Below are 69,948 nucleotides of genomic sequence, written 5' to 3' on the forward strand. Positions count from 1 at the left end.
CATAAATATCTCCACTAATCTCTCCCTCCATAACACCCATATCTTCCTCCCCCTGATCTCCCTCCATCATCAAATTATCCATGCCATTATTTCCTTCTTTATGAGCCAGATTTGGAGTAGCTTGATTTTCGGCTATGTCAACCGAAGGAATTTTTTCCATATTTGGTTGATATGTTGAGCTCTGTCCAAGTACATTGTTCCCAGATACCCCTTCCGGCTGCCACCCTCTATTGCGCAACCACCTTGCTCCGATGTTCTTATAAGATTTCTGTGGTACCGCCCTCATGAATTCTCCATAAGGTTTCACTATCTGCTCTATAGACTGCTGGAACAAACGCCTACAGAACCTCTCGGAGTGACCAATCAACCCACAGATGAAACAAAAGGTTGGCACCCTTTCATATTTGAAATGTGCCCAAAACCAGCTTCCATTGTCACGGGTGAGTTTCATACGCCTCCTCAATGGTTTCCTAATATCAAGAGTAACTCGAACCCTGAGATAATCACGCCAAACACCGATAAAATTATTAGGATCCGACTCAATGAATTTTCCTAGAGTATTTCCCACTCCACGAACCGTACTTGTGGTCATACATCCTGGTTTTACATCATGGATCTGAACCCACATATCAAGATCATTTAATTGCAACAGATTAGGATCCCCTCCCACTGGTAAACGTTCAATAATCAGCTGCATTCGATCATACGTCCATGGACTACCATTTATAACTCTTTGAATGTCCACTTCATGGTAGAATTGAAATAAGAAACGGTTATCTTCTAACTTTTTGACAAACATTCCCATTCCCGGTTGCCATAAGGAAGCTAGAATGTTCTGCATTTTGTCGAAGTCTATCAACCGATTCGTCAAAAACCTTCCGACAAGACACCATCTGTCATCAATCCCCTCTTCCTCTCCATCGTTCCCCACTGCCAATTCTTCCAAGTCCTCTTCTTCAATCTGAAAACTGTAGACATCCTCACTGCCTCTATTTTTAACACCACTTGAACTAGCCATCATAGAGACCTCACTCGTAACCAAACGAACAGAACAGCAACAGACACGATCAAAAAGACAAAACCCAAAAACTAGAAACACTCACACCAGGTCATGAGACCAGACTTTTAATTACTTTATTAGTTTTAGTTCAACATTAACCAATAAAAAAGTATCCCTTTATAAAAAAAAAAAAAAAAAAAAAAAAAAAAAAAAAAAACCAATAAGAAAAGTTATTTTTTAGAGAGTAATTTTTTTATTAATTTTTTTTTTTTCATTTTAGTAATTTATTGTATAATTATTTAATTATTTTTTATATGATTGTATTTTTCTTGGAGAACCAAAGTTTTTGAATTTTGCTAGACACTTCTCATGCATTTAATTTAATTCATTAAATTTCAAAAACACTAGCTAGAGAATGATGTAACAAGAAATTAATTATGTAAGGAATTTCCTAGTTAAGCATATAATAATAATAAACTTTTTAAAAATAAAATAATGATAATAATAAACATTCCCTTAATAGGTTAACTGGTTTGAGAATTGGCTTATAGTTTATACTATTTCATAATTAGAACTTTGTTATTAAATTAGCTTATAAATTTCAAATGTTGTTTAGTAATATTTTTTTTTATTTAATTAAATTTTAAAAACATTTTTCAAAAACATTTTGCTTATAAATATGTATAAGTGTAACCTTATTTGCAAATAGTTTGATAAAATACAAACTAACAATATTTAAAAACAATACAAGCTGTAACTAAGAGACCATAACTAAAATGACTCTATTGGTTTATTCCAACACGAAAAAAATATATAAATAGATATATATTTTTCTTTCTTTAAAAAAAAACTTGTATAAATAATAATAAAAAAATATATATATATAATTTATAAATAACTTATAAACAGATTATTTAGTTATAACTTATAATATAGACATATTTTGTATTCGGTAAAAAATTATATTAAGCCTTAAAATATTTCTTGAAATTATATTTTAGAGCTGTATATATTTGAAGTCTCATGTCTTTCAATATCTTGGTGCTTGAATTGAAGGTTTAGACTTGTATGGATTTGGGCCGGAAATTATTGGGCTTTTCTGATTTGGATGAACTTGGCATGATGAATCTTCAAATGAGTAATATACAAAAATGACAAAAAATTTACATTTTTATGAATTTTATTTGTTTTGTTTTTACAAAAATATGAAGTGTTGTTTTTGAAATAACATTGTCTTGACGTTGCTGCTACATGAAAATAACATTATTTTTTTAAAAAAAAAATAATAGGGAGAATTGTTTTTCTGTTGTTTCAAAACAATATTAATTTCACCTTTTCACATTGGTGCTACGGGAAAGTAACATTTTTCTTTGAAATAAAACAAGTAAAAACGTATAAGAAAATATAATCAGTAAACATGTAACTATTACGAAATGAAACATAAAGTAATTAATGAATTTTATTAATGTGTAACAATGATTGAATTGAGTTTATAGAAAAGATACAATTAATGCCTTATATAGATCATAGATGAACAACTAACTAACTTCAGCTATTGCAGCTTAACAGAATTAGTCACAGACCAACTAAATCTCTACTTATAATAGACTTAGGGAAAAAAAAAATATACTAAAATCAACTACTAAACTACTAAAAGTATATATTCCTGATAACCCTAAGGTGAAGCATATATATTGTATATGGACATCTTATAAATGTGAGTAGTTAGTATTGGAGAAGATAGTGTGAAAGCGTCGACTAATTAAAAAGAGCTTGATATAGGAACGAGTTGTATGGTGGAATTATTAATTTTGTCTCGAATAAAATGACAGTCAAGTTCGATATGTTTTGTCCTCTCGTGGAAAGTTGAGTTGTTGGCACTTGGCAATATGTATGGTGGATTGATTATCACAATAAATAAATACTGGATGTAGTTGAGGAATCTGAAAGTCATGGAGAAGATGTTGTAACCAACTTATTTCACTCGTGGTAGCTTTTGGATATAGTGGGCTATTTTTTTGTTCGCCGTGATATGAGACTGTCTCCTAGAAAGATGCAATAATCGGTTGTTGAACGCCGAGTAATAGGACAAGACGTGCAATCAAAATCAAAGAATCATCGAAGTCTCAAAGCTAAAGTAGATGAATAGAGGAGTTCTTGACCAGGATTTCCTTTTGGGTAACGAAGTAGATGGTGAATTGCTTGGAGATGTGTTGTGCGTGGACTAGCCATAAATTGACTAAGGAAATTGGCATCAAAGGTGATGTCGGGCCTAGATAAGGTAAGATACAAATTTTTGCCAATGAGTTGTCGATAGTGTGAGGGATTGTCTAGAGCTTCGCCAAGTTCGTTGTAAAGTTTGAGCTTTGGATCCATAAGTGTTTTGCTGAGTTTGCTACCTATATAGTCCGTATCTTCGAGGAGTTGTAAAGTATTTTTCCTTTGAGAGAGAAATAAATTATCTTTGGCACGAGCAATTTCAAATTTGAGGAAGTACTTGAGATTTCTAAGGGCTTTAAGCTTGAACTTATGGTGTAATGTGTCTTGTAGTTAATGGAGTATGGAGAGATTGGGACCAACAATAATGATATCGTCTACATAGACAAGTAGAGCGATGGAAGTGTCTTCAATGCCTCTTGTGAACAGGGTGTAGTCAGCCTGTGATTGCCTGAAACCTTCTTTGATTAATTCATCTGAGAGCTTTTTGTACCATTATCGAGAGGATTGTTTGAGATCGTAAATTGACTTATGTAGCTTGCAAACAAGGTTGGTATCTACATTAAGAGAAGAAGAAAGTGTAAGTCCTTTAGGCAAGGCCATGTAGACCTCTTCATTGAAGTCACCGCTCAAAAATGCATTATTGATGTCTAATTGCAAGGTGTGCCAATGTTTGATAGTTGAGATGGCAAGTAACAATTTAAGTGTAACCATTTTGGCTACTAGAGAGAATGTGTCGAAGATATCAAGCCCGTCTTGTTGCATGTACCACTGAGCAACAAGTCTGACCTTGAATCGTTTTATCATATCACTATTGTACTTGATTTTGTACACCTAACAACATCTAATGGCTCTTTTGTTGGGAGGCAGAGGCACAACAATTCATGTTTTGTTGCTGATAAGTGCTCTTAGTTCGTATTGTATTACCTTCAGCTATTGTTAAAATAAGTAAGTGTCACTAAACTTGCTTAAAGAATTAAGCCAACAACATATCATTGTCAATAAACAAATAAATTTAAAAGACAATGATCACAACAATATGAACCACATGCTTTCAATTCAATCATTCTCGAGAATATAACAAAACATAATTGAAAACATATCCATTCAATAATAAAAAATTGAAACATAAAATGTAGTTCATAACTTTATTCAGAAAATTATAAATAATAATTTCTAAAAACAAACAAAAAACAAAACTCCCACTAACCCAAAAGATCAAAAGATTCTAAAATGCCCATATTAACAACATGTTTATTAAACAGCACGGCACTTAACCCTTTGGTTAGAGGATCAGCTAACATCGACTCGGTCTTGCAATTTTCAATGACAATGTCTCCTTTCTTGACCAAGTCTCTGACAGTGAGATACTTTATTTCCATATGTTTAGAAGCACTACTAATCTTGTTATTCTTTGAAAAGAAAACAGCATCATCATTATCACAATAGATTAGCATAGGTGTGGAAATAGAATCAACCACTCGTATCTCCGAAATAAAATTCTTCAGCCACAAAGCTTGCAAAGATGCCCCATAACATGCAACAAACTCAGCATACATAGTAGATAATGTGATCAAAGTCTGTTTGACACTCTTCCAAGAAATAGCAGCACCTGCCAAGGTGAAAATATAGCCAGAAGTTGACTTTAAATCATCTACACAACCACCAAAATCTGAATCTGAATAACCAACAACTCGAAGATTGTCAACCTACTTATACACAAGCATAAAACTCTTCGTTCTTTGCAAATATCTCAAAACTTTCTTGGCTGCAACCCAATGATCAAGGCCAGGATCAGATAAATATCTCCCAAGAACATTGACTACGAAAGCTATGTCAGGTCGAGTGCAAACCTGAGCATACATCAAACTCCCTACTACACTTGCATAAGGGATGTTCTTCATTGCTCCTCTTTCCAAGTCGTTCTTAGGACATTGCTGCTTAGTGAACTTGTCCCCTTTCAGAATAGGAACAGAACCAGCTTTACACAAATCCATGTTGAACCTTTTGAGCACACGATTAATGTAAGCTTCTAGATAAGCCAAGAACTTTTCGATTCCTGTCACGATGGATCTCAATCCCCAAAACATAGGATGCCTCTCCAAGATCTTTCATATCAAAATTGGAAGACGAGAAAATTTTTGGTCTCATTTAGTAGTGACAAATCACCGCTCGGCAAGTAAAATGTCATCTACATAAAGAACAAGAAAAATATAACGACTCCCAATCGATCTTCATATAAATACACTGATCAAACTTGTTCTCTACAAAACCAAACGATGTCACAACTCGGTCAAACTTCAAGTACCACCGGCGAGATGCTGTTTGAGACCATAAATGGATCGTTTCAACTTGCAAACTAAGTGTTCTTTTCCATTCTCCTTGTAGCCTTCAGGTTGAGACATATAGACTTCCTCATTCAATTCTCCATTCAGAAAAGCAGTTTTAACATCCATTTGATGCAACTCTAAATCAAAATGCGCAACTAAGGCCATAATAATTCTGAATGAATCTTTAGTGGAAACAGGTGAGAAAGTTTCAGTGTAATCAATACCTTCTCTTTGAGTAAAGCCTTTAGCCACTAAACGCGCTTTAAACCTTTCAATCTGTCCCTTTTTATCCCTTTTAGCCTTTAAAATCCACTTACAACCTATTGGTTTAAAACCATCAGGTAATAAAACTAGCTCCCATACACCATTTTTCTTCATGGAGTCGATCTCATCATCCGTAGCTGCTAACCATTTTGAAGATTGTGGACTATTAAGTGCTTCACTAAAAGTGACAGGATCCACAAAATGATCAATATCATATTCTCCTTCTCCAAGATAAACAAAATTATCATGACACTTTGTTGACTTCTTTTGTCTCTGAGATCTTCTTAGAGGAGGTACTTCTGGGATAACTTCTCTTTGTTGATCATTATTTTGAATAACATCTTCCACAACTGGAATTTCTTCAATGACAGGATTCTCATTAACAATAGGAGCTCCATCATTAATAGGCCCTTCATCAATAATAGGACCTTCATCATCTTCGATATCGGGAGCAATGTATTCATCAACAATGGGAGCATTACCAACTGGAGTAGGATTGAGACTACTATTATCATCTCTTGAAAATGACATAGGAATACAAATTCCTTTAGATGACTCCCCCATTTCAAGAGATGTTGAAGGAATTTTTTCAGCAACATCAAATTCCAGAAATTTAGCAGTCTGAGATTCAACAATTCGCGTACCACGAGTAGGACAGTAAAAGCGATAGCCTTTCGAGCGCATTGGATAACCAATGAAATAACAGCGATTTGTTCTCGGATCTAACTTTTTCAAATTAGGATCATAAATTTTTACTTCAGCTGGACAACCCCATACTCGAAGATGATTAAGACTAGGCTTCCGCCCAGTCCATAACTCAAAAGGGGTCTTGGGAACAGATTTACTGGGAACACGATTTAAAATATAAGTTGCAGTCATAAGTGCTTCACCCCATAAAAACTCTGGAAGATTTGTTCTACTCATCATACTTCTAACCATATCCATGAGAGTGCGATTTCTCCTTTCAGCAACGCCATTTTGCTCAGGTGAACCAGGCATAGTGTATTGAGCAACTATACCATTTTCTTGTAAGTACTCTACAAAAAGCCCCATGTGTTGTCCAGAGTCTGTATAACGACCATAATATTCTCCTCCACGATCAGAATGAACAACTTTGATGACTCTTCCTAATTGTTTCTCAACCTCATTTCGAAAAATTTTGAGTTTATCAAGGGCGTCAGATTTTTCTTTAATTAAATAGGTGAATCCATAACGAGAAAAATCATCGATAAAAGTGATAAAATACTTATTTCTGCACAATGTGGTGGAATAAGGACCACTGATGTCTGTGTGGATAATTTCCAATAAAGATTGACTGCGGTTCGCAGTCTTCTTTCTTGTTTTAGTCAATTTTCCACGAGTACAATCAACACAAGTATCCCAATCAGAAGCATCAAGAGGAGGAAGTATTTCAGATTTAATTGAACGATCAACCCTTTCTCTGGAAATATGACCCAATCTTTTGTGCCATAACAATAAGGATGTTTCCTTAATATGAGGTCTTTTACCCACAGTATTCACAACATTAAAAGAGGAATCTAAAGGAGCCAATGACAACTTGTAAAGACCATCAGAATAAAAGCAATTTCCAATAATTCGAGAGTCAAGCATAATGTCAACATTATCATTTGCAAAATGAAAAGAATATCCTTGTTTAACCAAAAGCGGAAGCGAAACTAAATTCCTTTTAAAAGTAGGAACATAAAAAGTATTATTGGAATAATCTTATCACGAGACTGTAATTCAAGAATAAATGTTCCAACATAGATAACGTCAACTCCAACATCATTGCCCACTTTAAGCTTGGACTCCCTCTCACTTGGCTTCCTGAGATCCCTTAGCCCCTGTAAGGAAGCAGAAACATGAACAGTAGCACCACTGTCTAACCACCAAGAATCAATAGGAACATCAACTAGAAGATTCAAAACAAACACATGCCAATGGATTACCTGATTGTGCTTGCTTCTTTTCTAACCAAGTCTTAAATTTGTGACAGTCTGTTCTCCGATGCCCCAATTTTTCACAAAAGTAACACTTCACATTAGAGTATTTGGACTTTCCATTGTTATTCTTCTGTTTATTCTTATGCTCCTTACCATTACCATTCTGTTTTGTAGCACCATCATTTTTATTCTTGAATTTTCCTTTTCCTTTGTTGGGCTTGAGGTGAGAAACATAGTTAGCAGATTCATTCTTCTCCCTTTTAAGCTTGCTTTCTTCAGCTACACACTGAGAAATTAGGTCGCTGATAGTCCATGTTTGATTGTAAGTGTTGTAGAAATTTTGTCTTGATAAGGCTGAAAGAGGCAGGAAGAGCATGAAGAGCTCGATGAATAATGAAAGAGTCAGGAAGAGGAATATTATGATCTTTCAACTTGGACTGAACATTCACCAATTTCAGAATAAAATCACGCACTCCTTTTAATTCATCATACTTAATGGTTGTCATTTCATCCATAAGATGTCCAGCTTCAGCGTTTTCACCAGTGTCATATAATTTTTCTACAGCATTGAAAAACTCTTTGGCATTTGTAGTGTCTGGCAAACCACTCAATAGATGTTCAGGAATGGATCTTTTCATAGTAAGAAGACTAAGTCGACTTGACTTTTCCCATTGTGCATGGTGAGTTCTCTCGGCAGCTGTACTGGAGTCAGTAAGATCAGCAGGTTTTTCTTCTCGTAGGCACAAGTCCATATCCATTATGCCTAAAGTAAATTCCACATCTCGTTTCCATGTCTTGTAGTTGGAAGCATTCAAAATATGGATGGAAGCATTATTGTTGTTCACAGAAAAGGAGACTGAAAAATTCAAAAATTAAAACTTGAATAAGCAATATGAGCAATGTATTAGAAAATATTGTAGAATCAACTGGTCATTATAAACTCCCCTTTGGGGTGAGAATATAACACACACATGATCTACCTTCATGAAGTTAACAACAAAGAAAAAAATACATATCATTGAAGAATTTTATTACCTTTGGGCAAATAAAATTCTTAAAAATATGTATTAATTCAAGCAAAAAACTAATAATAAATTTATATATTTAAATTATTACCTTTGGGCAAATAATTAAAATATATACATTTAATATTAACTCACTTCATGGAATGTGAACTAATATATGTAAATACTACCTTTGGGCAAGTAATTACACATATAGTCAACCAAAAGATATAATATTTTCTTCAACATGTGAAATTTGGTGATAAAACAATCATTGAAAATTAATAATTTTCAACCAAATTTCCAAAAGAGATATATAATTGCTTTTATTATATTGATAATCAAAAAATAAAGTGTCCACCATAACACATTATTTTTGTATCAAACAACCAAGTTTTATAACTTTAGAACAACAAATAATTAAAAGATGTGAATATAAGAAAATTGGTGGAGACTACATAGTCAAGATAAATTAAATAAGAGAGTGACTATGTCTTATGGAACGAGAAGAAACCTAAAAAATTTTCTATGATTTACGGATTTTGAAAAATCATCAAAAAATATTTTTAATAATTTTTTAACTACATAATTATCATTAAAATAATAATAATTATTAAACGGAGTCAAAAAATTAATTAAAAATCATAGAAAAATCAGAAATTAAATTCTAATAACGCTGAAAAAAAAAACGTCGAAAAACGACATTCCAGCCGGGCCCACGCGCCCCCACGCGCCGCCTGCGCGAGTGGGCTTCGCGGCTGGGCTGGTTCTTCAACCTCCAGCGGGTCCTGCAATTCGGGTCACGTGACCCGGTTCGGCCAGTCGGGTCTGCAAGCATATTCCGGCCAAAAATCGACGAAAAAAATGGGGATTTTGGATGGGTTTCGATCGAGAATCGATTTCTAGTTGATTTACACTATTAATTTCGTGTGTTAAAGACTAAATGGGTAGATCTATGGTTAAAATCAATCCGAAAATTGAAGAACACAAAAGAAAAAAAAAAATTGTAATGGTAATCTTAGTTAAATCCGAAATTAATTATGTAGGAACATTCTTAAACAATTAAGAATGAGAAATCTATTATCAATTTTAGATCAAAAACTATAAAATTAAAAAACACAAATTATAATTTCATATTATAATCATATAAACCCTAAAACTTTAAATTTAAAATTCTCTTAATATACACAATGATTTCATGCATATAATATATCAATAGAACGAGAATTTAATGATAAATAAAATCCCTAAAGTTTTAAGATTTATAAACAAAAAATTACACATAAAATAATAACGAAATTAATATGAAATTATGGATAATTAATATATACAAATTAATTATACTAATTATAGGTTCTAAATCATATACAATAGGCAATCTGATACCACATGCTAGAAAATTAATAATATACCCAAGAACTATTTGTATATAACATAGAACACAATAATAAGATATAATAATTAGGTATGTGTACCTGATTGATCCATAGCAATTATCTCTGATTGATCCACAGCAGTTACTCCAATTCGATAGTGCAATACTATCAACTAAGTCTTCCTCCCTAGATCTCTAAATCAGAAGCAGTTTATTTTATCTGATTATCAAAAGGTATACAATTGTGATGAGACAATATGTATTTATAGAGTTAGGGAGGGGACTTAGCTACAAAACCCTAGTCGGGCTGGGCACTCGCTCATCAAAGGCTTCGATCAACTAGAAAAGCCCACACTCGCTTCACCTAGACTTTACTCACAGATGCTAAGCCCATTAACAATTGATCACCAACAACATGGGCTAACACAGCAAAGAACTATCCAATCAACCCAAGTTTTAATAAAACCAATAAAATTTAATGTAAGCCCAAATAAAAGTCTAACATACAATGGTTAAACCGACCTTTGGGGAGGCTAAAATTAAATATAGATGGTTGTTAACACAATGACTCAAACTTCTAGTTTTGGTGTGTGATATTACGAAATTGTAAGGGTGATACTATCGCTGCAATGTTTAAACATTTTCGATGTTGTTTTCGATCAGAATTGATGGAAGATGACTTTGATGTATAGTCTGCAATGTCTTAAATATCTGCATTTACCAGTTCACTACATAAAGTCTGATTCTCTTGTGGCTGTTAAAGGATTGCAGTTAAATCAAGCATCTGTCTCCGACTTTCATTATTTGTTAGTAAATATCTCTCTTATAGTGTCCAATTTCCTTAGAGTACAAATTTCTCATGTTTATAGATCTACGAATACAGTTGCTCACGTGCTAACTAAGTATACTCTTTGGGTAGACGCTGATTGCTTATGGTTGGACGAATTACCACTTCCTCTAATATCTATTGTATTATAATTCTTTGTTTAATATAATAGTATTTTTTCCTAAAAAAAAAACGTTAACAAACATAAAAGAATAGACTAAAAAATTCTACTGAATCTGAAAGTGAATACATTCATTTTAAGAGGGTGCACCATAGAATTTTTATATAATTAGTATTCGAGTTGTGCTAATTACAATCTCTTAATTAATTTTCATGTCTGAAATCACATGTCAACATATATATAGCTTACTAATTTTACTAATGTTCAATAAATTTTAAATTTATTTTAGACATTATAAATTATTAGAAATTTTAATTAAAAAAAAAAAAAATAGGTACCTATAATAAGATGTTGTTTATAATTTTAGTTAAAAGTTCTCCTTGTCGTACGGTAGACTACTAAGAGGGACGTTAGGGTTAGGGTTCAATCAATTCAGACTCTGCAGATTTCTTCTTCAAACCCAAATCCCCCAAATTCTTCAATACCTTCTTCTCCAATTCTTCCAATGGCGGCCTTAACCCGCCTATCCAAACCTACATTTTCCTCTTCCATGGCTTCCCTATTACGGAGATCCTTATCTTCATCAGCTATGGCCTCCGAACCCAATCCCAATTTCCAATCTCATCATTCTTCATTCTCTCGCAACACCAATCTCGCACGTAAAGATCCCAAGGATAGAAACGTCCAATGGGTTTTCCTCGGCTGCCCCGGTGTCGGAAAAGGTACCTATGCTAGTCGGCTCTGTAAACTTCTCGACGTTCCTCACATCGCCACCGGTGATCTCGTCCGCGAAGAGCTCGCCTCAGCTGGTCCTTTCGCTCAACAGGTTTGTTTTATTTTAAATTCATGAACGCATTCCTTAATTGATTGTTGAATTAGCTTACCCAATAAGATAAATTGTGAAATTTTATGGAAAAAGTACTAATTTTTATAATGGGATCGTTTTGAAAGACAGTGATTACTTCCGATCCAATCGTTAACCGAAAAAGATTTGTTTTTTGTGAAGTTTATTCAACATTCGCAATGTCATGAAAAATGGACAAGTTGCATTATGAGTATTGAACCTTTGTTTTAGGATAAAGTATTTATTTTTAATCATGTTTCCAACTAAGTGGGCTCTAAATTGACTAAATTGCTGGACCATCTACTTGTAAGTTTTTCTGTTTAGCTAGTAGAAAGAAAAGCTAGACTCTAGTTATTCTCACTTCTAAACTGGTAATTTTAAGCTAAGCAGGTTTTTTGTTGAGCTTGAAAGAAAAAAAAATCACCACCTGTTTTTTTTAATTGTAAATTTAATATCATTTCCCCCTGTTATTGGGTTTTTCTTGTTGCAGCTGTCTGAGATTGTAAACCAGGGTAAGTTAGTTTCAGATGAAATTATAATAAACTTGTTGTCGAAAAGGCTGGAGGCTGGGGATGCAAAAGGCGAATCTGGGTTTATTCTTGATGGTTTCCCTCGGACAATAAATCAAGCGGTAAGCTTTGGTGCGTAGCTTATTATCAAAGTAAAAGATAATAAGTAAATAATTTTTTTCTCAAAAATTGGATTTGGATTGCTGTTACTCATTCTGAATCCTGAATCATTTTTTATTTCCTTTTCGCGTTTAATTTACTTTATGAGTGGTTATTTAGATTCTTAGTAAAGTGCTGAAAATGTTGGCTTTCCGATGGATTTTTTAGGAGATACTAGAAGAGGTCATTGACATTGATTTAGTAGTAAATCTGAAGCTTCGGGAAGATGTACTGATGGAAAAATGCCTCGGTAGAAGAATTTGTGGTCAGTGTGGGAAGAACTTCAATGTGGCGTCTATTAATGTCAAGGGTGAGAATGGGCATCCTGCAATTATCATGCCCCCACTCCTTCCCCCTGCACATTGTATGTCAAAGCTCGTGACTAGATCAGATGATGTCGAGGAAGTTGTAGCAGAACGCCTCAAGATATACAATGAAAAGGTAATATTACCTTATTAATCCATTTCTTATCATTCATTTTGAAAAAGGGCACTTGAACATTTTAGAATAGCGAAATCTATTAACTTAACAAGATACTCAATCATCCCAATCTGGTCTGGTGTTTATCATATGTCCATTTAAAAACCTTTTATATACTAAATCTCTTGTTTGCTAACCTGTTGCTTCTTCCAGAGTCAACCTGTTGAGAATTTTTACCGTAGTCGAGGCAAACTATTGGAGTTTGATTTGCCAGGAGGGATTCCCGAATCATGGCCAAAGTTGCTGCAAGTTCTTAATCTTGATTACGAGGACAAGCAGTGTGCCGCATAATATATTAGTCTACACAAAGTATATGGTAAACATGACATTCTTTGCATGTTAAAAGTGCATGCTACAATATTTATTAAAGAAACCTCATTTTCCTATTAGAAAATAAATTATCTGAAATCTGTGGCTATTTTTTTCAACGGCGGATGCCCAACTAAATTGTCAGCTTTTATTTTGTTATTTTCTTGTTTCAAACAAGATTTCTTAATATGATTGTAATATGAGAGATAGGAAGAGAGTATTTTTTTAGTTGTTGTTAGAGGGGAGCTGGTTGAATAAAGCAATTTTGTAACTTTGTGATACTGAAACTGATGTTATCAAAGCTTTCAATAAGAAAGGATTGTGAACTATTATCAGCAGAAATATTGTCGTTATAGTAAGAAAAAACATCTTGAATGTGCAGGTGGCCCGAGTTGGTTGGCTTAAGTATTGCCAAGCAGTAAATTTATTCAGCTGCAGACATGTAATGGGGTACAAAAACCAGCTCTTGACTGCAATAGTTTGAGTGGTACAAGATAGATTGAGCTCTACATTTTCACTTTGTTTTATAATCACATTTATTGAATTTTCAAAACTCAATCACCAGGGTATTCAATTCATATGGTGATTGGTTATGTGCTTTCTTAATTACTTGTTGGAATGTATAGTTGAATTAGGATATCTAGGTGTATAGCATGACTAGTTTTGTGTGCCATTATTATGAATGTAATAATAATTATCATAATAATAACACATTGAATAAGCAGCTGGCCGAGCTGGTTGGCTAAGCATTGCCAAGCAGTAAGTAAATTCAGCTGCAACATGAAATTGGGGCTCAAAACCAGCTCTTGATTGCTATAGTTTCAGTGGTGCAAGATAGATTGAGCTCTACAAGTACATTTCTTAGTTGTCACATTCATAAACTCTCTAAGCTTAAGATCACAAGCAAGCATGTCCCTTAATGGGGATTAGTTCTTAAATTTATATTTTTACTTGGAACAATTACCTATCATGTGTTGGGTGTGATCATACCAGCATTAATGCACCATATCCCATCAAAATTTTACAGTTAAGCTTGTTTTGGCGAGAGTAGTATTAGGATGGGTGACCTTTTAGAAAGTCTTCGTGTTCACCCCTACCTATTATGTGTTTTGTTCTTGAAAATGTTGGAGTTCAAAGTCTTTACTTTGTATTGACATAGCAATTGTTATAATTTTTTGAACTCATCCTAGTACAAACTTTAAATCTCTTTTAGGCTTGGCTTCAAGAAGTTGCTCCATGTTCTTATGTAATTTTCTTTATCTTTAGATTTTAGGAATAATTTGTGTTTATAGTGATAGAATATGAGACAAGATTATTGAAAAATATTGAGATTTTCACTTCCTTTAGTAAAAAGGTCTCAAAATTTGTACTTTGATCTTTATTTCTACACCCTTTATTCTTTACATACATATGCTCAATCATTTTGATACTATCAAGAATTTGATGTAATATACATTTATTTTTTTGGTAATATGGGCAAAGGTATAAAATAATACATAAAATATTTAATAATCACTAATTCACTAAAACTCCACAAACAACCATAGTAAAGAAACCCCTCAACATCTTTCAATAAATGAAAGTTTTTCCTTCTTTGATTTGAAACAAAAATAAATGTCATTAATAACACTTAGCAAGCCAAAAAAGATTCAAGGTCAAAATTATGACCACCTAATAGAATTGTGATAACTTATTATTTAAAAATAACAAATCATATGATCATTTTCTTAAATAAGTTGTCTCAATTTTATTAGATGGACATAGTTTAGAATATGAATTCTCAACATAGAGATTTCAATTTAATGGGGATAGATAAAAACATGTACAACATTTTTCCGAAAACCTACCTAAAATAGAAATTACTAAAGAAGAAGAAGAAAGAAATAAGTGGTTAATTAAAATGATTAGATAGTAGGGGAAGGAGGTAATAGAGTACTAATAATTAAATTAATTAAAAGTAATACAAAATTATTATTGTTAATTGGAAGGGACATGGTAATATTTGCCTTTGCACATACATCTGTAGACAATGGGACAAGACTCCACAGAGCATTTGAAGCTCACCATAACCCTTTTGCATGGAAAGCATGGCCCACAAGCATGTGAACAATCAGGCAAGCTTGACCCTGTTGGGTACATCTCCATTCCCAATCCTACTACTTCATCTTTTTTCTGCAATTAATCCACAAAAATGTTAGTTAGGGTTTATACAAATTGAATATATTATATAATATGATAGAAGCGAAAGACAGACGGTAGAAATCAATCTCTTCTAATTATTCAATTAGCGGAGTTGAAGACAATACTCACTTCGACCAAATTCTAAACCTTTTAAGTAAAAAGTATGTAAATAGCTAAAAAAAAAAGTAACCATAACATAATTAAAGACTGGAACAATAGTGTCATAGATCAAAAAAATCTTTCTTACGAATGTATGTTTTCGACCATATGTTTTGCATCATTTACCTATTTGGACTTCGTATTTTAAAATTTTAATTTTCGAATCTTTTGTTTTGTGAAAAAAAAAAGGTTAAAATTAGGTTTTGAATTTTATTTTTCTCTTTTTTTTTTTGTTGGGGACTACAGAGTGTTTTTTTTCCTCGGATGCCAGACTTTTTAAATTGGTCCTTCGGTTGCTAATAGTATTGCACACTCTTTAACAAGTGTTTTTGTGAACTAATTAAAGAGAGAGTGGAAATTTTTTTAACCTTGGAGAATAAGTTGGGGTCATTGTTTCTCATGCCAACTTCACCTCCTTCATTTCTTGATCTAACTGTAACTGACATATCTATTTAGAAAAAAAAAATCAATAATAACAAGTGTTAGAGATAATGTTATAATTTCACAAACTAATCACATTTTTGGATTTGGATTATTTTATATCTTTTGAAAATCGATATACTTTACAATATATAAGTATATAATATACTATATAATTATGTATACATAATAAAGTTTTTAAGAAGAAAATATATCTAAACTAATGATCTTTAATTAGTGTAGGAGATGAAGCATTTTGTAAATATATATATACATATATATATAAATTTATATATATTTATATAAACATGCATATGCATAATGAGATATATCACTTTGACTTACATTGGTGAGGCCTCAAGCCAAAGGTGGTAGTAATCACTAAGAAAATCACTAGAAAATAAGCTGTGTTGATCTTAAGTTGATGAACAATTGATATGCCCTTCATCATCATGATTTGAATTTTCCAATAATATAGGATATATAGAAATAATTAAGAGTATATTTATATATAGGAGAGAATATATATTTTTTATATCAAAGAATTAATTAAGTGGATTTTCAAGGAGAGAAAATACAAAAGAAGAAGGCAAAAGGGGTTGTTATAAATTTTGTGAGTGATAAAAAATTGTGATGGTTGGCATCAATATATACAATAAGCTATATATATATATATAATTAAGAGCATAGAAGGTACAACCTCTCTCTCTATTTTTGTATTCACATGATCCATGGCCATTTTTTGAAAGCCCTAGTCTTTCACATGTTTTCGTAAGTCATCCTAACCCTAGTTCCAACACTACAATAATACATAATACAAAAATCCTACCTATTATATAAATATATATGTGTGTCTTGATATCTATAAATGAACACACACACACATAATTACTACACTTTAAATTCAAATCACATATACACACCTGCATACATACATATATATATATTTATATGTACTCATGATAAGTATCATAAGTCACTATATATACATGTTTATCAGATTTTTCTTGTCTCCCCATTTATACACATCTTATACAATTATTATTGCTATTATTTTTTGTTTTTTTTTTCTTGGGATATACTTCTTTATTTTACTTTATTATTATTCATGTTATATAATGATATGGTTAATGTGTTTTATATATTTTGTACAAAAATTATAATTTTATTTTTCAAAAATAATATATTTTACCAATTGTACGGTGTAGTGGTAAGAAAATCTTTATTAACAACCTTACTTCTTCGTCGAATGTTACTACAACGTCCCTCATTGTAAGGAATTATACTTGACTCTTGAAGGCCTATGGCTATAGCACGTGGTCCCTAGAACTGACTAAGCCACCGAAAGAGGAGGAAGAAATCTGCATCATCGTGATCTCCTTTTTCTTTCTAGTGTATATCATTGGAATTTTTTTAAAAATAATTAAAAAAATAGATAAATAAGGTAACTGGTTACCTTAAGGATGTAACTGGTTACCCAATAAGCTATTCTTTCTATATTTTTAATTTTTCTTTTGAGTTTTCTTCTATAATTTTTTTTTTGTCAAAAAAACAAAACATATTTATATGCTCAGCCAAAAAAAATGATAAAAATGAATTTAAAAAAACTTTTTATTTAAAAATCATAGCGGGTTAATAAATTTCTTTTATTTGTTCTATTGGCATGTAATTAGTTACTATTTAAAAAAAAAAACTTTGAATTTATATTTTCTCTCTTTGGTATCAATTTTATTCATTTGAATCTTTGTTATCACCTTGATAGGAAGAAAATGAGGGCATTCACGTGGTGTGTCATTTATACAAAATATACATATAATATTATTATAACATTTATGAAGTAAAATGTATAGATGGCAATTGAATATGGGTTCTGACATAAACGTGATTTCAGAACTTGGAATTAAATGATCATATTACTCTTTTACACTTACTAAATCTATCTTCACTTTATTATATCACACATATATTTTGGTACGTAGCTTGGAACAAATATACAAATATAAAGATTATTTTGGTGTGGTTGTAATATTTCTATTTTTTAATTTTTTAATCACAAGATAAAGTAAAATTTTTATTTTTGAAAAATAAAAATGCGTTATATAACTACTTTTATTTTTTGATCTTAAAAATAAAAAATAAAAGTGTATTTTATAAAATTTATTTTTTGATTTTATTTAAATCGGGTCTAGGTCTGGAGTCAAATTCGGGTTGGGTCAGATGCCGAGTTTAGTGCCAGGGCCTTGGGGGATTTGGGTCCAAGTCTGGTCGGAGTCCAAAATATTGATTAAGAAAAAAACTGTTTAAAAAAATATTGAAAGTAATTTTTTTTTGTTTTCAAAATTTTTATTCTCAATTAAAAAATTGAAAAATGAAAACAGTTTTTATAGAACATGTTTTTAAAAATTATTTTTACTTTTCCAATTTTAAAAACAGAAAATTGATTAAGAAAGTATTACCAAACGCCACCTTAAATAATAATTCTTTAAAAAATAAGACAAATATTTAAATAATCTTAAGAGGAGTTTGGTAACACTTTTGCTTTTTAATTTTTTGATCACAAAAATGAAAGTAAAATTTGTGTTTTTATAACCACTTTTATTTTTTTAATTTGAAAAATATATAACAAAAGTGTGTTCTATAATTTTTATTTTTATTTTTATATATTTGATTTTATTCGGGCCTAGTGCTAGGGCCGTGGTCCGGATCCGAGACTGGGGTTGAGGCCGTAGTCTGGGTCCCATGGTCAAGATTGGGGTCGAAATCCAAAATATTGATTAAAAAAACTGTTTAAAAAATTTTAAAAGTAAATTTTTGTTTTTAAATTTTTTAATAATTTTTAATTAAAAAATGATGAAAACAGTTTTATAGAACATATTTTTAAGAAATATTTTCATTTTTTTAATTAAAAAAATAAAAAATTAATTAATAAACGGTTAGCAAACACACCCTTACTTAATCATTTAACTAAGATATTTGTAAGAAAAAGCACTATTAATCCTCTAAAACACAGTTTATTTATAGAAATAAATAAACTCATACAGTTTTATATGATGTGAAGATTAGGTCTAATTTCAATGGAGCTTTATACGGGTCATGTTTTGTTTTGGTGAGCAATATACACCTCTAACAACATGTTCCTTTTACATGTGGGACTAATATTTTTTTTTTTTTTGAAAAAACTTGTGCTTTATTACAAAACAAGAGAACAGTACAAGCAAATAAAGCTACAAGTTATAGGGAAGGCAAAGAACCATTCCAAACTAACTCATTATCTAATCCAAGACCAAACTTAGCTAATTTGTGAGCAAGAAAATTGTTTTCCCTAGGAACATAGGAAATAGTTAGTCTTGGACTGAAGGATAACAAGTTCTGAATATTAGACAATACATCATCCAAAACACTATTATTCCAACTGCTAGAAGAAAGCTTGTCTACAATTGATTTACAGTCTGTTAGCAAAACATCCACAGGGAGAGAAATCAATTGAGCCCATTGTATTGCCTGAAAAACAGCCTTAGCTTCAGCAACAGCAGGAGGAACCAATCCAGAAAAAGGAGCAGAAAAACCAGCTTTCACTGCATTATCAGCATCTAAGACCACCACTCCAATACTATGCTTTTGATTAACTGAATCTATGGCTGCATCTGTAAAAATTTTAAACCCTGTGGAGATAGGAATCTGCCTAGGCTGGGCCGAATTGGATGTAGATTGAGAACCTGAAACATAGTGATGTTGTGCATCCAGAAACTTAAAGAAATAATTAAGACTCCAATCATACACTTCTTGAGGGGGCAAAGTGAACTGATTATGTACAATATTGTTTCTTTGATTCCATAAAGCCCAAATAAAACAAAATAAAATTCCAACATCATTTTTATCCAGCATGTGAAAAAGACCATGAAGAAATGCAGCAATATCCAAAGTTTTAGAAGTATGAAAATAATTAGCAAACCTGGAATATCGCCAAGCTTTCCTGGCCCTGGAGCAATCTAGCAAAGCATGATGAATAGTTTCCTTGTCCATCTTACAAACAGGACACAAAGGAGAATCAATTACACATTTTTTAAACAAAGAAAAAGCAACCGGGATAGCATTTGATAATAAACGCCAAATAAAGAGTTTAACCTTAGGAGGAGCAGGGGAGGACCAGACTTTTTTCCAAAATTTTTTAGAATTAGAAAAAGAAGAAGAGGAAGGGAGATCTTGGTTAGAAAAGGCCAAATGATAGGCAGACTTTACAGTGAAACACCCAGAACTCTCTTTTTCCCAAATTTGCTTATCATGACCATAATGACCAGAAATAGGGACGGCAAGGATGTCTTTGACCATAGACTCATCAAAGCAAGATTGTAATTTTCCCACGTCCCATGTACCCGAATCAGAGATAAAAAAAGAGAGTAAATGAGAAGAAGGGGGAGGGTTATTTGAAGCAAAGAACTTAAACCTATTGTTTGGGAGCCAGTGATCTCCAAGTGTGTTAATCCCAGACCCGTTACCCACTTTCCAAATGAGCCCAGATGCCAACAAGTCCCTACCCCATAATATGCTTCGCCAGGAAAACGAAGGACTGTGACCAGGGACAACTTCAAGTATAGAAGATTGTGGAAAGTATCTAGCTTTAAGAATCAAACTCAGTAAAGAGTTGGGATTTTGGAAAATACGCCAAGCTTGCTTTGCAAGCATAGCTTGGTTAAAATGCACAAGGGACCTAAACCCCAAACCACCCCTGAATTTAGATTGACACATGGATTTCCAAGATTTCCAGTGAATTTTCCTAACTTCCCCTGAAGAGCCCCACCAGAATCTAGCCATCGCAGCCTCAATTCCCTTACAAATTCTAACAGGAATCCTAAAACAGGCCATAGCATAAGCAGGGATAGCTTGGATAACAGCCTTCAAGAGAACTTCTTTTCCTGCCCTAGAGAAACACTTGGAAGACCAACTTCTGAGAACAGAAGCAACTTTATCACTCAAAAAAGTAAAAGAATGGTGTTTAGAGCGAGAGAGACACTGAGGAAGACCTAAATATTTACAACCAAAAGGTCGATCCTCAAGATTAAAGGTGTGGAAAAATAAAGTGCGAATACTGGGATCAGTATTGGGTGAGAAAAGAATAGAGGACTTAGAGAAGTTAATAGCTTGCCCAGAAGCCTTAGAGTAAATCTTAAACACGTCCTGAAGTGCCAAACAAGAATTTCTATCAGCCGTACAAAATAAGAGGCTGTCATCCGCAAAAAATAAATGAGAAATAGCAGGGGCATGACGAGAGATAGCAATACCATTAAAAGTATGAGATTCCTGCCGATTCCTAAGAAGAGAAGATAAGCCTTCAGCACAAAGGATAAAGAGGTAGGGGGACAAAGGATCCCCCTGTCTAAGACCTCTCGAAGGTTTAAGGGAGCCATAAACAACACCATTTAGAAGAAAAGAAAGATTGGTAGTAGAGATACATTTCATAATTAAACTAACAAAACTAGTAGGGAAGTTAAAATGGAACATAAGACTTTCCAAAAAAGGCCACTCCACACGGTCAAAAGCTTTAGCCATATCTAGCTTAAGAGCAGCCCATCCACGCTTACCATGTTTCCTATTATTGATTGCATGAACAATTTCTTGGGCAATAAGAATGTTATCAAAAATAATACGCCCAGAAACAAAAGCACTTTGGAAAGGGGAGATTATTTTATCTAACACTACTTTAAGTCGATTAGCTAGGACTTTAGAGATGACTTTATACATAGTAGTGCAAAGACTTATAGGTCGAAAATCTTTTAAAGAATGAGCATGCTGTTTTTTAGGAATTAAAACTATTAGAGTAGTATTAATATCAGAAAAATCAATTCCCTTATTTAAGCAATCTAAAATCGCATTAACAAAACTAGCTCCTAACGTGGTCCAATTTTTTTGATAGAAAAAAGCATTTAAACCATCCAACCCCGGAGCTCTATCCCCCGAGAGACTAAAAACAGCTTTTTTCACTTCTTGAGCAGTATAAGGGCTAGCCAAATATTCAACATCAGACTCATCTAGAGGGGGCCCTAAACAATCAAGGATGTGACTAGTAGCCTCAGCATCACAGCCCTCAGAACTGAAAAGAGTAGTGAAAAAAGAGGAAACTATACTAAACATATCCTCAGGATTATTAGTACTATTGCCAAAATCATCCTTTAAATATTTGATAGTATTATTCTTTTTCCTATGAGAAGCAAACCTATGAAAAAACTTAGTATTTTTATCGCCAGCTCTAAGCCAATTAACCCTAGATCGTTGCTTCCAATAGACCTCTTCTTTGTAAAGAAGAGCATCCAGTTGGGACTGTAAATTCTGGATTCTCAGGGTAGATTCACTACTACCAGAAGTAGAAGCTTGAAGTCTATCAATTTCCTTCTGAGTATCCTGAATTCTAGATTGAAACATGACCTTAGTGGACTTATTCCAAGACTTTAGAGCTGAAATACAACCTTCTTGGCAATAAAGGAACTCACTAAAAGCATTTGGACAAGAAGAGACCCTGGAAGACTTAGTCCAAGAGTCCTGAACAGTGGAGTAAAAAACAGGACTTTGGAGCCAGATGTTTTCAAATTGAAACCTCTTCCTAAAGGAGTGAGTTCTAGACACATTCGGTTCAGTAAGGCAAACCTTAAGAGGGCGATGGTCAGAGCCATGAAATGGTAAATGGTACAAAGTAGCAGTAGGAAAGAGATTCTTCCAAGACTCAGATTCTAAGGCCCAATCAAGCCGCTCATGCACCGACCCTTTATGCCAAGTATATTTATCACCCTCAAAAGAGAGTGCAGAAAGACAGTACTTATCAAGAAAATTAGCAAAATTATCCATATCACTATAATTATAATAGTTACTCCCTATTTTATCATCAAAAGACAAAAAACTATTAAAATCACCCATTATAAGCCAAGGAAGATTAGGAGCATTAGAGTAAGTTTTTTCCAAAAGGTTCCAAGTAAGGGGACGATTAGCAGCAACAGGAGAACCATAATAGCCAGTAAAATGAAACATTTCATTATCATTAAAACTAATATTACAATCTATATGATTACTAGAGTAAGATAAAATATTTACATAAACAGTAGCTTTCCACAAAAGAAGAAGTCCACCTCCAAAATATTTCCTAGGGACTTCAAAACCATTATCAAAACCTAAAGCTACTCTAACACGATCCACAGCCATAATAGGCAATCGGGTTTCCATCAAAAAAACAACATCAGGGCACTGATCTTTGACAAGCAGGGAGAGCCTCCGGAATGCACGTGTACTCCCCAAACCACGTGCATTCCAACTTAAAACGCTCATTTTTCTGGGCGGGTGTGCATAGCAACACCCGCCTGTTCCAGATTTTCAGCAGCAAGAGAAGACTCATCTTCTCTATCTCCAGCACGAGCACGTTTCAGTTGGGACCTTACAGAGCCTCCAACCACAACATTGTGTGGCTGGAAAGAAGGTCTCTTCACTCCAGAGGCAGAAGCTAACCCCTTCCCACGGACTGCAGGATCAGGAAGACTTGGGGAAGAGCTAACTCCCATAGCAATATCACCACCAGAAGAAGAAATATCAGAGCAAGAGATAGGAGTATTAAAACCAGTGGTGGAAGCTTGCATGTGATCAGTCGGCTTGTCAGCCACAATTAATGAATCAGTGGAATAAGATATAAAAGCCGAAGGCCGCAAAGATATGTCAAAGTTAGGCCTAGTGGGCTGTGAGGAAGCAGCAGGGAAGTTGGGGTTAAATGGTGTTGGCATCATAAGCACTCCAGTAGAAGCAGGAGAGGCAAAAGGTCCAGTGAAATGATCATTAAGGCTGAGAAAGGAAGGGAAATTGATAGTTTGAGCAGACAAGTGTTGGGGAGGCATGTTAAGGTTGACGGGTTGGTAGTTCATCAAAGTGATGGCAGGGGGATGGGGATATTGGAAAGGTTGTGTTTTGTCAGTAATCTTTTCCTTACCCCTAAGGAGGATGTTATAAGGACATAAAGGCTCAGTTAGAAGCTCATCACATCTCTGTAAGAAAGCCACACAGAATTTTTTTGTGTGATCCAATTTCCCACAGAAGAAACAGAAATCAGGCAATCGCTCGTACTTGAAATCTAACCACTTAACAAACTCACGCCCCATCCTAATAAATTTAATGTTCATACCCCTCCTAATGGACAAATTAACATCCACGAGAACTCTCAGCCGCAGGTAAGGACCAGTACCCTCTTTGATGGTGTCCTTATCCACCTCAATAAGATCACCAATCTCCATTGCTATAAATCTAGCAAGGTCATAGGACTTACACATAAAAGGGATACCATAAACTTGGATCCAAAAAGGAACATAGTGGAGATTGTCAGGAGTAAGTGGGAAGGAACTATCAGGAGCAGCAAAGATAGTGAGGGCTTGGGCAAAATGCCACGGTTGACCCTCTAAAACTCTACCCTTGTCCCCTTCACAGCCAAAGGAGACCATGAACATGCCATCTGCATGCTCAGACACAGTAACAGGAAAACGGCACTGCGATGACCAGATACCCGATAGAGTTTTCAGGAGAGAAGGTCGGTTGTAGGGACGTACAGTATGGAGTTTAAGAAGGAGACTAATGGGGACTGGTTCAGAACTGGAAGAACCAGTGTCATAAGTAAAGACAGTGGATTCTTCAGGAGGGAGAACAAGAGCATTTGAGACATTGTTTAAAAATTCATCCATAGCAACAGAAGAAGAAAGCACGAAAATAAAAGCAGGAAAAAACCAGATGAGAGGATGAAGATGAAGAAAAAGATACCTGAGCTTGGAGATATATAGGAAGAACCAAAAGCCACGGAGAATACACCTGAAACCCGCCCTAGTCACATCTGAAGTCGCATCCACAGCAGCCATATTAATGAGGGGAACCTGAAGGACATTGGGAACACAGGCATCCGCCCCCAATTTACGATAATCAAGGGGGTTTTTCTGATAAAAGATACGGGAAATCAAGAGTAAATGGCGAGGAGACAAAAGGGAATGATGGGAAAAATTAATGAGGGGAGACAAAAGGAAGTGTTTTGAGCAATTAATGCTCTGATCAGAGTTAATGAGATGGGAAAGAAACTCATAATAACCCCTAGAGCATTTATTACATAGGGAAAATGAGAGAGTAGGCAAATGAGGGGAAGTGCAAAAGGTCAAACCACCACTATACCAGTTAGGGTGGACGAGATCCTCCGATTGAGGAACCAAACTCAAAGAGAACAAAGAGATGGACGACATACCTGCTAGAAGGCTCCAGAGAGAAAAGCTCTCTCCATGTGGGACTAATATTTCAATAAGGGCACTCCAATCAAACTTTACACTTTTCTTAATTTTTAACAATTTCACATGTAAAAGTTCCAACATGCATATTATCTTTTAAGTTTAACAAATTATATATCTTGACAAGACTTTAGCTGGTTGAGTTTTTAAAAGCTTCAATAGTGTTTCAATTAATAGTTGAGTAATTAGTGAGTTTCATCTTTTTTTTTTTTGACTAAGTTTTATATATATATATATAAAAAAAAAAAAACTTGGTAACAATAATAGCTTTGTTAATCAATTGTACCACTACTATCTTTTCTAATACTTTGTGTTACAACTTTCTAATTATTGAGTACTTTAACTCCAATAATAAACAAATAATAAGAAAAAGTATAATTTTTTTTATAGTTTCTCCCTCAATTATCGTTAAAATTAAATATATATATATATATGGATACTCTTAATGGGTATTACCCATGAATGGGTAAAATTATAAAAAATTGAGTTTTTATGCTTAATTTTTCTATCTAATTAGAAAAATCTCTCACTTTTACATAATATGAGCTGAGATTGTCCCATAGGTTGAAAAAAAAAAATAATAAAAAAAGGTTTTAGCAAATAAATAAATAAATAAATAAAAGTTGAGTTTCACTTAAATATTTTTATATATAAACATATTTTGATATAATATAAAAAATATATTTTTTTATATTTTTTTAATTAAGTAGTTAAATTTGAAAAAAAAAAAAAGCGTAATCGTACCATTAATAAGCAAAGTTAGACCTCGCGGTCATTACGTAAAAGGTTCTCCGGAACCGAAGAAACAAGAATAATCCCATACAACTTGTTAATAAAAGCCCAGTTAGCCACATTATGGGCTGCAAAATTACAAGTTCTACTAACATACATAAAATTACAACAATTAAAGGAGGGAGATGACTTAGCACAAAATGAGATATAATTGTCAATCGCCCAATGAGCCTCCGTCCCATTGAGAGCATTGATAACTAATCTCGGGTCACTCTCGATCAAAACAAACTTAAAATCTTCCTCTAGAGCCAACGAAACCGCTGCACAACAAGCCGCTGCCTCTCCATACAGTGCATCCGAGAAGTCCAAACGATCCGTGTGAATTCGAACCACCGCACCTAGATGGTTCCTAGCTACCACCGCTAAGCACATACTTTCTGATCCCACCCTTACATCACAAATGGAAGGGCGACTAGCATTTGGAGGGATCCCTGGATTCCTCACCTGAAAGGTTTTACCCCGAAACCAAAAGGCGGGGTCTTAACCAATGATCTTTGTGTTGATGATTTATTGCTTGAGAATGGAGATTGGGACATCCCAAAGCTAAATGGTCTATTTGATAGAGAAACGGTGTCAGCAATCGCTAAAGGGGAAAAACCCTCTGGCCAAGGGAATGATAGATGGGTGTGGACTCTGGCTAAAAGCGGCCAGTTTATAAGCAAATCTGCTTATCTGTCTCAAGCTATGGATAGAGCTCGTCATTGTGAGGTAGCTCCGGCACTCTGGAACAAGTTGTGGAATAGTAGAATATTAGAAAGGCATAAGATCATGTGGTCAGGGGCGGAGCGAGGATTTGATTATTAGGGGGGCCAATTATTAATTTTATTTATTTAAAAAGAAAAAATCTATAATGCGCCCCTAACTAAAAAATCGCTTTAATACATTTTCTATCATTTTTGACATCTAAGTAAGTTTTTAGTGCAATTTTTTTTTTTTATGATCATGCATATTATAGTTTTTTTTTTCACCATTTGTAATTTTTTTTAGAAACTTCGAATAGTTTACAGTGTTAAAAATAAAGTTTAAATAATTATTGACCACGCTTATAAGAAAAAATAGTCAACCGTGCAAATTTTTAACTTTATTTTCGGCACTATAAAAATTTATATTTTTCCTAAAAATTTACAAATAATTTTAAATAACTGCAATATACATAATAATGAAAATAATTTGGACTAAGAATCCTAAATGCAAAAATAGTTAAGTAGTCCGAGATAACTCTTTTAGAGATAAACTATAGAATTATCCAATACTTTGTGTAACATGTAATATCTATATATATAGTGCATTTCCCTTAAAATCATTGTTTTGGTACACTCTTATTTGTTTCGGCATTCAAGAAATTTTTCGATTTTGTTTTCATGTTCGTGCACGTTTGTAATTATTTAGGATCACTTATAATTTTTTTAAAAAAAATTCCAAATTACAGTGCCATAATTAGGTTAAAATATTTTATTGTACTCATAATTATTTTTTTTATATATGCGCAGTAAATATTTGTTTGAATTTTATTTTCAGCACTGTAAACTATTTAATTTTTTTTAAAAAAATTTAACGGTAATCTTAAATAAAATAAAATATATGATTAGAAAAAATAATGAAAAAAATTATTTTGTAGTTATAATAAAAAATACATAATAAAAATTATAATTTCTATAAAAAATACATATTATTTATATGATAATTTTTAATTTAATAAATTAAATTTTTAATTACACATCTCAATAGAGAAGCATTAGTATCAATCTTAATTATATTTTCATAAATATATTGATAATAATAAGTTGTTAAAATATATTATACTATTATTATATATCTAAATGCTTATATATAGCAGTAAGTTAAAGAGATTAATTATACATTGTTATAAATATTAATAATTATGTGGATGTCCAAATCTTTTATTTATTACCATGAATTGTAATGAACATTCCTCTTTTCTTTAGTTTCCCTTTTTCTTAGTTTCTTAATATCTCACTCTTGTATTTGTATAAATAGGGGTTCACCCCATTGGAATAAACAACTCAGAAATTCTCATTCACTTTCTCTTTCTCTCTTCATCTTCTTCTTCTTTCTTCTCATCTACTTTATATTATTTTATATTATTTTATAAAATACATATATTTGTTGATTTATTTTTTTGGGAAATTTGAGGGGGGGCCATGGCCACCACACAGCATAAAGTACCTTCGCCTCTGCATGTGGTGGTGCATCCTCTCCAATGCGTTTTAACCTGGTCAATACATTTCAAAACATCTGGATGAGAGTTATTATGTATAAATTCGTTTCGCACTTTCCAGATAGTTTCGACAACAATCGAAGCATAATTAAGTAGTTAAATTAAGCATAGAAATTTAAATTTTTTTTTATTATTCGTTATTAGATCAAAATTTGATGATTTAATATTTTTAAAATTAATATTTACAGTTAAATTTTTTTAGTAACTATTCATAGGTATTACCCATTAAAAAATAATATAAAGCTCATATGTTTATATAGGAATTTTTTTATTGGCAAAGTTTATAAAAATATGGTTTTCTTTTAGAAAAAATAGTATAAAAGATAAATGGTTACCAAGAGTGAAAGTATGGGAATTCTGATATGGATAACAAATCAACGGTCTTATATTTTTATTTTTCGTTGTGTTCAAAAAACTTTAAATCTATTTTTGACACGGTAAATTATTTAAAAAAAGTTAAAACTTTACAGAAATAATATACTAACTATAACGAATACTACTATAAAAATAAAAATTAGAAAAAAAAAATATTTTGACACATATTTTTAAACTCAGAGATTGAAAAATATTGTAATATGAATTTGTAATTAGTACACCTCCATAAATAATAAGGGATAATTTTAGAAATACACGAAAATAACAAAAGAATTATAAAAATACGGTTGTACAAAATTTTAAATATTTTTATAGTTTTAAGATTTTATTTACAGAAGTACGATCTTTCGATGTGCATGTTATTTTTATATTGCACTCTTGCTATTTTGTTGTTGATTTTTTGTTATTTATATTTTATTTTTATGTTGTTTTAATTTTATTTGTCTCTTACTTTTATGTGGTTTTTTTTTTCTTTTTTTCTAAATCAACAGTAAGACTATATTTCACCAAAACAAACACACATACAATCTATCAGCACCAATCAAATGCATGAAATAATAAAAACAATACAAAAACTATAAATCTTTTATAAAGACTCCCGCCAAACTATATCCTTTCTTTTCATTTTTTTAGGCCAGATTATACACATTCTATTCTTAACATCATGTTGTATTCTATATATGGTGGAATTTAAAATGGGAATTTTCGCTTCCCAAAAAGCCAGGTTTCGACACCTCCAAACATGATAAACTATCGTTGCCAATACTAGAGTAAATATATGCTTCTTGAAAGGAGAATGTCAGTTTTGCTTCAGCCATATCAACAACAAATTCAGGTTAGTTACCTTAGTGTCCCATCCCATTTAATCTTTGATAAATTGGAGACATCTCTTGCTATAAAGACATTCAAAAAATATATGTTCAATTGATTCAGTGTAACATCCACACATTAGACATACCTGATTCATATAGATTTTAAAATGAAAATAGTCTATTTTTTATTTGTAAACGTTCCTAAACCGTCAGCCAAAGGATAATTTGATGTTTGGGGATTTTAAAACGCCCCCAAACTTGACCATACCAGCTCACATTCTCCTCCCTTGTACTCAACACATCATTTAAGTATGATAGAGTATTTGCATTGCATTAGTTGGTATTCAGGCATATAAAGTTTCATTTTGTTCTTCACATTTACTATTTGATGCCCATAGCAACTTCCTTGAGCAACTACCTCACAATCCCACCAATTAGCCCCTTTTAAATAAACATTATTCACCAATTTGACCCACAAAATGTCTTGTTTTGTAGCCACATCCCAAACATATTTTCCCAAAGCCGCCTGGTTCTATTGTATCAGTTTGCAAAATCCCAACCCTCCTTTCTTTAATCTGCAAAGATGGTTCCATGAAACATATGTTGGGTTTTGTGCCATAAATAAAACTCATTTCAATATAATTAGATTTACTTATTAATAAAGATCAAAAATAACATTTTATGTTGCATGGTTCACATGATTTATTTCATGATTATATGCATATAATGTATGAATTCTATTTAAGTCCAGAACATATGAATTTGTTAATGATTATAGTATTATCAGTACAGTGGAATATAATCTTAATTATATGTTCAAAAGTTTATTCCCTGATTTGTCAGTTCACTGGATTTAGACTGGCATGATATAATCAGCGATAGGTATTCTTACACCTTGGATAAGTGTTATGTCCTTTCCAGGGCATTGGCAAAGTTTACCAGTATCGGATGTATGGAGTATACATCAGAAGGAACCGATATTGAACTTTGATTAGATTTGTTAAAATTTATCGTAATATTTATTCAATTCAATATCACCTGTTGATCCTAGATCAAATGATTTTAATCCTGATATGGTTAGGTTCGATCTCAAGAGTATTATACATGTTCTTTTATTTGTTAGTTAAGCCTACTTTTGAACAGTCAGGATGATACGTACATTTTGGGAACATGATAGTATAATTGAGTGGGAGCGCTAACATAAATATGGAGTCTATAACTTCTATAGGAATTTAGAAGTGAAACGATGATATCCTTCGAGCTTGGCTAAACAGAAATAAATGGTTGAGATCTCATTTCACTTCGCTGAAATATCATTTATACGGAGCTAAGTGTTTTAAGGATAAAATACATTGAAGGTGTAACGGTATTTTAGTTCCTATTCAATGTAGATCATCTATTAGAGGGTCATTGATCTAATTAGGATTATAACAATAGATAACTAATAGCGTATCTATATCGTGGAACATATAGAGCGTTCTATATGACTGAGAGTGCAATTCCAAGTTATAAGTGTGGATTCAATAAGGAATTAATAAGTTAGGAAATTTACTTGGTAAATTTGGTTCGACTTATTGGAAGCTCGGTTATAGAGGCCCATGGTCCCCGTACTAGTTGAGACCATACTGCTTGTAAGACTCAGTTAATTGATTTTGATTAATCAATTATAATTCTAAAGTTAGACTATGTGTAGTTTATAATTTTCACTAAGTAAGGGCGAAATTGTAAAGAAAAGAGATTCTAGGTTTTATTTGTTAATTAAGAGACTTTATATGTCTAATTAATAAATATATTAAATGATAATATTATTTAATAATTAATTTTTAGTTATTAAATAATTAGAATTGGCATTTAAATGGTTGAATTAGAAAATTGGTATTTTTGAGAAAATGGGATTGAGAAATGACAAAATGGCAAAATTGCAAAGTGAGGCCCATTATCCTTGATATGGCCGGCCACTTTGTATAGGGTTTACCATTTATATTTTCATTATTTTAATGCCATACAACTCTAACCTAAACCTAGATGGCATTCTATAAATAGAAAGTGATGGCTTCAGGAAACTATGAACTTGCATCTTATTTTCTCTCAGAGAAAACCTGAGCTTCCTTGTCGCCACCTTCTCTTCTTCTTCTTCTCTTCAATTTCGAACCTTGAGTGAATAGAGTAGTGCCCACACACATCAAGTGGTATCTCAATCATAGTATGGAAGATTGTGTAGAATCCAACCAACAAGAAGAAGAATCAGCATCAAAGGAAGGAGAGAAAGAGATCCAAGTTCAGATCTTGATTATGTTCTGCTACAGAAAGGAATCAAGAGCTAGAGATCTGAACGGAATGAGTCATTATATTCCTCTACACCCAATGTAAGGTTTTATAAACTTTATATGTGTTTATTTCATTGTTTTAGAATTCATATTTGGATGTTAATGAAACATACATGGTAGTAAATCTAGATCCTGGTAAAATATTTCCAACAACATAACCAGGACCTCCACAAATAGCTACTCCCTTCCATAAAAAAGCTCGACAAAGCGAGAACTCCATGTTTGAATTCAGGCTACCATCTTCTCTATTAGTCATTCACAATCAGTTGTTGATAAACGTTTAGCACAAATAAGAATACCCAAATACCAGAATGGCATTTTACTTCTCACAAAACCCAATGTATCAAGGATCCTTTGTACCTCACTTTTATCCATGCCACGACAAAATACAACTGACTTGGCATCATTAGGGAGTAATCCAGAAGTTTCAGAAAATATCTTTAAGCCTTGTAGTAGAAGATATATAGATATGAAATCTCCATTACAAAACATCAATACATCATCTGCAAAACAAAGATAGTTTAGAGACAAACCTTTACATCTCTCATAAAATTTGAAACCATCTTGGGACTCGATCTTGCACAGAATTCTCAGCAAATACTCCATTCATAGCATAAAAAGGAGAGGTGACATTGGATCTCCTTGTCGGAGACCATGCTTAGCTTCAAAAAAACTATGCAACTGTCCATTGATCATCAAACTAAATCTCGAGGTTCGAACACATACCATAATCAGCTGTTTAAACTTCATAGGGAAACCAAAGGTTGTTAGCATCTCCTATATGAAATCCCACTCCACAGTATCACATGCCTTCCGAAGATCTAATTTTATCATAAAATTTGGTCTTGATTGACTTCTCCCATAATGCCTTACTAGATCTTGATAAATCATCACATTATAAGCAATAAAAAACCAAAATTTTAATCATAAGAAAAAACCCATCGGGTTGCCAGAATTATTGAGCAAAAAAAAAAAAACAAACCTTATGGATTCGGCAGCACTTGAACCTTCTACAAGGATTCTTCATCGTCCTATAGGTGCGAATTGCAACTTCTAATGATGGTTTGCAATCGCATAACCATCGTCTCATTGTCACTTTCGAGCTTTCAACAATAGTCGAAAAGTTTTGCCTAAGTTTTTTAAGTTTAGGTTATATAATATATATATATTTTGAAAGGATTTTTATTTTTGTTTTAAAAGGGTTTAATTAATTTTAGGTTATTACTTTAGGTTCTAGGATGTATGATATGATATCAGTTAATTTTGAGTGGTAGGAGTGATGTGACATTTATTTTAATGACGTGTCACGCCATCCGGTATATTACAAGGCAAAAAACGAGGATGCATTTACAGAAGTTCCATACCATTAACAGAATATATTTTTACGGCCAAAAATACGACTTAGATATTTCTCAGCTACTCGAAATAAAATTTAAGTATTTTTACCGTAATTTATTGTTACATCTAATAATAATAGGAAAACTTACAAAAATACTGGAATTTAGGTTAACTTTTACAAAAATACTGTCACACGATTTTTTTTTTCAAAAATACTGTGTTTTTATAAAATACCAGTAGAACACAAAACATAACAACTAAAAACAACAGTAGAACAACTAAAAAACACCAGTAGAACAACAGTGAAAACTTAACACAGTACATAGTATAAAACTTACATAGTATTTTTTTAAAAAATACAGTATTTTTGAAAAAAATTCTACCCCACAATATAAAAGTAAAAAAATTAAAAATTTCAGTATGTGGTGTAGTTATCCCTAATAATAATAATAAGGGAAACTTACAAAAATACTGTTTTTTTCCCAAATTTTACAATAATACTGCCACACGGCAATTATTTCTTTTTTACTGTCCAAGCCTTTTTTTTTTCTTTTATACTGTTCAGACCTAAAATATTTACTTTTATACTGTTAACAGTAACATAGCACAAACGGCACTTCCTTCGTGGTTGGGGACGGACAAATCAACACCAGAATCATGAAAACACCGGGGAAAAACCATAAAATCTGGCAAAGAGAAAAATTTACTAAATCAACAACAAATTACTGTTTTGTAGTGTTATTTTACTATTGTTTTAATATGAAAAAAAGGCCACATAAATGAAATATTGTAAAAAATGACAGGACATGAAATCTATATCAGTTCTCATAAAGAGCAATGGACAATGGGAAAAAGAACATAATTATTTCAAGAGAAGGTGACAATCCTATAAAAAAACATAAGAAAACACTACTAAAACAACACAAAAAAAAATACAGAACATAAAAAAATAAGCATAAAAAAACTTTGGAATGGTAGTATTTCGATCGGGTGTACTTGGATTCCCATCCTATAAAAAAACATAAGAAAACACTACCAAAACAACACAAAAAAAAAAAAAATTAAAGAACATAAACAACAAGCATAAAAAAACATTAAAAAGACTAACAAAAAAAAAACATGCAAGAAAAAAAAAAAGAAATAGGAAATATAATCAACTTGAAAAAACTCTAAAAACAACACAAGAACAATAGAAAAAAAACCTTATCAGATTTGGGAGACTTTTGAACTTTCTTTTGGCTGTTTGCATCTTTTACTTTGTTTCAAACATCTCATGATTTGATAAATAATAAAACACACAAAAACAAACTAAAGTTTTTAACTTTACACAAACCAAATTATAACTATTGCTCATTCATATGTGGGCAAATTTTACATTAACAAAATAAAAAGAAAAAAAAAACAAACAAACAGATGCCCACACAAGAAGAAAACTCCATCATAGTCTACACACACCATTATTATTATCAATAATAACAAAATTAACCCAAAAAAAAAATTGAAACTTGAGTTGTATATACAAAAGGGTAATGATTTGAAATTGAAAATTCTGTTGTGTGTGTGTTTTTTCTACCTTGTTCTTCTTCTTGGTCCACAAAGAACCCAAGATAAGATCCATGACCATACACGGCGAGCTCTAGAGAAGAGTCTATCAGTGTAAGGTTTGGACTCTCTGAGAGCATCTTCCATGGTTTCAACAAAGAGGTTGAGGTTTCTTGGGGGAGGGATGTAGAGAGTCAAAGGGATTGCAGAGAAAGGTGAAAAAGAAATGTAACATGGTTTTGGTTTTTGTTTAGAGTGGAAAATATAAATAAATAGATAAAGTTGATGAGAGGGTTAGCTTTATTGAGTAGTGTGTGTGAGAGTTGTCACATCTCACATCCAAATCAATCATTTTAATAAAACAAAAAAATTTAAATTTTGATGTGGGGAGACACAACTACCCATTATTTCTTATTTTATTATTATTATAATAAAATATTTTGGAAAAATGAAGCAATGAAGCAATTGGTAATGAATTATGTACTCTGGAATGATAAGTGACAATGATAAATCCCTTACACAGCTAAAGTTTCAAGGCAGTAAACTGCCCAAAAAAAAAAAAAAGTACAAATGTTGTTTCCAGCGTGGCACAGTATAAATGTAATAAAATGGGAAAAATCAGTAGTGGGTGTAAATTTCCCTAATAATAATCCAATATTAGGAAATTACATAATTATTTGACAAGCCCAACTTTCTTTTTCAAACTTTGGATCTAAATTTGGGCCTTAGAACATTCAACACTTTGAATTGAACCAAAAAAAAATCTGGAAGATGAGAATTTGATAGATCTCTTTCTCTCTCTCTCTAAACATTCTGAATTTGATTTTCTGATTTCATATTCTTCGAAGAATTCACACAAATTCATCTCCCTCTTCTCTCTTCCATGGATGTGTAGAACAGCAACAACAAGATGATGGTCGAGGATCTTGGTGTCGAAGCCAAGGAAGCAGCCGTACGAGAGGTCGCCAAGCTTTTACCTCTTCCCGAGCTTCTGCAATCCATCGCTTCCATCAAGGCCGACTACATTACTCGTCAACAGGTATTTTGACTCAGAATTTTCGGAATTGGGGTATTATGTGCCTTCCGTTGTTGTTGACTGATCAATGTAATTGCTCGTGGTTTTGATCGCGAGAGAATAGTTATTATGTTTGTTTGGAACTTAATTGGTTATTAACTTAGGTGTGTTTGTTTGTACAAGGATTGGGTGTGAATTATAGTGTGTATATGTGTTTATATATGCTTGATGAGAATATGTTAAGAGTGCTCATGTTACTGTTATTGACATTCAAGCTATTTACATTGTGCTCTATGATATCTTCACTATTTTGAATTTTCGATTTTATGATTTTTTTTTTTTGGGAATTTTGATCAATATTCATGAGTCATGGCATATGGGAAATATAGTTTAAATGATCAATTTTATGCATATTCTAATAAAGAAAAAATTGTTATTGATTGTGCTTATTGTCAGGCAAATGACGCTCAACTTAGTACCATGGTTGCAGAGCAGGTGAGTGTTCAAACTTAAACTCACTCAGAATATATAATCTCTGATATTTTGAATACAAAACTTCGGGATTTAAGTAATGGCAAGCTTATAAATTTAGTAACATAGTCCTTTTTTGACAACAGGTTGAGCAAGCAGAAGCTGGGCTTGAATCATTAGCTTTATCTGAGAAGACAATAAATCAGCTTCGTGAAAATTTTGTTTCTATTGATAAGTATGTATTCAATTAAACATCTCTGAGGGTTTCTATGTTTAGCACCATTCAATTATTTTTTATTTTTGACTTAATTAATTTATTTGTATCAGTCTGTGTCAAGAATGCCAGAATTTAATAGACAATCATGACCAGATAAAGCTCCTTAGCAATGCAAGGAATAACTTAAATACAACTCTTAAGGTAGGTGAGCTTGACCTTGCCGAAGTTTTAAGTAAATGCTTAACGCATCTAATTTGATGCACATGTGCTTGTAAGCATGTTATCTTTCTTGTTTGAGCTGTATGTGAATCAAATTTAATTGCTAAGATGAGGTCGCATTTTTCTTTTTCATGCTCATTTTTTTTGTACACAGTACTCTTTAAAGTGCTGCTGTATTGGTCACTATAATGACGCCTGCACAGGAAACTTTTTTACTTATGGTAGGAAAGGAATGAGATACTTTTGAACTAGAAGCCTACTAATCTATATGTGTTGATTTTAACTTGATTAAGAATATTATAATCTAGTTATGTGCAGGGGTGAAGGAATTGTTAAAATACTTTATGTGATGCGTTTCTCTATGATTCTTTAGACTAATTTCTCAATTTTGATAGGATGTTGAGGGTATGATGTCTATTTCTGATGAAGCAGCTGAGGCACGGGACTCCCTGAGTGATGAAAAAGAACTTGTTAATACATATGAGGTGTTTGTCTTGCTTCCTTTCATTTATGCTTATTTTGTTTTTGGAACATAGCCACTTTTCTTTTCGTTTGTCAAGGTAATATTGTCTCTTGGTGCCACTTGATTGTTTTAAGTTAACGTATTGATCAATAATTATGTTTATCAATTTCACATATCCTTTTTGTTTACCAGTTGAGACACACACAAATATATAATTTTTTTACTCAACATTCTTTAATTTGTTGTAGAGATTAACTGCTCTTGATGGAAAACGGAGGTTTGCATTAGCAGCTGCAGCATCTCACAAGGAAGAAGTTGGAAGGCTAAGGTATTCCTCTCTTGATTTTGTAGTGCATCTCTTTTGGTTCTTGTTGATGCATTTACATGTGTTTGTTCTCATTTCAGTTGTGAAGAAGGAAGAATATTGCACTCTTGTTCTGGTTTTTGCAATTCCAATATTTACATTGGATTTATAGTTTCGTTAATAAGAGAAAAATAATATAATCTTGCTCAAATACATGTTGCAAACTTTTCTTATTTCTTGAAATCAGATGATGTGGATTAGGGGTTGTGATGACATATTTTCTCTTTAATTTTCATTGTTTCCTATGAATTGCTTTGTTTGGTTTATAATTAGAAGATATATTGTAGATTCATGGATCTCTCAGTTTGAGAAATAAAAATAAGTGGATGGAACCATTTCTCCGTCTCTTTTTCAAATTTGAGAAATGTCGGCTGATCGTATATTTCACTATAATTCTATGATTTAGAGTATTGTTTCCTATTTGATCCCGTCGGATTACATATTAGAAGTTGCGATCGGAGCTATTCACTATAAAAATTATCTCTAAAGTTCACTAAAATGAAACTTGAAACATGATATATAGATGATTACAGAGAATGCTACATTGTCATGCTTTCTCATTGTATTTCCTGAATGCTCTTTTGTTTTCAAGGATTATTGTTACATGTTGAGGCTTATCTACTTTGTTCTTTGAAATATATCTCAGAGAATATTTTGAAGATGTTGACCGGACTTGGGAAACATTTGAGAAGACATTGTGGGGCCACGTTTCTAACTTCTATAAACTTTCTAAGGAAAGGTAAAGTCCTAAACCAAATTTATTAGGGTTGTAACTTTTGGATACTTATTTAATTTAATGTTTCTCACGTGGTGTTATGTATTTTTTTTTTCTGTTTTGCAGCCCACAAACTCTAGTTCGTGCTTTGAAGTAAGTGCTGAATAGTGTTTCATTTGTTGCTGATTTATTTACTTTAGTACTACTAAGAATTTGGTATTAGTTTTGTCCCTATTGTCATACATTTTCTTATTATTTATGGGATTAAACTAGTTTAATTGAATGCAAGATCTGTTTCGATATTAAGTTTTACTGTAGTCTTATTTTCATTTGCTTTCTAATTTCCTTCATACTATAAACTATTCGAGAACTTTTGAAAGCTTTGGCCCTTTTTTTCTTGATATTCATGTTATGCTAGTTATTGGTAGATTATTAGCAAATGACTTTTCATATGGAATAGAATTCACAAGCTAGGATTTACCACAAATAGTTGAACCTACCTTTCTTCTATCTTAAAGCTACACTTTTAAACAATAGTAATTGAAAAAGATACACCTTTTATGAATGGTAACTAGTAGCTCCCGCTGAAACAATCTAGGGGACACTCCATGTACTATTATAACTTGTATTGCTATTAGTTGGAGAACTATGTGTAGCACTGTCGTTTCTTAAGTGGAGATCATGGCTTGGTGCTTACATTATTTTATACTCATATGAGCTCTAAGGAAAGAAAGAGATTTCATTATCACATCTTTAGTCTTTAAAGAGCAATGTTGTGGAGCACTAATGCTGTCCAACATCGCAGCTAATTGAAATAAGATCTACATGCGAATTAATTTCTGTGGGAGTCATTTGTGTTAATATTTGATGCTAAACAACACACTTCCATTGAGTATTTTCCTTATCTAAATTCACATACATATTAGGGTACAAAATGACTTATCAATTTTTCATAAGTTCCTAATTTGTTTACTTTAGTGCTACTCTTGTAGTTGTTAAAGGTTTTTCTGTCACTTCTTTTCAAGGGTTGTTGAAATGCAAGAAATTCTTGATCAACAACTTGCTGAGGAAGCAGCAGAGGCTGAAGGAGGTGGTGCTATGGCGTCAGTTGCAAATCCTCGTAGAACGGCCAAGTAACTATTCTGATGTGGTTTTAAATTTTTCTCTTAGTTTGCCTTCTAACGTTTTGCATACACGTTTGTGATTATGGGGAATTCATATTGTGTTGCTTAGAAGTAAGTTAATAATATGATGCATTTTGTACTCACTTTAGCACAAAACTGCATCGAAAGTTTTTTTTTTCTTTTTCTGTTCTTCTCATCTTTTATTCTTTGCTCCACTGCCCTCTGCAGAAAATCTAACACATCAGTGGCTTCTTCAAGAAATCTAACGCAGCAGAAGCTAAAGGCTCAGGGAAAAGGCTATAAGGATAAATGCTATGAGCAAATTAGAATGACTGTTGAAGAACGATTTAACAAGCTTCTCACCGAGGTATTTTATTTGTAATGCCCCAGAAATGCAAATAGTGTAACAAATTTTTTCTCTATATCGAAGAATGTATATTATTATTTCATAAAAACATGTCTTATTTCAACTGTGATTTGTGTACCAGCTTGTTTTTGAGGACCTTAAAGCAGCATTAGAGGAAGCTCGAATGGTATTCACGACTGTTCTTTTTTCTCCAAATTTGTGATATTTAGTTTTGTTTGCTTAATTAGCATCTTTGTCAACATTGTCATTTCTCTTTTCATTAAAGTGAATTGGTTTTTTATATTGCTGATATTTTCGATAGAAAGTTTATCTCTTCTTTTGTTTGATGCAGTTCATTCTATCCTGATCTTGTTTGTTGAATTCCTTGTTCCCTATTTTGACCTAGAAGATTAAGATCCTTTAAATTTTGTTCTTATTTATTTTTTAGATTGGAGAAGAGCTTGGTGATATTTATGACTACGTGGCTCCTTGCTTTCCCCCAAGGTTTGTATATAACATTTTGTTAGTTTTCTTGATTTTTGAGGTGTCAGCTTATTTATTCTTTATTTGCTGGATTTGAAATGTCAACTTGCTCTACAATTTGCTTCATTTCTATATTCGTAGACATATTATGAGGTCAGATTATAGTGGCACTAAAACCCAAAGTGCATGTAGATGGAATTAGTATGACTGATCTGACTAATATAGCATTTAAGATTCACTTGAGGATATGTTTCTACATGTCTATACATGCTAACCCGTATGGGTACTTGGATGTTGGTGTGATTATGTTGAAGCATTCATTAGCGAACTATTTAAGAGACATCTGTATATAGGGACATCTGTAGTAGTTATCCTCTCCTATTATTTCTTATGACACGTTATGGGTTGATGGTCCAATAGTTTGTACCAGGCTCTAATAAAAAAAGGAAGTTTATTTGGAGAAGAATGATAGAATTTTTGAAGAAAAAGAGAATGAGCTGGAGCATCTCTGGGAGAGAGTTAAACTTAGGGTCACTATATGGGCAAAGAGTTTCGAAGAAACTGTTTTATTTTCACTCAGAATTGTTAAGGGATTGATAATGTTTGATGCAGTTTAAAGCTGGTTTTTGTTTGTAATTTTGGTTTTTGCATAAAATGGTATTAAAATAGGCTGCGGCTGTGTTTCAGTTTATCGTTCATATAATAAAAGTAGGAGAAAAATTCCTCCCCTGATTTTTCTATGATCGCAGATACGAGATATTCCAACTTATGGTGAATCTGTATACTGAGAGGTTTATTCAAATGCTTAGATTACTCAGTGACAGGGCAAATGATCTGACAAACATAGAGATTTTAAAGGTATTCTTCTGTTTCGTTGTCTTTTTCAAACATTTAATTGCATTGTCAAAGACTGTAATTCCTTGTATAAGAAAACTAGCCTGGTTGGCTAAATGAAATAAATAATGCGGCCGTACATGGCTTGTTTGGTTACAAGACATCAAAGTGGGGTGGTTGATTTTGTTTCCTTGTATATGTCCATAATCAAAATCATTTTTTCCCCATCTTGCCGGACATTATGGGAATGTAGAGAAAAAGTTATGCCAGAAGCTTGTTTTTATTATAAAAATAATAGCATAAAAAGTAAAAATAAAGTTCCGACATGCATTGAATTGATTTCAACTAGCATTTTCAATATGTAAAATATTCTTATTTATGAATTATGTTTACATGGTTAAAGTTGCATCTCTTACTTTTTCGAATTAGGTAACTGGTTGGGTAGTTGAATACCAAGAAAATCTTATTGGCCTTGGTGTTGATGACTCTCTCGCTCAAGTATGTTCGGAGAGTGGTGCAATGGACCCTCTTATGAATACATATGTCGAGAGAATGCAGGCTAATACAAAGGTAGGACTTTTAACTTTTCTTTTATTGTTTTGTTAAGCTGTATTGTCCAACAACTAATTTCTTGTTCTATTTCTAGAAATGGTACTTGAATATCCTAGATGCTGATAAGATACATCCACCAAAGAAACATGAAGACGGAAAGCTTTATACACCAGCTGCTGTTGATTTGTTCAGGATCCTAGGAGAGCAAGTGCAAATTGTTCGAGATAATAGTACTGATCTCATGCTATACAGAATTGCTTTGGCAATTATTCAGGTTATTTAGTCTCCATTTAAGAATAATTGATTAATTTCCATTGTAATTTTCATTGTTCCTTTCATTCTTCTGAGCGATATTATTTAAAAAGTAATCTAATATATGGTACAGCCTATCACTTGCGCATAAATTGTGTTTGTATTTTTTTTTTATTTTACAGGCAATTGGTTTCCTAATATCTATCTGAATTGCTTTTGTTCATTAGTTGTGTTTATGCATACCTTTTCTTTGAGAAAATAATATGTTATTCTTGCTGGAAATCTTTATTCAGACATACTTATCCTATCAATTTCCTTGATCCCACCTGTTCCGCATCCTGTTAATATTTTGTTCCTGTACACTTGATTCTTCAGGTAATGATTGACTTTCAAGCAGCTGAAAGGCGGAGATTCGAAGAACCTGCTTCTGAAATTGGTTTGGAACCTTTGTGTGCTATGGTTTGTAATTATCTACATGCGCTAGTACATTAAATGAAAAAATTGAGCTTAAGAGGAACTTGCATCCCATGACTTTTTGCAATTAATTGCAGATTAATAACAATCTTCGCTGCTATGATCTTGCAATGGAGCTAAGTAATAGCATCATAGAAGCTCTTCCACAGAATTATGCTGAGCAGGTTACACCATATCAATATGGTCAATCTAGTTGCGTTTTATTTTTTTTTTTGGCTTCGTCTCTTCTTAAATTTTGTAACTTCATTTTTACAGGTCAATTTTGAGGATACTTGCAAAGGTTTTCTTGAGGTTGCAAAGGTGTGTTGGTATTTTTTTGTGTATCTTATAAAATCTTGCTAACTTTTATCCTCATAATGTATACCATGTATAACAGCGATAATTACTAGTTACTGAATCGTAGTGTTACTAGGTTTTATCTTCATTGTCTGTTCAATAGGTAGTTTATGAGGAAGGCATCTTGCTTTGCTATTCGTCCTCGTTTATGACCAAACCTCAATATAAAATTTTAATGATTGTAGGAGGCTGTGCATCTAACCGTCAGCGTTATATTTGAAGATCCAGGAGTCCAAGAATTGCTAGTCAAACTTTATCAGAAAGGTAAAATATATTATTAATATCGGTGTAAATAAATTGTGGCCTTGTGGGTTGGATTTGATTGATCTTAAAATTTTTTGGACTCAAAGTCGCTTTGAAGCCCAAAAACTAAAACCCCGATTTCTTTGGGGTTGGAGGGGTTCGGGTTGGGTGGTTGTCTTTATCCCTCTTTGGTTGGTTATCTTAGCTCTCATTTCGAGAATAAATGATAAGTCTTTTTTTTGGCAATGTTGTAGAAAATACAATATGTTTGTTAACGTGTGAAAAATGACTATTTTGTTTACTTTTCTTACATATTTTGGCTGTTTTTTCGTCCATATATAATTTTCTCCTTATGAATTTTCAGAGTGGTGTGAAGGGCAGGTTACTGAGTATCTTGTTGCAACGTTTGGTGATTATTTCAATGATGTGAAATTGTAAGTTCTTTTCTTTCTTTCTTTCTTTCCCTCTGGAACTGGTAATGATTCTGTTGTTTTTGACACATGCCTCTCTAATCAAGCTTTATGTTTGTTTAAGGTACGTTGAAGAAAGATCTTTTAGAAGATTTGTTGAGGCTTGTCTAGAGGAAACTGTCGTGGTTTATGTCGATCATCTTCTAACACAGGTATGATATATATTACAAATAAATTATCTGGTAATTTCCTTTGAATAATATACATAATATTCACAACAAATTATAATTTTTGTTACCAATACTTTATTTACAGATTTTTCAGTCACAAATTTTGTTACCTAATCATTTGTTTCCTTTGATTGCAGAGGAACCATTTTAAGGAAGAGACCATTGAACGAATGAGATTAGATGAGGAGGTTCTCATGGACTTCTTCAGGGAGTATATAAGTGTTTCTGTAAGTGCAATCTCTATCTTTGACTTTGGTGAAACACTCGATTTTCTTCATGTTACTGCTGATTATCGTCACCGATAATTGCTTCTAACCTTTCTACATTGTGGTTTTTTTGACCTGGCTGCAGAAAGTTGAAAACAGAGTAAGAATACTGAGTGATTTAAGAGAACTTGCTTCAGCAGAGAGCCTGGATACGTTCACGCTCATTTACACAAATATTCTCGAACATCAACCTGACTGCCCGGTAACTTATCTGATAACTAGCAGAAATTGCATTTTGTTCTAAGCATTGCTTTCGGTTTTTACCTTTGTTTTTAACCAACTTGCTGCCTCGAATCATTTATTGATAATTTCCGATACAACTCTATCGCAGCCTGAGGTTGTTGAGAAACTCGTTGGGCTCAGAGAAGGCATACCGCGTAAGGATGCCAAAGAGGTACAGTCACGACTCCCAATTTTCACTTAATTGTTAAGTTAAGCTTGAGCCGAAGTTTGAGATTGTATTTTGTGTTTTGTTGAACAGGTTGTGCAAGAATGCAAAGAGATTTACGAGAATTCTCTCGTTGATAAAAATCCTCCGAAGGCAGGTTTCGTTTTCCCAAGAGTAAAATGCTTAACAGCTTCGAAGGGATCGTTATGGCGAAAGCTGACATAGTTAGAGTAAACTGTGTGGATGGTTTTTCGATCAGTAGGGAGACTCTTTATGTTTTTTTTTTGGTCATCAAAATCAAGTTCCCATTCATTTGTTATAATATGCTTTACTTTTATTTAGGCTATAAGTCAATTTTTCTCTGGTTGTACATCCAATTTTATTTACCTTGGGTTTGTTTTGTAAATTAGATGGAGCTTTTAGTGAAGAGATTTTTATTTTATTTTCAAATGAATTTGAAATTGGTTTTGTTCAAAGCCTTTTCTTCCTATGTGCAATCTATCTTTGATATTTTATGAGGAATAAATATAGTTTTTATTTTTTCTCTTTTGGATAGAATCAGCAAGTATGGATATTGCATAGAGGAAGTATGCTATTGGTTATTAGGTCCCATTTTAATTTTAAGATATAATAGGAAGTTTCAAGTTTATCAGTTACTTAGAGATAGAAATTAGGTGGTTATTGTACGAGGAATGTAATCATTGCTATCAATTTATGTCTCCATCCTTGTTCCATCTCTGTCTAATAACTATTGGATTCGGTGTAGGAGAATATTCATCGGTTATGGAGAACCTATTAGGTGTCCATTAAGGCAAGATGAAAAAAAAAAGGTAATAATTTAAAATAATTGATATAAATCTTACAAATTAAAAAGTAAATAAAGATGAAATTAAGAATTTAGAAAAAAATATATTCACACTCGTGATCCACAATGATCATCAATTATTACCGTCATTAGATTTTCATAATTTAGGCATATGGTATATAATTTTTATTATAGATGATAATCGAAATAATTTTGATTATCAATGATATGTATACTATACACGTTAAAAATAGAAAAGAAATTATATATATCTATATCGAGATCAGATATGATATGAATAGTATCATTCCCGTCTTCGCCCCATTTTCGCTTTGGGTATTGAAATTATTCCCCGCTAGTACTACCGTCCCATTAACTGCTAAGACGAGAAATCTCCACCCCATTAGGAGTGGATTCCTGCCGTTAACTATTCCCGTAGTATAAATTTTTATCTTTTGTAAAGACCGCTTAGTTTAATTTGGAATTTAGCAGTTAATCATGATTAATTATGAAATTATTTATAGCTATTTAAATAATTATTATACTGTTATTATTGAATTCAAAGATGCATTCTATGTCATTTAGTAGTTTTCATAATTTTGCATTTCCGGTGCCCGGTATTTTGGAACTCGGTGTTTGGCTCAGTAAAATCACAACTTAGTATGTTAGTAGTTTGGGACGGTTTATTAGACATTGGGAATGTCGGGAATGGCCGGGAATTTAGAATTTCCCAAAAATACCCCTTTAGTGTTATTTATGTGATTTTAGTGTGGAGGGGCAAATTGGTCATTTTGCTCCATTATTATTTTGTCTTCTAGTGATTTTAATAGATGGATTATATGTTTATTTTATTTTGTTTTGGCTGAAGTAAAAAGGAGTAAGTGACATTTAATCTCATTTTTTTCATTTCAAAAATCAAAGTTTGAAAAAAATAGAAAAAAATTTGGAAAAACACTCTCTCTTTTTCGGCCTCTTGGTGCAGCAAAGGAATTGGATTTTTTTCTTGTGATTTCTTCCTCTTTTGTGTTCAATCTAAGCTAGGTTAGCTCCTCATCTCTTCTTCTTAAAAATTTGTTGAATTTTGATGGAATTAGTGTGTTGCATGCTTGATATTGTGATGTATGTCGGGAATGGCCGGGAATTTAGAATTTCCCAAAAATACCCCTTTAGTGTTATTTATGTGATTTTAGTGTGGAGGGGCAAATTGGTCATTTTGCTCCATTATTATTTTGTCTTCTAGTGATTTTAATAGATGGATTATATGTTTATTTTATTTTGTTTTGGCTGAAGTAAAAAGGAGTAAGTGACATTTAATCTCATTTTTTTCATTTCAAAAATCAAAGTTTGAAAAAAATAGAAAAAAATTTGGAAAAACACTCTCTCTTTTTCGGCCTCTTGGTGCAGCAAAGAAAGGAATTGGATTTTTTTCTTGTGATTTCTTCCTCTTTTGTGTTCAATCTAAGCTAGGTTAGCTCCTCATCTCTTCTTCTTAAAAATTTGTTGAATTTTGATGGAATTAGTGTGTTGCATGCTTGATATTGTGATGTATGTCGGGAATGGCCGGGAATTTAGAATTTCCCAAAAATACCCCTTTAGTGTTATTTATGTGATTTTAGTGTGGAGGGGCAAATTGGTCATTTTGCTCCATTATTATTTTGTCTTCTAGTGATTTTAATAGATGGATTATATGTTTATTTTATTTTGTTTTGGCTGAAGTAAAAAGGAGTAAGTGACATTTAATCTCATTTTTTTCATTTCAAAAATCAAAGTTTGAAAAAAATAGAAAAAAATTTGGAAAAACACTCTCTCTTTTTCGGCCTCTTGGTGCAGCAAAGGAATTGGATTTTTTTCTTGTGATTTCTTCCTCTTTTGTGTTCAATCTAAGCTAGGTTAGCTCCTCATCTCTTCTTCTTAAAAATTTGTTGAATTTTGATGGAATTAGTGTGTTGCATGCTTGATATTGTGATGTTGTTGCTGCTGTAATTTTGTTGTTTTTTTTTTTTTCAGAGATTTAAGTATGTTAAATTAAGGATATTAAAGCTGTTTTGATGCATGTTGGGTTGGTTTGAAGCTAATTTAGAGTTTTGGTTCAAAAACTATGCTTTTCAAGTGAAATAATGAAATCTGTTGCTGCAGTGGTTGTTGATGCTTGTTGTTGTTTTCTGAAGTTATTATATGCATGTTTAGGAAGATTTGAGCTAGTTTGGATGCATGTTATTTAGGTTTACTCAAGTTTGAGTTTAAAACTCAAAGCTTGGGCTTTAATGGTGTTTTTCATTTCTGTGCATTCTGGGTGAATTTAATGCTTTAGAAATGTTATTTGGGTTATATGGAATAGGTCTGGAAGGTTTGAGGTGATTTGGGTTGAATTTGATTGAGTGGTGAATTTTTGAAAAATTCCTGCGAGGAACCGGAATTCTGGTTGTGCAACCGGAATTCCGGATGAGGGTCCAGGAATTTTCAGAACCGGAATTCCGGTTGCAGAACCGGTCTACCGGTTGGGAAATTTTCTGAACCCCTAGTTTTCCTCGTTTTTATGTTTTTTGGGGTATTGCCATGCTTTTTATCGATAGGGTAACTTTTAGTTCCTAGTTTAAGTCCCCGGGAAGTGATTTAGCGTATCACTTATAGTGTTGTGATTTTTATGGTTTAGGAGCCTGTAATCCGCCTTGAGATAGTTCCAATCGGTTGCCGACCGCACACCTGAATTCGGAATCCAAGTAAGATTAGTATAACAGTATGCATATGTAGATTACATGTTTAGCGTGCATGTAGGAAGCCTGTTAGATTACATTAGTTATGTATGTTGGCTTCGAACCATCCAACTGTGACACGTCGGTACAGGCTGGAGTATGACCAGCAGCCGGAGTATGACCGGTTCGACCGATTAGGCTGATACTTAGGTTGGTGGTTCCGTACTATTTGACGTATCACGTCGGTACAGGCTGGAGTATGACCAGCAGCCGGAGTATGACCGGTTCGACCGATCAGGCTGATACTGTAACACGTCGGTACAGGCTGGAGTATGACCAGCAGCCGGAGTATGACCAGCAGCCGGAGTATGACCGGTTCGACCGATCAGGCTGTTACTTGTCAATAGTACCGTCCCTATGAACGTTCAGAACTCAGTACCGTGTTGGACACGACAGTTAGGGGGACTCAGTATCGTGTTGGACACGGCAGTTAGGGTTATGATCAGGGGTATGGGCGTCTGATCATGACCGGGATTTATGTATGAGTATTATTATGCTTTTCTTACTGAGTCTGTCGACTCACAGTGCTATGTTTATGTGTAGGTAAAGGCAAAGCTAGAGCTGATGGACCGTGAACGAGTCTATGAAGATTGTACATGTCGGGGCGGTTAGGCCTGGAGCGTACGATCCTCGGGACAGCGAGGCTATTTTTGTAACTAGTCGCTAGGCGACAACTATTTTGTATAAACAGTTAACTTTTGTAAATGGTTTTGTAATCGGGATCCCGAGTCTTTTGTATAAATATTTTGTAAGTTTAATTAAAAAGCAAAAATTTTAATTAATCACGTTTTCCATAAACCTCGTTGATTAGCAACGAGCTGCACAGCATGTTTAAAAATCACGTAATACGCCTACGCTAGTTAGGGTGTTACATCTTTAGTTATATTTTGAGTAAATGTTTATTTAACTAAATTGTGAAAAACAAAATTTAAAGATCTAGAAACCTTTGAAGAAATTGCATTCTAGAAAAGAGTTTATTAATTTTCTATATGTGAGAACAATATTATTACACTTGCACTTATCAATATTAAGGTATAGTGCCTTGTGACTGTACATTGCAATGGGATAGGAATGGAGCTCAATATTATTTAATATGGCATATAGTAATTAACACAATTTAATATGGAGTCTTAAGTATTATAATTTTAAATAAAACATGTGAGACAAATTATAATGTGTTGCTTCAAAGAGTATTACTATAGAGCACTATAGTGTGTAACACTATTTTTGTATTAATTGTATTTTGAATTAATTATTGCAATGCCAAGTAGTGTTGTAATGCTCCTTCGGACTATGCCTAAAATGGTGTTAAAATAGTATATATTGTGGTAATTTAATATATTTTATAAATTTTTGAAAAAATTATTTATAGTATTGAAAATACAATTTAAAATAATTATTGTATGTATGCACACATATATTTGTTATTTTTTAATTTGCGAATGAAATATATTGTTTGAAGTTTGTTTTTGACACATTAAATTATTTAAAAAAAATTAAAAAAAATTACAAAATATTTTAAATAATCATATTATATACAATCATATTATTATGAAATATTAATATTATATAATATTATAATTTAGAGAAAGAAAATAGAGAAGAGATGAGAATTTTCTGAGTGTTTTATTCCAATAGGTGATCTCCTATTTATACACATACAAGAGTCAAATATTAAGAAACTAAGAGAAAGGGAAACTAAGAAAAAGGGAATGTTGATTACATTAATGGTAATAAATAAAAGATTTGGACATCCACATAATTAATATTATTTTTAACACTCCCCCTTGGATGTCCATAATAACTGCCTCATTAAAAACCTCGCCGAGAAAACCCAGTGGGACAAAACTCGGTCAAGGAAAAAAGAGTGCAGTATGAAATTACTCCCCCTCATTTTGGCATTCGTGGAGATCCTTTAATCGACGCATTCCAATCTTGTGAACCATCTTCTCAAAAGTTGATGTTGGTAATGACTTCGTGAATAAGTCTGCAAGATTATCGCTTGATCGAATTTGTTGAACATCGATATCACCATTTTCTTGAAGATTGTGTGTAAAGAAGAATTTTGGTGAAATATGTTTAGTTCTGTCTCCTTTAATGTACCCTCCTTTAAGTTGAGCGATGCAAGCAGCATTATCTTCATAGAGAATTGTTGGTACTTCTTTATTAGATGTTAAACCACATGTTCCTCGAATATGTTGTGTCATTGATCTTAACCAAACACATTCTCGACTTGCCTCGTGAATTGCAAGTATCTCAGCATGATTTGAGGAAGTAGCCACCAGAGTTTGCTTTGTTGATCGCCAGGATATAGCAGTGTCACCGCAAGTGAACAAATAGCCAGTTTGAGATCTGGCTTTATGTGGATCAGATAAATATCCTGCATCTGCGTAGCCAATAAGTTGTGACCCACAATTATTAGAATAGAATAATCCTTTATCAATAGTACCCTGGAGATAGCGGAGTATGTGCTTAATCCCTTTCCAATGTCTATATGTTGGAGCAGAACTAAATCTTGCTAATAAATTGACAGAGAAAGCTATATCAGGTCTTGTACAATTAGCAAGATACATCAATGCTCCTATTGCACTAAGATATGGTACTTCTGGACCAAGGAGCTCTTCATGTTCTTCTCTAGGTCGAAAAGGATCTTTTTCTACATCAAGTGACCTAACTACCATTGGGCTACTCAATGGGTGTGATTTATCCATATAAAATCGTCTCAAAATCTTTTCAATATAAGTTGACTGATGAATGAAAATTCCACATTTTAAATGCTCAATTTGTAGACCAAGACAAAATTTGTTTTTCCTAAATCTTTCATTTCGAACTCTTTCTTTAGATATTCCACAGCTTCTGAAAGTTTTTTAGGAGTTCCAATAATATTCAAATCATCAACATATACATCAATGATAACAAACTTAGGACTTGAACTTTTTATAAAAACACATGGGCAAATAGGATCATTTTTATATCCTTCTTTTAATAAATATTCACTAAGTTGATTGTACCACATGCGTCCTGATTGTTTTAATCCATACAATGATCTTTGTAATTTAATTGAGCACATTTCTCGATTGCTTGAATTATATGCATCAAGCATCTTAAATCCTTCAGGGATCTTCATGTAAATATCACTATCTAGTGATCCATATAAATGAGATGTGACTACATCCATTAATTGCATATCGAGTTTTTCACTCACAGCCAGGCTAACCAAATATCTTAATGTTATTGCATCCACCACAGGAGAATATGTCTCCTCATAATCAATACCTGGCCTTTGAGAAAAACCTTGAGCTACAAGTCTTGCTTTGTATCTCACAACTTCATTTTTCTCATTTCTTTTACGTAAACATACCCATTTGTATCCAACGGGTTTCACACCTTCAGGTGTTTGGACTATAGGTCCAAATACTTTGCGTTTAGTAAGTGAATTTAATTCTGCTTGAATTGCTTCTTTCCATTTTGGCCAATCTTTTCTATTTTGACATTCTTTGATAGATTTAGGTTCAAGATCCTCGTTTTCATTCATAATTTCTAGCGCTACATTATAAGCAAAAATATTGTCGACAATTACTTCGAGTCGGTTCCATTCTTTTCCTGTATTGACATAATTTATTGAGATCTCATTATTGCTAATATTTTCGAATTTTGAATCTCTTCAAGAGATTTGTTTATGTCAACATCTTCCTCGAAATTTTCAAATTTCTCTTCATTAGGGCCATCTTGATTATTTGCTCCCTTTCTTTTTCGAGGATTTTTATCTTTGGAACCGACTGGTCTACCACGTTTCAAACGTGCTTTAGAATCATTAATTAATTGTCCTTCTGGGACTTCAATTCGAATTGGAGCATTTTCAGCTGGAATATGTGATTTTGTAATTTTCTTTGGGTCAGTGAATGCATTTGGTAATTGTTTTGCAATATTTTGCAAATGAATTATTCTTTGAACTTCAAGTTCACATTGATTTGTACGAGGATCAAATTGAGATAATGATTGTGCATTCCATATAATTTCTTTTTCCAGCTGTTTCTTTTCCCCTCCCCCTAAAGCTGGGAAACTTGTCTCATCAAAATGACAATCAGCAAAACGTGCTATAAATACATCTCCAGTTGTGGGTTCGAGATATTTAATGATAGATGGAGATTCATACCCAACATATATTCCCAGCCTCCTTTGAGGACCCATCTTTGTTCGTTGTGGTGGAGCAATCGGAACATATACTGTACAACCAAAGATTCTTAGATGGGAAATATTTGGCTCCTGACCAAAAGCCAATTGTAGTGGGGAGAATTTGTGATATGATGTTGGCCTAATGCGTACAAGTGCCGCAGCATGTAAAATAACATGTCCCCAAGCTATAATTGGGAGTTTTGTTCTCATAAGTAATGGTCTTGCGATTAATTGGAGGCGCTTAATAAATGATTCTGCTAGACCATTTTGTGTATGTACATGAGCAACAGGATGTTCAACATTTATCCCTATTGACATACAATAATCATTAAAAGCATGTGATGTAAATTCACCAGCATTATCAAGGCGGATTGTCTTGATTGCATAGTCTGGGAATTGTGCTCGTAATCGAATTATTTGAGCAAGCAATCTTGCAAATGCTACATTACGAGTAGATAATAAGCAAACATGTGACCATCTAGTTGATGCATCTATCAATACCATAAAATATCTGAATGGTCCACATGGTGGGCAAATAGGCCCACATATGTCGCCCTGAATTCGTTCAAGAAATCCAGGGGATTCAATTCCAACCTTTACCGGTGAGGGCTTAATGATTAACTTTCCTTGAGAACAAGCAGCACATGAGAACTCACTGGATAAAAGAATCTTTTGGTTCTTCAATGGATGACCATGTGAGTTCTCTATTATTCTACGCATCATAATTGAACCGGGATGGCCTAACCGGTCATGCCAAATAACAAATAAATTTTTCTGATTTGTGAACTTCTCGTTCACAATAACATGAGTTTCTATTGTACTTATACGTGTAACGTACAAACCTGAAGACAAACTAGGTAATTTTTCTAATATGCATTTTTTTCTTGAAACAATAGATGTAATGCAAAGATATTCAAAATTATTTTCATCTATTGTCTCAATATGATATCCATTACGACGTATATCTTTGAAACTCAACAGATTCCTTTTTGATTTGGTGGATAATAAGGCATCATCTATAATAATTTTTGTTCCTCTAGGCATCAATATAATGGCTCTTCCGGAGCCTTCAATTAAATTTGCAGTGCCTGATATTGTATTAACATTTGCCTTCATTCTTGATAAGTTTGAAAAATATTTATCACTTCTAAGTATTGTAGGAGTGGTTGCGCTATCCACCAAACACATATCATCACCATTATTTGTAGAATCATGTATAGAATGACAAATGTCCATTACTTCATTAACAAAAAAAACATAATAAGTTCAAAATATAAATGCTTAAATAATAAAAGTTCATTACATAAACATGCCAAATAAAATAAACACCTTAAAGTAAATAAATGATAATAATAAAAAAAAAACATAACAAAGAAAAGTGACTAATTGTGGACATTCCCATCTCCATTATCGATATTCATGTTGTTATTAATGAGATCTTCATTAAAAAAAATCTGCAACATCTAAGTGTGTAATATCCAAAGGCTCTTTGAGAAAACCATCATCTTGATAGGCAAAATTTGCTTCTATTTTCTCCTTTCTTTTCACAGATGATTGATAAAGATCAGCAAGGTGTTTTGCCGTACGACAGGCACGTGCCCAGTGTCCTTTTATTTCACATCTGGAACATAAATTTTCAGAATTTCTATGATTATTATTTTGAGGACCTTTTCTTTTGTTCTCAGTAGTTGTGCTTTTCATTGGAGTATATGAATTTTTATTTTGACCATTACGGTGCCAAACATTGCTTCGACCGCGATCGCGACCACGACCGCGACTTTGATTATGGTCACGACCACGTCTATTACTTCGATTATGATCACGACTACGACTATGATTATGATTGTCAGCAATTGTAGCATTCACTTCAGGGAATGGAAGCGGATTGATTGGGCGAGATTCATGATTTTTCATCAAAAGTTCATTATTCTGCTCAGCTACTAGAAGACATGAAATCAATTCTGAATATTTTTTAAAATTTCGCTCTCTATATTGCTGTTGCAGGAGCACATTAGAGGCATGAAAAGTAGTATATGTTTTTTCTAACATTTCATAGTCAGTAACTTTTTCTCCACACAACATTAATTTAGAAGTGATATTAAACATTGCAGAGTTATAATCACTTACTGATTTAAAATCTTGCAACCTCAGGTGCAACCAATCATTCTTAGCCTTTGGCAATATGACAGTTTTTTGATGGTCATATCTTTCTTTCAAATTTTGCCAAAGCACAAGAGGATCTTTTACGGTTAAATATTCAGATTTTAACCCCTCATGGAGATGATGGCGAAGGAAAATCATAGCCTTGGCCTTATTTTGTTTTGTTTCAGTATTTTGATCTTTGATGGTGTCTCCAAGACCCATAGCATCTAAATGGATTTTAGCATCAAGAATCCATGACAAATAGTTTTTCCGTAAATATCGTTTTGCCACAAAATCAAGTTTTGCAAGGTTTGCCATGGATAAAACTATATCAATATAAAGTGTAAATTATTAGACATATACATAAACTTTGAAAAAAAAATACAACAAAATATAGTACAATATAGAATAAGATAATAAGATTAAACAATATAATATGATAAACAAATCAACACACATATATAATATATAAGCAACTATATAGATATATATATAAGCATAGACATATATTGTATAAATATTAATTCATTAAAAAAAATGGCTAACTCGAATGTGTTTCAGTCAGATGAGTATATATATACATATATATATTTAGTGTATCATGACTTTGAAGTAATTCGAGATCACATAACAAAAATATTGTCATACCTTGGTTAGAGGCTCGTGCTGATAACGTATTATGAAATATTAATATTATGTAATATTATAATTTAGAGAAAGAAAATAGAGAAGAGATGAGAATGTTTTGAGTGTTTTATTCTAATAGGTGATCTTCTATTTATACACATACAAGAGTCAAATATTAAGAAACTAAGAGAAAGGGAAACTAAGAAAAATGGAATGTTGATTACATTAATGGTAATAAATAAAAGATTTGGACATCCACATAATTAATACTATTTATAACACATATAAATATATTTAAGATTATAACTGTTTCGAAAATACATAAAAAAAATATATTGGTATACTCTTTTTTAAAATGCATCATAAAAATTGTACTTTTTTCTTACAGAGAAGATGTTTGAATCATTCATCCCCAATATCAAAAATAAAAAAGAACTCACATTAAATTAAAAGTTATGTATTGAATATTACTATTAGGGCTCGTTTGGAACGCCGTATTAGGTCGTATTGTATTGTATTGTATTGTATTATATTGAATTGTATTTTATGCAATATTTTTATGTAAAACTATATGTGGTATTAACTTTTATAGACACTTAAATATATAATGTTTTAGTATAAATTAAAGTTTAACATAGTATTATATAAAAATATGATATATAATCCAATTTAATATAATACAATACAATACAATACGACTTAATACGACGTTCCAAACGAGCCCTTAGTGTATAATTTAATATTAATTCTAACGTATTTTAATTTAAATTAGAATACGTGATATTATTGGACATGAGGTTCGCTACTCGATTATGATATTATTGGACATGATACTATATATATATATATGGGTGCAGTGACGAAGCCAGAAATTTGGCTGAGTGAAGGCTTAAATAAGTATTAAGTCAAAGCTCATACAAGTAACTGATAAATGTATCCTTTTAAATTTTTATCTTCAACAAAATAAAATAAAACATTGTCAATAATATTATTTTATTTTTTAATAAAATGTTATTTTTTTTTATTATTTGTATTGGGCTACTTTTAAAATGGGCTTAATTAGAATGAGGGTAGGTTTATGAATTATAATTAAGATATTAAGTGAGGGCTTTTGTGGATTGGGCTTTAATAAATTGAGTGAGTGAATTAATATAGGGAAACTTACAAAAATACTGAATTTTGACCAAATTCTTACAAAAATACTGCCACACGGTAAAAATAACTTTTATACTGTTTTGGGACTTTTTTTTTTCTTTCATACTGTAAACACCGAAAATAAAAAACGAGGGTCCATCTTCTACACCCACACACAGAACCACCACAATAACACCAGAACAACCGAAAACAACCGTTAAATCCGGTGAGATGAAGCAGAAACATTAAAACCATTAATATTAGGGCTGTCATGGTTTTTCTAATGTTGTTTTTGGGTTGTTCCACTATTGTTTCGTATGTTTAACAAATATTGATTTTAAATTGCACATGTTAAACCAACTACTAAATATTTATATGAGGTAACCAAAATGAAAGAATTATGGACAGTAAAAGACTTACCTTCCATTAAAGTGGTGAAATCTAGAAGACCAAAAAAAAAAAGAGGATGGAAGCTGGCTGGAAAAAAAAAACAACATAACAAATGCAGTAAATGTGGGAAGCTGGGGCACAACAAGAGAACATACAGGAGGAGACATCAAAAATGAAAAGAATGAGAACAGCTAAAAAACAACAGTGGAACAACAAAAGAAAACTGAACATATATTGAAGTATATGATACTGAAGAAATAACTTACATGCAAATTTTATTATTTCCCTATTGCTATTAAAAATAGAGCAGTACAATAATATTTTAAAAAAAAATGAGATAAAAAAATAAAAGTAAACAACACTAAAACAACATTAAAACAATAATAAAACAATAACAAAATAAACTATCAGAGCCATCAAACGATACAAACTACTTACAAAAACTAGAGCTAACTATAACCCCAAAAAAGAAAAAAAAACATAATTAGTAAAAACAACAAAAACTCAGTAAAGTTTATGTTGTTCTAGAAAAAATAAATAAAGAAAAAAGAGATTTTTTAACTTAGAAAGCTTGAGTTGTTTACAGTTCTTCTTCTTCCTCTGTATTGTTTTTCTTGAAGATATTCTCAAGGATAGGCTCTCTGTCTATTGGTCTCTCTCTCTCTCTCGCTCTCTCTCTCTTCAAGCACATCTTGAGGGCTAAAGTTCAAGCACAATTGTATGGATTTGTAAAAATAAAAAAAATAAAATAAAGAAGAACATGAAGAAGAAGATGAACATGTGAGGAAGATGAATAGCTTAAGATGATGAAAAAAATTGGAATGATGAAATATGGGATAACGTGTAATTATAAAACAAATATAATATATAATTTTTTTTATTTGTCACTTTTTTAAAAAAAATGTGAGCTGCCATGATTTGACCAAGAGCATCACATCAACAATTTTTTTAAAAAAATTAATTAACAAAAAAAAAATAGAGAAAGGCATGCAAAGTGACAAGTGGCAGTATGGTAGTATAAAAGACAGTATAAATGTATAGTATTTTTGTAATTTCTACCGTATGCAGGGCCGGCCCTGAAAATATATGGGCCCAAGACGAAATAAATTTTGGGCCCTCAAAAATATATTAAAAAAAATATAAAAAAAAAAGAGTGTTATGGGATTTGAACCCATAACCTTGAACATTATGGCTTCCACCTCAACCAACTAAGCTATGAATATTTATTGTTTATAATACACTTAATTTTACTTAAATAAAAGCCTAATAATTTTTTTTATTTTTTTATTTTGGGCCCCCGAAAAATGTGGGCCCTAGGCACGGGCCTAGCCCGCCTATGCCTAGGGCCGGCCCTGACCGTATGGCAGTATATAAGTAATAAAATGTCAAAATACAGTATACCATGTAAAACTCCCTTAATATATGTATATATCTACATGTGGAAAATTTGATGTATATATTTGAGTGAGGGCTTAAGCCTACATATAGGCCTAAGTCCCTCCATCCCTGTATGGGTGCACTCTTAATGGGTATTACCCATAAATGGGTAAAATTAGAAAATTTTAAATTTTTATGCTTAATTTTTCTATCTAATTAAAAATTTCTCATTTTTATATCATATGGACTGAGATTGTTCCATTTGTAAAAAAAAATTAAACAAAAAAGTTTTTTAGCAAGAAAAATAAGAAAAGAAAAAATTGAGTTTGAGTTAAATATTTTTGTATGAACATATTGTTGATATAGTGTAAAAAGAGATATTTTTTGATATTTTTTTTTTAATTAAGTAGTTAAATTAAGCATAGAAATTCAAATTTGTGATTTCATTATTCGTTATTAGATCAAAATTCGCTAGTTTAATATTTTTAAAATTAATATTTGTAGTTAAATTTGTTTAGTAACTATTCATGGGTAATACCCATTAAAAAGTGTTCCATATATATCTTTATATATTAAAAGTGTCTATCTAACGATATTTCTTGATTTAACAGAATATTTTAAAAATATAAGAATATTCTGTTAAATTTAACAGAGATAATTAGCTCTCCGTTAACATTTTGAAAAAAAAAATAATAAATTAAACACTTAAATATAAATTAACCCATTCAATCGCAATATATTAAACCCTAAAATATAAATTGTTGGATTAAAAATCCTATGTGGGCACATATGTATAATGTATATGCTATTATAAAGTGTGATACAAAATTAAGTGACCAATTATGTTATGGGTATCAAAAGGGTATTAAAGTGTCATGAAATTAATGTGTAGATACCATAAGATAATTTATAATTTGTTGAGGGGCCAAATTATAAATACCCAAGAGTTATTCTAAGATGACTCTATAAATAGGTAGTGGTCCCCAAGAAACACTAGGGTTTCTGTATTCTCTCCTTCCCCATCAGAGAAAATACCTAAGAAAATAGTGTATTCTTGGAAGATCAAAACCTTCTCTGCAATCTCCAACAATGGCTTCAGGTTAGTGCTTCCGCTCATATTTTATCATCTTCTTCTTCTTTAATTTAGCAAAGGCTTTATAGATTTATGATTTAGGGTTTTCTATATTAAAGCACTTTTAGGAATATGTTTGGATCTGTGATTTATATATTTCTTAAGTGTTTTATAAACCCTAACAAGTGGTATCAGAGCCACCTTTGTTGAATTAATTGAAGATCTGATGATTTTATTTATGAAATTTGGGGATTTTGAAAATTAGGGTTAATTTTCTTTACTGTTACCGCAATTTTTGGTTTCCAGATTAATTGATTATATCAAAGTTTCAATATATACCGATTATATATGATTATGCATACACATATGCGTTTGTTCGGTTCCAGCTTCAGTATATTATATATATTCGATCATGATGTGTGATTTGGGAATTTGGAAATTCAATATTGAATTGTAATCGATATATGGCTTCAGTCGGTTTGTTGTTTCGGTCAAAGTATGTTTATTTGTATATTCATCTTTTGATTGATGTTAGTGGATTTCATTGATATATATATACTATTTTGATTCCTGTATATATTTAGTATGGGTTCCGTTTGACTTCTATAACTATTCATATTATTTTGTTGATATCATTCGTACAGTATATATGTAATGGGCTTGTTTTTTTGTTTCTTTATTTTAATGAAATGTGATGGCTTCAGTACTATTATGATATAAGATTTTAGGCATATTTATATATATATATTATTTCTGTGCTATATATGTTACAGTATAGTTTGGTAAATATGTATTTTGGTGCAAATAATTTAATTCAAATTTTGGTGTTGGTTTAGGACTAATATTTTGAATAAATTAATTAAAACAATACGTCGCCAAAGTGACCTCTTTTGTGTAGATTAATTTATTTAAATATTAGGTTGGTTGTGTGTTTGTAATTGATGCTTATATTGACTAGCCCAAAGGTAAGTGAATATTTTGCTAGATTTCAAACATACCTGTGGCGATAAATGTGTGACAATTATAAGGTATTTTGTGTGAGCAATACGTTAGTCCAAAGATTAATCTATTGTTTGACACAGTTTTATTGTCAATATTTGATTGCTACACCAAGAGTGCCGCTTACAGTTAATATTACTGTCCAAAGACTTGATATTAATGTGTGTTTGGTATCTTGAGATGGGATTAACCAAATTTTGAATTTATTGTTTAATTATGCATATTAATGTGAGCTTGTTTTATTTGTTCTATATTCAGCTAGTTCATCTTCTGCTGCTTCAATATCTGCTAACATTAATTCTATTCCCATGCTTAATGGGACCAATTTCAAGGATTGGAAAAGGAACCTACTTATAGTTCTGGGATGTATGGATTTGGACCATGCACTAAGGAATGAACAACCTGCACCTCTCACTAAGGAAAGTTCCCATGATGATAAAAGGGAATTTGAGAGGTGGGATCGTTCAAATCGCATGAGTCTAATGATTATGAAACACAGCATTCCAGAAGCCTTTTGGGGCACAGAATCCGAAGGGGTTACTATGGCTAAGAATTTCCTTGAACAAATTGAGGAACGTTTTGCTAAAAACGATAAGGTTGAAATGACAACACTTCTTGGTTCTTTAATGAACATGAAGTATAAGGGTCAAGGAAATGTAAGGGAGTACATTATGGAAATGCATCATATTGTCTCAAGATTAAGGACACTTAAGATTGAGCTTTCAGATGATGTACTTGTACTCATGGTTTTGTTAACGCTTCCTCCACAGTTTAACCAATTTAAAATTAGTTACAACTGTCAAAAGGAGAAATGGACTCTCAACGAGCTTATTTCTCATTGTGTGCAAGAGGAAGAAAGGTTGAAAAAGGACAAAACCGAAAGTGCTCATTTGGCCACTACTCCTAAGGATAAGGGCAAGAAAAGGAAATTTGAGAATGAAGCTGCTAAGGGTCCAGTTCAAAAGAAACAACAACATGATTCTAAGGGTTGTTTCTTTTGTGACCAACCTGGACATGTGAAGAAAGATTGTGCCAAATATCACGCATGGCGTGTAAAGAAAGGTATTAATCTTGTTTTGGTCTGTTATGAGGTTAATTTAGTTTTAGTACCTAGAAACACTTGGTGGATAGATTTTGGTGCTACTCACATAAGTGTTTCTATGCAGGGTTGCCTAAGCTACCGAAAGCCAACCGATGGTGAAAGATACATCTTTGTGGGCGATGGTCAATCGGTGGAAGTGGAAGCAATTGGGCATTTCAGATTGTTATTAGGAACTGGTTCTTATTTGGATTTGAAAGACACTTTTGTTGTGCCGTCTTTTAGGCGGAATTTAGTTTTTGTTTCTTTGTTGGACAAATTTGGATATTGTTGTTCATTTGGAAACAATCAATTTACTTTGTCTTTAAATTCAAATATTATTGGAACTGGTTATTTGAACACTTATGACAATCTTTATTTGTTAGAAACAATTGCATCCTATAATGAAACCTTGCATGTGGAATCACGAGGTACTAAACGCAAATTAAATAAAGAAAATTCAGCGTCATTATGGCATAAACGCTTAGGTCATATCTCAAGAGGTAGAATTGAGCGTCTTGTGTCTGATGACATTTTAGAGTCTCTTGACTTCACAGATTTCAATGTCTGTGTAGATTGTATCAAGGGAAAACAGACCAAAACTAAGAGATTAGGTGCCAATAGAGCTTCAGAAGTCTTAGAATTGATTCACACAGATATTTGTGGGCCATTCCCTACGGCATCTTGGAATGGTCAACAATATTTTATATCATTCATAGACGATTACTCACGTTATGGGTACCTATATCTCATTCATGAAAAATCTCAGTCTGTGGACGTGTTCAAAGCTTACAAAGCTGAAGTTGAGAATCAACTCAACAAAAGGATTAAGAACGTCAAATCTGATCGTGGTGGTGAGTACTACGGTAGATATGATGGCTCAGGTGAACAACGTCCAGGACCATTTGCTAAATTCCTAGAGGAATGTGGTATTGTCCCACAGTACACCATGCCAGGATCACCTAGCATGAATGGTGTTGCTGAGAGACGAAATAGGACTCTTAAGGATATGGTAAGGAGCATGATCGCTCATTCTACCTTACCTGAGTCCCTCTGGGGAGAAGCATTAAAGACAGCAGCTTACATTCTGAATAGAGTACCAAGTAAAGCAGTTGCAAAAACACCTTATGAGTTTTGGACGAATTCGAAAGCCTAGTCTAAAGCATTTCCACATTTGGGGATGTCCAGCTGAGGCAAGGCCTTATAGGCCACATGAAAATAAATTGGACTCCAAAACAGTTAGCAGCTACTTTATTGGTTATTCTGAGCGATCTAGGGGCTATAAGTTTTATGATCCCACTGTCAAAAATATATTTGAGACGGGAACTGCAACATTTTTTGAGGATGTTGAATTTGGGGGGAGAAATAAGGTTAGAGACATTGTTTTTGAGGAGGAATTGAATTCAAACTCAGTTCCTACTATCATTTTAGACAATGTTCAGGCTTCCACACCTGTCATTGATCAAGAAATGAATCCGGAACCTCAACAAGACAATGTTGAACAACTCCCAAATCAAAATGAGGCTATTGTTCCAGAAGAACAAATTCAACACCCTCAAGAACAAGAGCCATTAAGGAGGTCCACAAGAGAGAGAAGAAATGCTATTTCAGATGACTATTTTGTATTTCTTCAAGAACATGAGGATGAAATTGGAATGATGGAAGATGATCCAATCAACTTGCATCAGGCCATGAAAAGTTCTAACTCTGAAAAGTGGATTAATGCCATGGATGAAGAGAATAAGTCTATGCAAGACAATAAAGTTTGGGAAGTTGTCCCATTACCAGAAGGTGTAAAACCAATTGGTTGTAAGTGGATACTTAAAACCAAGAAGGATGAATATGGTAATGTGGTGAGATTTAAAGCACGTCTTGTAGCAAAAGGCTATACTCAGAAACAAGGCATTGATTATACAGAGACTTTCTCTCCGGTTTCATCGAAAGACTCTTTTAGGATAATATTGGCACTTGTTGCTCATTTTGACCTTGAGTTACATCAGATGGATGTTAAAACAGCGTTTCTCAATGGCGACATTGATGAGACAATTTATATGGAGCAACCAGAAAACTTTGTGGTTGGTGACCCAAAGAATATGGTTTGCAAATTAAAGAAATCCATCTATGGACTCAAGCAAGCTTCTCGTCAATGGTATCACAAGTTTCATCAAGTAATTATCTTATTTGGTTTTGAGATGAATATTATTGATGATTGTGTATATCACAAGTTCAGTGGGAGTAAATACATTTTTCTGGTTCTATATGTCGATGACATATTGCTTGCCACTAATGATATAGGCTTATTGCACGAAACCAAGAGATTTTTATCTAAGCAATTTGAGATGAAAGATCTTGGTGACGCCTCTTTTGTATTAGGAATTCAAATACGTCGAGATCGTTCTCGGGGTATTCTTGGATTATCACAAAAGAGCTATATCGATAAAGTACTCAAAAGATTTGGCATGCAAGATTGTAGACCAGGTGATACCCCTGTTGCTAAAGGAGACAAATTCAGTCTTAGACAATGCCCTAAAAGCAGCCTTGAAATTCAGGAAATGAAAAAGATTCCCTATGCATCAGTTGTAGGGAGTCTAATGTATCTTCAGGTATGTACGCGTCCAGATATTGCGTACATTGTTGGGATGTTAGGCAGATATTTAAGCAACCCTGGTATGGACCATTGGATAGCAGCCAAGAGGGTTATGAGGTATCTTCAGAGAACAAAAGATTACATGCTCACATACAGGAAATCAGATCATTTGGAGGTCGTAGGGTATTCTGATTCTGATTTCGCTGGATGCCAAGATAGCAGAAGGTCTACATCAGGCTACATTTTCTTGTTAGCTGGAGGAGCTATATCTTGGAAAAGTGTCAAACAGACACTTGTAGCTTCTTCCACTATGGCAGCAGAATTCATAGCGTGTTATGAGGCATCAAATCAGGGAATATGGCTGAGAAACTTTGTCACTAGGCTGCGTGTTTTGGAGAATGTTGAAAGACCACTTAAGATATTCTGTGACAATAAATCAGCAGTGCTGTATTCCAATAACAATAGGAGCTCATCCAAGTCAAAGCATATTGACATAAAGTTCCTAGTTGTGAAAGAAAAAGTGCAGAGTGGACAGATATCCATAGAGCACATTGGGACAAACTCCATGATAGCGGATCCGCTCACAAAAGGATTACCACCCAAGGTCTTTCATGAGCACACTGCTCATATGGGTGTAGTATTGCTTGAGGATATCATGATTTAGTGGGAGTTTGTATTTTCTTTGCTTTATGTTTGTTTAAGACATTTATGTATTTGGTTATTTTCTGATCAGAAATAAAGTTTTCAGTTTATTCACTCTGTTTTGTTATGTTTAAGTTTGACCTCACTTTGGTTTAAGGAGGACCAGTTGGAAATAGGCATGTTCGGTTCACATTGCATGTAATTTCCATGCTACACATCCATGATTGATCTATGTCATTTGGCTATATTTGTATATGTGACCATTGATGGGTTTAGTCATGATTGATATGACGAAAATCGCTTTGATCCTATATGGGTATAGTTGATGGACGAGATTGTTGTGAATACCTTTACATAATAGCAAATTTTGAGCTCATAAGGTTATACATTTATCAGGTAACATATGTTGCCCAAGTGGGAGATTGTTGGATTAAAAATCCTATGTGGGCACATATGTATAATGTATATGCTATTATAAAGTGTGATACAAAATTAAGTGACCAATTATGTTATGGGTATCAAAAGGGTATTAAAGTGTCATGGAATTAATGTGTAGATACCATAAGCTAATTTATAATTTGTTGAGGGGCCAAATTATAAATACCCAAGAGTTATTCTAAGATGACTCTATAAATAGGTAGTGGTCCCCAAGAAACACTAGGGTTTCTGTATTCTCTCCTTCCCCATCAGAGAAAATACCTAAGAAAATAGTGTATTCTTGGAAGATCAAAACCTTCTCTGCAATCTCCAACAATGGCTTCAGGTTAGTGCTTCCGCTCATATTTTATCATCTTCTTCTTCTTTAATTTAGCAAAGGCTTTATAGATTTATGGTTTAGGGTTTTCTATATTAAAGCACTTTTAGGAATATGTTTGGATCTGTGATTTATATATTTCTTAAGTGTTTTATAAACACTAACATAAATTACTATTCAATCGCTTAGATGGTCTTATACCTCCATCTATACTGCAATTCTTCATCTTTTATTTTTCTCTGGCTTTTCACTGGTTTTTACAAAGGTAATATTTAAGCACAATGTTTTTTAAGTTTCCAAATATTCTATAATTGTTGTAAGATTTTAGTTATGACTTTTGTCCTATATATAAAGTGATACATATATAAATCTAAGTTGTGAATAAAAAGAGAATTATACATTAACAATCGAATTGTTTTTCTTTTAGATTGTTGTTGGATTTTTTTTCTTTTTGTTTCTTTTTAGCTAGAAAGAGACATTAAAATTTTATTGAATATATCTTGTGATATATAAATAGGAAAAGCTGATCATCAAGGTGAAATATGTATGCAGGCAGTCACGGATTTTTATACAAGTGTGAGTCCACTTATTCCAATGGAGTTTTGTGTGGAATGAGAACAAGCCAAATGTCACCTAGATATGTTGATGATCATCCACATGATGATTTTATTGCTGAATAAAGTCTTGATTCTTGATTCTACTACTCCTGTCATTAATAATTACAATAAACTCTTTGGTGGTTCATCAAATTAAAAAATAGAATTTGAAGTTTTGGTAAATTTTTCATCTTCTTTTCAATTGCAATTTCATTATTATAATTATTTTTTTTTATTTTTTGTTTTTTATGATTTTGGACTAGCAAAATGGCCTTCATCGCAATAAACTCATCATTCAATTAGCCCTATAAAAAGGACATTTGGGTAACATATAAAACAATATTTTTCTCTTGGTTTATTTCTTTTGTACAAATAAAAGATTTATTTAAATGAATACATGCAGATGAAATCATTTAAGCAAAAAAACTTGTAGATGTATCAATTAATATTCTTATTTAGCTATGATACAGTAGTGATGCAGATGGAACAATTGAGATTTCTCATTTAAAAAAAAACTATTAAAAAATAACAAATTTGTTCATATTGTATATTTTTTATTAAAAAATATTTTTAAATTTTGATATTTGGAGTAAGTTAAATTTTAATGAATAATTATCTTTTTTACCCCCTGTACTTATGACACTATACTATTATGCCCCTTAATCTATTCAGCTTGTTACAAATAGTCCTTGTATAATTTTATATGCATACATTTAGTCCTTCTGTTTATTTTGTTTAAAAATACTGTTTGTATTGATGATGTGGTATTATAACAAAAGATAGAGTAGTAATTTCATCTCTTTTTAGAGGGAAAATTGACTATGAGGTGGCATAATAACTGACAATGAAAGATGATTAAAAAATAATTTCATAATCTTTTAAAAAAATTTAATAAAAGTAATTTTATTAAAATAATTCCAATCGTTTTTTAGCAGTTCAAATCAGAAAAAGGTGTAAAATTAGGATTCTACAGTATTTGAAGAGATGGATATCACTAGAAAGAACATGAGATTTTTGGAAAATTAAGGTAATGATATTCTATTTTTTGGGATGTTATTTTTTATTTTTTTTTTCCTGTAATTGTAATTTTTATGACTTGTAATTTATTTTCCTAATGGTATATAATTTTTCAACTACTATCTATGTATAATCCCACATTATTAATTTAACAGTCAACTTTAGTCAATTTTAACAGAATTAGATAGAAGGATTATACTATTCCAACTGATATATTTTAGGGGGTATTTTTAACTACACTTATAAATTAAGGGGCATCATAGTACAGTGTCATAAGTACAGGGACTAAAAAAGCTAATTATTCAATTTTAAATATTATTTCAACAATTATCACTGTGTTGAACATTATTAATTTTAAAATTATAATATTAAAAAATAACTAAAAACTAAAATTACACTAAACTTGTCACGTAACTTCAACCTAGTATATATAATCATGCTCTAACCAAATTCAATTTTATTATTTTTTTAAAATAAAAATTGGCCTAGGAATCCAATCCTTAGATTTTTTTTTTTTTGATAATTAATTGAATCCTTAGATGATATATGCAGAAATCATTTTTGTAATTTAGATGTTATGTTCTTTTTAAATCAACTCCCAAAAATTAAAATTATACTATACTCATAAATTAATTTGTTGTTCCCTTAAAAACACAAAATATTTTTTTGAAGGCTTAAAAAATATTAATTTTTCGTTAATAAATAATCAATTAATTAATTGAATATACACATACAAAAATATATACTCTATTAAAAATTTTATTTTTCATCGAATTGAACTTTTTTTTTTCTATCGAAATATAATGGAAAAGTTATTCTTATTAAAGGGTTTATATATCCTCACCTTTTTTTGGGTTTATCCTTACTTTTAATAAAGACTAGTTTTTGAACGTGCGTTGCACGTGTAATATATAGAGGAAGATTGTATGTAAAAAAAAAGAAATATCACATGTTATTATTATAAAGATAAATTATTTAAAAAATATATAAACATCGTAGGTATAATCAAAAAGTTAATTGAAAGTAAATTATGAATATCAATAATTTGTATCATAAATATGTTTGATAATAAAATTTTTAAATAATTGATAATATTTTATGTTATAATATATCGAACATATAATTTTAATACAATATATACGTATTAGAAGACATTGAAATAAAAGAAAAAAAAATACATATACTTAGAAAATGGCATAATAATAAAGAATTTTAATAAAGTAATACATTTGAGTTGTTCAAAAAATTAAAAAATAATACATTTGATACTAAACTTTAAAATGAAATTAGAAATTACACATACTTAAAAATTTGATATAATAATAAAAAGTTCCTTCAATTAAAATTAAATATGGTAGAATACAAAGTTTTTCTAAATAAAATATATAACACAAAAAATTTACTAAATAGCAATTATCAAAAGGGTAATAGCTACCAACATTACCATTTTTTTTAAACCATCATTACTATGTATAATTCTATTCGAAATTTTTTATATTTTAAGGAAATTTTTAAGTATCAATTAATTTAAAATATATTAATATCATTTTAATAAATATTATATTAAATTCACATAAGCATATATTAATATTTAGCAAAGATATTTAATATGAAAAACATAATGATAAAGGTAAATTAAAATTACATATTAAGCTAATATATATAATTCTATTAGTTATTTTGAAATTTATTATTATAATTAAAATAATTATTAAATTAAATACACATGAGATATAAACAATAAATAGTAAGATATATTTTTAGAAAGTTATAAATATTAATTAAAAATATGTATTTTTTTTCGTAATAAAATATGCAGATCTATGCTAATATATATTGTAATTATTTATAATTTAATTTGTTCTTCAAAATAAAATAATGTTATTAAAAAAATTTACTTATGGTCTCTAATTATTAAATTACCATATGCATTTTTTCTAAAAAAAATAACTAATGTGCTCATCTTTAACAGTGTAAATTTAAAAAATGAAGAAAAAAAAAGAATAAATATATGAAAGAGATGAGATGAGGTAGGGCGTGAAAGTCTAACAGTAATTTTTTTATTGTAACCTATAAATATTAATTAAAAATATGTATTTTTCGTCATGGTAAAAATATGCGTATTTAAGTTAATATACACTTCAAAAAAAAAAAAAAAATTGGTAACAATTAAATTTGTAAAGTTAACGTAATTGAGTCGTTGTTGTATAGTTATGGTGCTCTGCTTTTTTCTTTTCTTTTTATGAAAGGAAAAAAATTGGGATAATTACATAAGGTAAAAATGTAAAAAAAATTACATTTTTACGTTTAATTTTTTTTATATATATTTTTACAGTTTTTTTTATAGAAACAACAAGAAAACTACATAAAAATAACATCAAAACAACAACAAAAATAACATACAAATAATAAAAAATCAACAACAAATTAACAAGAGTACAACATAAAAAAATCGTATTTTATATAAATAAAATAAAAAAAATCGTAAAAATATTTAAAATTTCATAAAACCGTATTTTTGTAATTTTTTTGTTGTTTTTGTGTATATGTAAAATAATTAAAAACAAAATTGATTGGGTAAGAACTAATAATGGGTTTACTTAAGCAACACTAAAAATTGCTCCTATTGTTGATGCTCTTATTTCTAAAAAATCCCTGACTAAAATTATTAGTCACAAAAATTATAATTTATTAATAATATATTGTGAGTAAAATTAAAGTAATAATAATTTATATTTAAATATTACTTTTTAGTAGCAAGTAATTTTTTTTTTTTTTTTGAAAGAAGTAGCAAGTAATTTTGTTTGGACTATTAGTGAAAATGTCACTAAAATTTGTATTTTTGGTAGTCATATAAACATTATTATTTCTTTTTTGTAATTATTTTTAAATTTACATTCCTCTTTAGAATAAAATTATTTTTATTTAAAGAAATTTATTGTGGTTTCTTATTATTAAATTGCAAAATACGTTTAAAAAAAAAAAAATTCCTTGTAGATTCATAAATAAGTTAGAAAAAAAAAAAAGGAAGAAAATAGTTATAAAATGTAGAATAGATGAGATAGGGGTATATAATTATGGAAAGTGTAGTAAATTTTTTATTGTTGAATAATTTTATTAATATTTTATTGATATATATAGGTGCATGTAAGGCATAAAAGGTGCAATTCCATTAAACTAATAGTTTTGGTTGACCTTTTTATGAATAGTAATACTTATTGGCTCTTTTAATATATGTAGGAAAAAAGAAAAGAGAGTTATCCTATGAATAGACCGATCAAGTTAAAAAGATAAGAGAAAAGAACAAAATAAGTTCAAATACTTAATTTATATTTTAAATAATAGATGACAAAAATTAGTTATAATGTATTGTGTTTGGAAGTATTTAATGCTAATTTAACTACAATTATTGTAATAGAATCGAATATATCACAAAAATAATATTAAGAAAATTCTACAATACACATCTTAGAGATATCATGATACTCTCCTATCTATTTTGGTATTTAAGAGAATTTTTTAGTTTATTTTTTTTATAATCGTG

General features: G+C 31.9%; 5 protein-coding genes, 1 long non-coding RNA gene and 1 pseudogene across 6 annotated transcripts; 3 read left to right on the top strand and 4 right to left on the bottom strand.

Annotated features, from left to right (window-relative positions):
- The first annotated feature begins 11,435 nt into the window (after positions 1–11,435).
- Positions 11,436–14,199, top strand: LOC115709638 (adenylate kinase 1, chloroplastic). Its single transcript, XM_030637800.2, has 5 exons — positions 11,436–11,906; positions 12,415–12,555; positions 12,761–13,033; positions 13,226–13,388; positions 13,764–14,199. The coding sequence occupies exons 1-4, from the start codon at positions 11,586–11,588 to the stop codon at positions 13,361–13,363; spliced, it is 873 nt and encodes a 290-aa protein (XP_030493660.2). The 5' UTR covers positions 11,436–11,585; the 3' UTR covers positions 13,364–13,388; positions 13,764–14,199.
- Positions 14,200–14,357: 158 nt separating this feature from the next.
- LOC115703254 (5S ribosomal RNA) lies at positions 14,358–14,475 on the top strand (annotated as a pseudogene).
- Positions 14,476–14,820: 345 nt separating this feature from the next.
- On the bottom strand, positions 14,821–16,790 carry LOC115702474 (EPIDERMAL PATTERNING FACTOR-like protein 6). The gene is made up of 3 exons (XM_030629919.2): positions 16,487–16,790; positions 16,090–16,169; positions 14,821–15,553 (listed from the first exon to the last, which is right to left on the bottom strand). The coding sequence occupies exons 1-3, from the start codon at positions 16,593–16,595 to the stop codon at positions 15,359–15,361; spliced, it is 384 nt and encodes a 127-aa protein (XP_030485779.2). The 5' UTR covers positions 16,596–16,790; the 3' UTR covers positions 14,821–15,358.
- A 2,486-nt stretch (positions 16,791–19,276) lies between these two features.
- On the bottom strand, positions 19,277–24,994 carry LOC133032509 (uncharacterized). The gene is made up of 2 exons (XM_061106480.1): positions 24,920–24,994; positions 19,277–20,164 (listed from the first exon to the last, which is right to left on the bottom strand). Exon 2 carries the CDS (start codon positions 20,162–20,164, stop codon positions 19,373–19,375), a length of 792 nt encoding a protein of 263 aa, XP_060962463.1. The 5' UTR covers positions 24,920–24,994; the 3' UTR covers positions 19,277–19,372.
- Positions 24,995–33,771: 8,777 nt separating this feature from the next.
- LOC133032782 (uncharacterized) lies at positions 33,772–35,482 on the bottom strand. Its single transcript, XR_009685379.1, has 2 exons — positions 34,885–35,482; positions 33,772–33,997 (listed from the first exon to the last, which is right to left on the bottom strand). It is a non-coding gene; the product is annotated as an uncharacterized LOC133032782 (long non-coding RNA).
- Positions 35,483–35,543: 61 nt separating this feature from the next.
- Positions 35,544–44,731, top strand: LOC115709655 (exocyst complex component SEC6). The gene is made up of 25 exons (XM_030637816.2): positions 35,544–35,892; positions 36,325–36,363; positions 36,486–36,574; positions 36,667–36,757; positions 37,171–37,260; positions 37,487–37,566; positions 38,249–38,341; positions 38,444–38,470; positions 39,343–39,450; positions 39,670–39,808; positions 39,930–39,974; positions 40,236–40,291; positions 41,020–41,128; positions 41,534–41,674; positions 41,751–41,930; positions 42,284–42,367; positions 42,460–42,546; positions 42,638–42,682; positions 42,904–42,982; positions 43,326–43,395; positions 43,496–43,583; positions 43,739–43,828; positions 43,953–44,069; positions 44,199–44,261; positions 44,349–44,731. Exons 1-25 carry the CDS (start codon positions 35,764–35,766, stop codon positions 44,478–44,480), a joined length of 2,271 nt encoding a protein of 756 aa, XP_030493676.1. The 5' UTR covers positions 35,544–35,763; the 3' UTR covers positions 44,481–44,731.
- A 2,978-nt stretch (positions 44,732–47,709) lies between these two features.
- Positions 47,710–50,494, bottom strand: LOC133032807 (secreted RxLR effector protein 161-like). Its single transcript, XM_061107315.1, has 2 exons — positions 50,051–50,494; positions 47,710–47,763 (listed from the first exon to the last, which is right to left on the bottom strand). Exons 1-2 carry the CDS (start codon positions 50,492–50,494, stop codon positions 47,710–47,712), a joined length of 498 nt encoding a protein of 165 aa, XP_060963298.1.
- Positions 50,495–69,948: the final 19,454 nt, after the last annotated feature.

The sequence above is a fragment of the Cannabis sativa genome, chromosome X, assembly GCF_029168945.1.
Source record: "Cannabis sativa cultivar Pink pepper isolate KNU-18-1 chromosome X, ASM2916894v1, whole genome shotgun sequence".
Lineage (NCBI taxonomy): Eukaryota > Viridiplantae > Streptophyta > Magnoliopsida > Rosales > Cannabaceae > Cannabis > Cannabis sativa.

What these genes read in the sequence shown, in the direction of transcription:
- LOC115709638 (XM_030637800.2), top strand. Translation starts at nt 11,586, where the DNA reads ATGGCGGCCTTAACCCGCCTATCCAAACCTACATTTTCCTCTTCCATG. An exon ending in CTGGTCCTTTCGCTCAACAG is followed by an intron (nt 11,907 to 12,414) that starts GTTTGTTTTATT and finishes TTCTTGTTGCAG; the next exon opens with CTGTCTGAGATTGTAAACCA. An exon ending in CTCGGACAATAAATCAAGCG is followed by an intron (nt 12,556 to 12,760) that starts GTAAGCTTTGGT and finishes TGGATTTTTTAG; the next exon opens with GAGATACTAGAAGAGGTCAT.
- LOC115702474 (XM_030629919.2), bottom strand. Translation starts at nt 16,595, where the DNA reads ATGATGATGAAGGGCATATCAATTGTTCATCAACTTAAGATCAACACA. An exon ending in TGGCTTGAGGCCTCACCAAT is followed by an intron (nt 16,170 to 16,486) that starts GTAAGTCAAAGT and finishes TTTTCTAAATAG; the next exon opens with ATATGTCAGTTACAGTTAGA. An exon ending in ACCCCAACTTATTCTCCAAG is followed by an intron (nt 15,554 to 16,089) that starts GTTAAAAAAATT and finishes GATTAATTGCAG; the next exon opens with AAAAAAGATGAAGTAGTAGG.
- LOC133032509 (XM_061106480.1), bottom strand. Translation starts at nt 20,164, where the DNA reads ATGGACAAGGAAACTATTCATCATGCTTTGCTAGATTGCTCCAGGGCC.
- LOC115709655 (XM_030637816.2), top strand. Translation starts at nt 35,764, where the DNA reads ATGATGGTCGAGGATCTTGGTGTCGAAGCCAAGGAAGCAGCCGTACGA. An exon ending in CATTAGAGGAAGCTCGAATG is followed by an intron (nt 39,975 to 40,235) that starts GTATTCACGACT and finishes TTTATTTTTTAG; the next exon opens with ATTGGAGAAGAGCTTGGTGA. An exon ending in TCGATCATCTTCTAACACAG is followed by an intron (nt 43,584 to 43,738) that starts GTATGATATATA and finishes CTTTGATTGCAG; the next exon opens with AGGAACCATTTTAAGGAAGA.
- LOC133032807 (XM_061107315.1), bottom strand. Translation starts at nt 50,494, where the DNA reads ATGGTAGTTAGGTCACTTGATGTAGAAAAAGATCCTTTTCGACCTAGA. An exon ending in AGATACTTGCAATTCACGAG is followed by an intron (nt 47,764 to 50,050) that starts GCAAGTCGAGAA and finishes TTCCGAATTCAG; the next exon opens with GTGTGCGGTCGGCAACCGAT.